Here is a 56,033-nt window from a genome sequence, read left to right as displayed (position 1 = left end):
TACAGGCACGTATCTCTCATTAGCAGTAATGATAGCCTTTCATTAATGGGAGGTCCACACCCTTTGACCAGAGGCAGAAGAGCGTACGGGACTGGGAACAGTCGAAGGTAAAGCGTTTGAGGGTTTGGATAATTTTTTTTTTTCTGATGATCTGAAATGTGTTTCTGACTCCTCCAGCGCATTGATGTTTCCCCGCGGTGCCGGGCTGGGGCGTTCCTGGCAGGATGGGCAGCTCTCCCAGCCCACGCTCGGGCAGAGTTACGCTCTTTTCCAGGGCCAGGAGGCTCATTTGCCTGCTTGGCTTGCGTTGCCTTCTTCTGGTAGCACCTGCCTTTGTTCCAACTTGCATTAACTTTTCAGGGCTGAGCTGGAAAGATCAGAAAGATATTTTCTTCCTGAGCAACAGCAGATGCCTCCTCTCTGGTGGTGTCAGGAGTTTGCTTTTGTAAAACGGTGAGCTAAAAATACGTATAAAGCAGGAATGCACCCAGACTCGGCCCTCCTTTTGAGACAGCTCCACTCTTGAATTTTTTTCTCTCGATCAGACTGTTCCCCAGCCCCCCCGGCGTGAGTGCGGAGGGCAGCCGGGATCGGTGCCTTGCTGTGCCCGCAGAGCTGCTCCCCGGCGAGGCTGCAGCTCCCAAAGAGCTCCTAGGCTGACACCTGGTGGAAAAGCCTTCCCGGCCCCGGCTGCAGCCGCCCTCCCACGGTCAAACCCCCAAATACCATCTCACTGCAGCTGTTCTCCCCCCGAGAAACTCCCAAATACCCCACGTCCTGGCTGCTCTTTCCGGGGGTTTTTACGCCCAGGCTCACAGGGTACCCAAGAGGTGCTGGTCCAAGTGATTTACGCCCCCATCGTGTGCGTGGCCTTTCTCTTCTGAAACGCGAACTGCTCCTCGGTCTGCAGGGAGTCGGCGAGGTGTAACTCGCTCATTTCTGCTGTCACACTCTGTACCCAAAGGCTGCGGAGAGCCCAGGCTGCTGCAGGTGGAACCCCTCGCCTTGTGAGAGCGGAAAAACTCTCCCTGTACGTCCCTTCCCTGCAGCGAGAGGGAGCCTGAGCAAAACCAAATCCCTTCTGCAGGGGTTTTACAGGGCAAAACAGGCAACAGCAGGTGGTGCCGTGAAGGTTTTGTAGGAATTAATTTGGAGTTATGGTACTAACCGTGGATATGAGTGGGGGGGTCACCCCGCAGCACGGCAAAAGGGCCTTTGTGCAGCTTCACCCCAGAAGGGGACAGGTCTGGGCCGTGTCACAGTTACTCTCGCTTCTATCAGTAAATCTTAAAGCTTTTCCTGTTCCTGCCTTCTGCACCCTTCTGCGTGTAATGCCAAGTTACTGTACTAACGTGTGCAGGCCTCTGATGTAAAATAAGGTGACATCCTGAAGGGTTTATTGTGACAAAATCGGGAGAGCATGTTAAAGGGAGAAGCAGGCAACTTCCCAGAGCCCTGGGCAGAAAGAAATCCCCAGACTGCAGGAGTTTGAAAAACAAAGCATCAGAAAACATCTTTAATAATAAACCAGGCTGTTTTTAAAAAGAAATAGGGACAGAAGGTCAAGCAGGTGCGTGTTGAAGTGTTCTGAAGCAGCAAAGGTTCTGCACGTCACAGTGCAAATCCCACCGAGCTCTGCTGCATCACTCCACTTCTACAAAGTTTGGTGATTTCAATGTGTTTTTGTCCCTATTGGGTACCAAAGGGCACGTGAGAAATGTTGACCAGATCTGCGTGTGGCTTCATTTCCCGCAGCAGGGTGCTGCTGGCTCTTCACTGCTCAGACAGACACTGTTCCAAAGCTGCCATCCCATAAAGGTTGGCCCACTCCCCACCGTGGTGTGACAGGATGATGTCCCTGCACGGCCGGCTGGCCCTGGCCAGCTCTACCAACACGCCTTGGAAAGCGGTGATGAGCTCAAAATCCACCGAGGCTGGAGAGACGTGGGTCAGGAGCTCCGAGAGGTTTTCCAGCCACCGGGCCTGGAGGATGGCCTGCGGTAGCCATGGAAAAAGCGGGATGGAGCCGGCCAGGGCCTGCATCCCCAGGAACCAGAGCTCGTGGATGTCGGCCCAGGCGCTCGCGTAGGCAGGAGACACGGCCACGGCCAAGCCCTCGCTGCCGGGGTCTGCCTGGGCGGTGTGGGCCTGGGAGAGGAAGCGAATGGCAGCTCCAAAGAAGTCCTTCGCAGACTGGGTGTCCCGAAGAACTGGAAGAAAAAGGAAATGGAAATGAGTGAGTTGATACAGAGTTTGTTCAGCAAAAGGAGGGACCCTTCGGGGGGTCTGTCTGCAGCAGGGGCTTTCAGGGAGAGCACGATACCACCCTCCTGCCCTAGAAATCTCTTAATCCCAGCCCATCGCCCTACTGAATTTTCTGCATATTCCTTGCTCCTCCAGGTTTTTGGTTTTGACACTTTTCCAATGACAGAAACTGGACCTTTTCCCCTTGTGTTCGCTTTCTCCAGCCCAACCACCCAGGCCTGGTCTCTGCCCACACACAGCGACGTGCAGCTTTGCCTGTGGGAACTCTTCTCACCTGCTGAACTCGCAAGGATCCTGGCCATCATCAGGCCCAGCGTGGCAATGTTGGCTGCTAGAACCAGGTGATCTTTCTGGGGCAGCAGAAGCGGAAGAGCCTTCAGCAACAGCTCCAACAAGGAGGAAAAGGTTTTGTCTCGCCTAGAGAGAAAGCAAACCCTGAGATGCATTTCCTGAGCAGAGCCAGAAGCACCTGAAAAGGTTAAATGCAGCACCAAAAAAATAACCTAATAGGTGTTGAAAAAGGGACATCCCTGTTTCAGCAGAGTGTCTTAAAAGATCCTGCAAGCTCGTTTCACAATGCACCCTCTTTCTTCCCACTGGCAGTCTTAAAGCAAGCTCCTGCAGCGCTGTTACCTGATGAGATCCGGTGCCGTCACAACCAGGTTAAGGAAAATCCCACACGCCGTCTGCAGGCTCATTTCAGTGCTCGTCAGTGGAGTCGGGGACCTGGGCTGCGAAGTCAGCACCTCCCACTGATGGAGGAAGTACTCACACAGCAGTGCTGGTGCCCCTTCCGAGATGAGGATGTCCCGGGGCCTGTCCTCTGCTGTTAAATGGCAAAAGCCAGGTAGCAGAAATCTGGAAGGGGAAAAAAATTGGGAACGTGAGATAGAACAGGTCTAAGCCCTGAACTTACAACCAACTTGGGAGAAAAAAAGAGCCATGGAACTGGCACTGCAGGGAGAACAGAAAATAGAAAAAGATTTGAGCAGGTTTGTGCTAAAATGCATCAACTCTGTGCTTAAAATACACACCTCAGAGCATCCCGGGGTAAGCCAGAGCCCTCGGTGCTGACCAGCTCTGGCTGGGGAAGACTCCCAGCTGGGCTGCCCTCTTTGAAAAGCTTCTTGGCGTAACCAACAAGGAAAGGCAAGAGCTCACAGATTTCCTGCTTGAGGGAGGACGTCTCTTCTGCCATCCAGGCTCCAAGGATTCGAACAGAAGCAAATATGAAAGGATCTTGTAGCTCCTCCTGTTCAACCTGAATGAAGAAGAAAGCAGACAGAAAATGGCACGTTAGGGCCGCTATCCTATCGAGCTGCTGTAGGTTTGAAAACCACAGTGGGCCAAGAAAAATGTTTTCCTCTACACAGCTATGGCCGTGAGCTGCTGAGCACCCATTAAGCATCCCAGTAAACACCCTATCGAAACCACCCAGAGAAACCCACAAAAACATGCTCTTTGCTTGAAAGCCCTGCATCACCTGTCTCAAGTAGAATATTACAGCTCCAAATGCCTCCTCCATGATCCTCATGAGCTGCATTTTCTGCACCTCTTCTAGTAGCGGCTTCTCTTCTCTCAGGCACTCCTGGATCCCCGTCTCAATGAGAACATAGCAGGCTGTTACCACTTCTTTCTTCCCCTCCACCTCCAAGGGATCTGGCTCCTCTAGGGTCAGGCGGACCTCCACACATGCCAAGTTCACCAGCAAGGCCAGGAACTTGCTTCCAGCACTCCCTGCTGGGATCCACTCTGACCCACAGGCCTGCACGAGGCAGGCAGCAAGCTTCAGAGCAGGGTCCCGCTGCGACTGGCTGAGTTTACTGCCTAAGATGTTTGCCAGCCCTTTGTAAAGTCTCTGGAGGCACTCGCAGCCCTGCGAGTCCTGCGTGAGGGGCGGTGACAGGGGGATGAAGTGCGGCAAAAGCTCACACAACTCAAATTTGGTCATGTCTTCAGCCTCGAGAAAATCATCAGAGAGCTTGCTCAGCACGGCCAGGAGGTGTGGAGCGTCTCTCTGCCAGCACCTTGCCTCTGCTACGGCCAACAGCCCCAAGAGCAGCGTCAAGGCACGGTCAGAGCCATAACTGCCATTCAGGTAGGCCTGGCAGAGAGCAGACACCGTCCCTTTGGTCACCAACTCTCTGGGGCCCCTGGTAGTGGCCATGACAGCGCTCAGGCACTGGTATACATCATCGATCATGGACGTGCTGTCCGGATTGCAGGGGGAAACCAGGATGTCATTGAAGGTTGGGATCTTGTTCAGGATCTGGGAGTGACCGGCTAACTCCGGATCGGTGCAGAAACATGCCAAGAGCGTGAGGCCCAGCGCCCGGAAGGTGTTCTCGGGGCAGCCGGCCGGGGGCTGCCGGGAGGTGAGCAGGCGGTTCGGAAATGTGAATCCAATTGCGTCAAAGATCTGGCGACGGGTCTTTGCATCCAATTCTCCGGCTTTAACCGCCTTGGTCACCTGCAAGGCAAACCAGGGGTGAGTGCACAGAGGCCGTGCTAAATTTACAGGATTGAACAGGGAAAATAAGAAGCCCAAACAACTTTCAGTAGTATGGAAAAGCGAACCCTAAACCACTGGGCTGGGCCCTTGGTCTAAGAGCTCATTCAGAGCTTTACCAGAGTGCTTCAAGAGCTGCAAACAGCAACGACTAACCCCAGAACACCCAAGCCAAGGCCGGGCTCCCCCCGTTTTGCTGTCGGGAGCACTGAAGCTCCTTGTCCCGGAGCCCCCATCACCCGCCAGCTCGGCCGCTCCCGCCTCCACAGGCGGGTTTTGCCTCCCCCTGCCCCTTCCTGAGGCGATGGCGAGTCCCTCACCAGGAGCAGGGCCGCGAACTGCTCGCTGTCGTTCTTCGCGTCTCTGAGCACGCCGAGGCACCTCTTCAGCGTCGAGTGTCCGCCTGCGCTGTCGGACGCCATGGCCCAGGCAGGTCTGTTGGCAGCCGGGGCCTCTCTCAGCCCCTTCCCTCACCGCTCTTCCTCTCACACCGCCTCTCAGCCAATCGGCGAGCCGCCGCCGCGCCGCCAGCCAATCGCCTGGCGCCTTGTTGGGCAGTGACGGAAGCCACCGCCTCCCCGCGGCCTGTGAGGGCATATCAGCTGTGGCTGCGCGGCCTCCTCACCCGCTGGCTGTGGGAGGGCGGCCCCGCCCCGCCCCGAGCTGAGTCCGCACAGCCGGCGCCGGAGCCCCGGCACCCACCGGAGGGTGCCCGCAGAGGCGGTCCCGATCCTGGTCCCGGTTCCGGGAGACGGCGGTTCAACTTCCGGGTGAAGGGTGAGCGGGCGCCCGCCGCCGCCGCCATGGCCGCGGGGCAGGAGGCCGCGGTGCCCCCCGGCCCGCCGCGCTGGAGGCCCGGCCCGGCCCCGCCGCCCGCCTGAGGCCGCCGAGAAGCCGCCGAGTTCGCCTCGCCATGCGCCCCTGGTACGTACCCGTCGGTGCACTCCCTCCTCCCGGCCCCGGGGGCACCGACAGGCTGCAGGCGGCTCGGGGCGAGGGGAGTCGGGCCGGGCGCCCTGTCAGCGGGGCGAGCCCGCCTGGTGGGCGCCGACGGGCCGGCCCCGGGTCCCCGTGGACGGTCCCCGCGGGAGCCAGGAGCCGGCGGAGCGGAGAGCCGGGGGGGCGGGAAGTTTCCTGAAGGACCTGTTGTTGGGTGAAGAGCCGCGGGTTCGCGTCTCCCCTCGTCGTTTCCTTCCCGGGGCCAGCCCTGGCAGCGGGGGACAGGGACAGCCTCCGGTGGCTCTTCCATGCCTGGCGGTTGGGGGAAATTCCCCGGAGATTTAACGCAGGATGAAAGGTTAAGCGATAGCCTGGCTGATGGGCTCATAGAACCATAGAGTCATCTGGGTTGGATCATTCTGTGCTTCTGTGATTATCAAGTCCAACCATCTCTAACAATATTCCCTTTTGATTCTTCATAAAAGGCAGGCTTAACTCTGCCCAACAGTGCTTTGTTACTCTATGAAAACAGATAATATTTATTATTTGTGAAATAATTAATGTTTTCGTATCACATAACCTAGAGCTAATTTAGATTTCAGCAGCATGAGGCTGTAAAAATGCCTATGGCATTGGAAAGGCTGATAAGGACCCGCAGTGCTTTTGTGGTCTGTGCCCTGTGGAGCAAAATATGAGGCAAACCAGGTCTTTATCTCCCTGTTTCTCAGCGTTGCTGGCTTCTTGTCACTCTTTGTTTCTGGCTGGTACCAGCCAGCACCAACGTGCGAGCAATGACATTGCCAGGCAGATGTGCTGGGTTTATCAGTGCCTGTCTTATTGATGCTCCTGGCGCTGGCTGGGTGTCCGCTGCCTGTGGCGTATTTGAAACTGAAATTTCCCACGTCTATCTTTGGAATCCACCAGACTGTGATATTAGGTATTTTGCCACTGAAAGTGGTGGAGGAGGAGGAAATTACAAGGGTAGTGGAAAAGGCCATTGTGGTGGCCCACTACTGTTCGGCACCGGAAACTTTGCTGCTGTGGATTTCACCTTAGTATTGTACCTCGATAGTTACTTAGCAGCTGCTGGACTAAGTCACAGCAGATAAGATAAGACATTCCTTTTGCTTTGCAAATGCCCCGTGTTCTTCATAATGTCAACTGATACTCCGCAAGAACATATCAATTGCCAGTGGATGTTTTGTGTTTCGTATCTTCTGTGTTTCCAGAACCCTGCTGCAGTCCACAAAGGCCATGGAGAAGAGGTTGGAAACCAAACTCAGCATTAGCGCCCAATTTCTGTCACGATACTGCCTGGGAAAACCTGCGAGGGAGCTGAGAAGTCTGTGGCTGTTCTACCTGTGCGCTTGCCTGTGTGCCTTGTGCTCCTCAGCAGGTGATTCTTCTGTTCTCTCTGGGACTGTGTCTATACCTTTTATGATATATATCCCTTTCACTTGTTTAAGATATCCTCAGGGGAAGGTGAAATTATTTGTTACTAGCCATTGTAGCTGGTTTAAAAAAAAAAAAAAAAAAAAAAAAACAACAGCCAAACAAAACCCAACCCTTAACAGTTACTTAGACATTTGTCATTTAGACAAAAATGAGCTGGGTAGGAGAAATGTGGAGCATGAGTGGGTCGCTTCTCATAACACCATATAGCTCTGACAACCAACTGCTGTTTTGAGTCGCCAAGTGGTCGGCAGCAGGGGGTCCGTCTGTCCCGCGGCTACTGTTGTGAGTCCTCCCACGCGCTGCTGGCTTTCAGGCACTTGCCTGTGTCTGCTAGAGAGCTTTCTCTGAGCTGAGAATCTTTTTTTCTGCAAAATGAACGAGTGATACTCTGGAAAATAATTTCAGCTAAGGAATGCTTGAGGCGAGTTGGGACGGCAAGAACATCTTTTTAGCCCTCAAATGTTTAACTCTTCCTCAGATGCAGTACGTCAATAGTCTGTATTTGCCTACAGGCAATTGTTATGTTTGGTTTTTTTATTTCCTGTTCAAACTTGAGTAACCAACCTCCCACTCAAGTAAATAACCAAGCTAGTGACTTGTATGGAAGTTTTCACGTAATGGATTGTGTGGGGATTTTTTTATTTAAAAAGTGCTGATTGTGACTTTTCAGAGAGATGTGTTAAGTTCCTGTGAGTGTTTTGAGGTCACGTTTTCACCAGGAGGTTGTATTTTTCCGATGTGTGTGTAGCATTCACCAGATCCTAGTTTAGAAAGTTTTTCCTGTGCCTTTTTTTCCCCTCTTGGTTCAAGTTTTAGTGAATTATAGGTTTGAAGCAGTGGTGACTTCAATATGTGTCAACCTGTGTGACAGCAGCCAGCTGCTTGCTTTCTGCTGGGAAGGTTTCCACGTCTTAATGGTAGCAAGATTTGAAAAGGGGGTTGTTTTGCTCTTTCTCAGTTTTGTGGACGTTCTCTAGGCTGCTGCAGCATCTCTGTTTCACCAGGCCTTCCTGTGTGTTTATGAGTGACAGATTTGATTAAACTAATGGGCTGTGTGACCTTAATCAGCCAATTTAGAAGCTGGAAAGATATATTTGTATTCCTGGCCTTAGCAAAGGGTTCTCAGCACTGCATGTTTGGATGGCGTGTCAGGTGGATCGCATGTTTCCTTGTAGGCTGGGCTTCCTGCGTGGCGTTTCCTGGCTTTAGTAATGACTTGGAAGTCCAAAGCTAGAGCTGTGGATCCTGTGTTGCTCTTAGGGAGTGCTCTGGACAGTGCCGCAGTGTTCGAGGGCTGATCTGCTTGGTAGAGTTAAAATCCTGAAGGCTGATGCTTGCGCAGAAATAAATATAATTATATGTGACGTAGTTGTCCTTACACGGACGCTTTTTCCACTGTGGAGTTTTTGGTCTTGTTTGTATCACTTAGGCTGCAGAGTTTGTTAAACTGAAGAGGAATTACGCCTGCCTAGAAATTAGTGTGGTTGTGCAGAGTTACGCAAGAGGAACTGTGTTGACATAATTGGTTACATGTGACAGATTAAAAAAGTCTATGGAGTCAAGTCTTTAATCATTAATCTGATATCAGGAGGGATTAACTGCCTGAGCAAGTCCGTGAACCTGAGCTTATTAATAGAAACTGTTCTTGTCGGTTCCATTCCCCTGCTGCTCAGCAAAGCTGTGAGCTGCATCGCCGGGACAAGAGCTCCTGAGTTCCTGGGAAGAGCAGCGGTTTTTGTACTGATACACTAGAGAAGAAAAAAGAGACAAAAACAATACTAAGAAGTGACTAAGCACACCCGCCGTGCTGGCGTCTTGTGATCTGTGTTGTGCTGGGCTGGGGAGGCTTAGGAGAGAATTTGTCCTCAGGGACGTTCCTGCTGATGGGTTTCTCACGCTTTTCTCTGAAGCTGCTGGCATTGATGGTGTCGGTGACGGGGTTTACTGCTGGTCTGACCCACCCCACGAGTCCCTGTATGTGTGTGTGCTGCCATGGGGCCAGCACAGGGACCTGGAAGGGACTGAACAGGCTGCTCTCGCAGTAAGCAGGAGTTGGTAACGCTGCTGGTACTCACAGCTGCCTTCTCCCATTTCATGCAGGTCCGTGTCCGCTCAGTGCAGGTGCTGCACCAGGTTCTGTGGAGGTTCCGCCTTTGCAAGGCTGCAAATGGCAGCATGTGGCTTCTTGTCACAACGATTTGTTTGGCCCATCATATGTTCCTGCAGAACTCTCAGGGAGGAAGTGTTCTGGGGGGCTGGATTTTCCTGGCACAAAAATCTTTCATCTTTCCAGAGGTGAACTGGAAGTGCAGACTAATATTGGCTAATTTCAAATGAACATGTCCTAGGTGGGCATTAGCAGAGTTCTGGAAATGAAATCTGGCCATGTATAATGCAAATCTCTGCATCTTGGTTTAGCAGGGGGTTAAAAGAGAAGCAGAATGCGCTCAGCATGGTAGTGGTGTGTCATCTGGGCTAAGTCCTGGCTCTGGCATACCTGGGAGGTGCTCACGGGGATTCAGGTTTTACAATTTAGATGAATAAATATAATAGTTGTGTATGTAGTGATTTTTCCCAAGGGATATCTTCCCTGCGCGATCTTTTCTTTTAAATATGCCCCATTCTTTTTGTGCTTAAAGCCTGTTACTAGAAAGCTGCCGCTGAATTTCCCTGTATCATTAATTTCCCTGGGTTCTGTATCAAGCCTTTGAGTGGTATGTGTGAGCCAGGGCTGACGCTCTGATGGATGAGCGCTGGTCGAGGGGGAGGAGAGATTTTAGGGATGTGGGAAGCAGCGCATTTCCCTTTTGCAAAAGGGAATCTATTGGGATCTATTAGGCACAGAGCTTCACCTTTAACAGAGTGATTTTTTTTTTTTTAAGGCTAAACAGAGTCTTAATGGTTAAGATCCTCTTTGAAATTCACAGCAATAGTGTTATTCTTCCATTGCTCTAAGTCTGGGGAGTGTGTGTGTGTGTACACATACGCACCTTTTGTGTGTAACACCCCCCCTCACCTTGTACTCTGTCCTGATTCCAGGCCCACGAGGTCAGTGCCAGGTGCTGTCCCTGCCTGTGTGCGGTGGTGTCAGGGTGACTGTCAGCCTGAGCACTTCAGGGTGTAAGGAGGTCGGTTGTTGCCCAGGGTAGACAGGCTGCCCGTCTGCTTGCTCTCCGAGGAAGGGCTGTGTGTTGATGAAATGTGACAAGGACGGGGCTGATTTTAAAGGTGCTGTTGGCAAATTCTTTCTCTGTTGAACACACGCAAAGATTCATCCACACGTTGCAGCTGGATATTGCTCACTTGAAGAACTTCCCCTCCTCTTGTGCAGTTGTGGGTTCAGACACCCGCAGGGAGCTCTGTTCCTCCATCACTCGGTCACAGATCTCGAGTGTGTTCTGTTGCAGCTGATGTTGGATTTCTGGAGCCTTGTCTTCAGCCTGCCTTTGCTGAGCTGGCTTCGCAGTAAGCTATAAATAACACTTTTGCTTCCTGCTTTCTGATGTCTCAGAAACAAACTTTTCACGATAGTGGTGCGAGTTCCCTTTTTGGGTTGAAATTCTCAGTGTAGCAGGAGATTCCATCTTCCCTGCTTGCTTTCTTTGGTCAAACAAGGTTATCCAGGTCATACAAGGTTATAAAGGTGCTATGACTTTCCCTTTCTCCTGCACATGGGGGTGGTATTAGCTGTGAGTCAGAGGGTCAGAGTTCCTTGCAATCTTGGTAGTGTGAGTAAGTGTCTTTGTGGCAGGGGTTTAAAGTCCTGAAGTCAAATGCTTCAAGAAGCCTCAAACACCTGCATCTGCCTGGTCTGTTCTGGCCTCACAGAGAGTTTTCCAGGATTGATGCTTGAGGAGGTTGAGGTTCTTGATCAGAAAAATACCTCCCCCTCATCACTTCCGTCTGTGTTGTGGTTGGCACTTGGAAAGCTCCTGCTGCCTGAGCCTTTCTTTAGTTCCCACTGTAGGGAATGTGGGTATAATGCAACGTGAAGTCTGTATTCATTCAGCGTTACTGGAGTAGTAATATGTTACTGAACTTCATGCGCTGTCAAGAAACAGGGATGAAGGTATTATAATTACAATTCAGACTTCTTTATTTTAATGAAGAAAAACATTTGTGTTGTGCTCAAGAACTCCATTCTTGACAGGCAGGGAGCCAGACCTGGAGCACAGTCTCCAGCTGCACCACTTAGAGTCCAGCGATGTAGTTTGTAAAGTAATCTTCCAGTGGCCTATTATCCCTTGGATGCTGAACACAGCACAGTGTAACAGTCCCATAGGTCATTAGTCTATTTTTAGGGAGTCCTTAATCTGCAGAGCTCTGAATTTTGGAAGCCTTTAATCCATTGATCCCTGCAAGCACTCCAGTTTTTCATGCTAAGAAAAAAAAGTCCATATGCAAAGCAGTCTGAAGTAACTTGACTCTTAAAAAAACATGTTTGACAGATAATTTCTGTTCTAGAAAGTACTACGGTGGAGCAGGTGGTGAGGACAGGCCTTGGAAAGATGTAAGGACTTCTCAAATGGAGCAGTTTCAGTCAAGTGACTTGACTTCAAACATCAGCGTGAAAGAGGAAAATGTGCCTTTATACTATGACCCAAGCCAGTGTCCCTGTTTCCAGAGTTCCCCTTCAAGGCAAACTGTGGGCAGAGAGGCGATGCCGTTTCCTGTTTACAATAAGAAACTGTACTCGGGATTCCCGGGTTCAATTTCTGCCTCTTAACTTGCTGCGTGACCTCAGCCTCGCTGTTCAGGCTGTGCCTTATGGTCCTCTCTGAAACAGGAATGTTTCTGATTTTGCTGCTGCTGTTGTGGATGGATTTTGCCTCACTGGTATCAAAAAGGGTGGTGTTCCCATTGTTTAGGAGATTATTGCTTAGAACCTTGTGCAAGTACTGGATACTGAGGGCAGTTATAGATGCCAAGGAGCCCCCATTTACTGTCCTGCACCCTCTCTCCCACATTACTCCTGTGCACTAAATTCATCATGACAATAACGATGAGGATCTATTGTCCACTGCTTTAAAGGATTGAGAATTGTCTTTATTTGTCTTCCCTCCCCTTTCCCAGATGCAAACTGGAACAGATCTGAGTGCGAGCCAGGGAAGATCCTGTTTGGTGGCCATTTGAGATCGTGGGAAGATCAGCATTTGCAGCTTCTGGAAGGATTTCACACTGTGCGCTCCTGTCAGAGCGCCTGCTGCCAGAGCCCCGTCTGTGATGCATTTTGGCTCTTGGAAAATATGTGCATCCAGGTGAAGTGCACTACGCCTGGCATGTGTCAGGCAAACAGGACTGGCTTTCCTGGCTCCGTTTTGGTGTTTTTAAAGAAATCACAAAGCACAGAGCACTTAAAGTTTCAAACGGAAGGTGATGTGAAGACCTGGTTTCGCAAGTGGTCGGACTGGGACATCCCTCTCCAGGGGAAAAAAAGACTGCGGAGGTCATTCCAGCAGTGGAGCTTGGCAGGTAACCCGGCAGAATTCCTCCAAAGGGAGATAGCAGCGAGCCCCAGCAGCGAGGCTGCAGCCGGAGCATTGGATAGAAAATCCAGAAGCAGCCGAAGTGAAGCAGAGCGCTTGAAGGATCGAGTGCTGAGGCGCTTGGTGGCTGACAGGCCAGTTCCTGAAGGCCACCCAAGTCCAAAGGAAGACTTGCTGACAAATGGACAGGATCCAAGAGAGCAGAAAACCAAAAGCCTGTTCCCTCCTAAAAGCAATAATGTGACTAGATGGAGTGATGCAGATGCTGTTGTCTCACCACAGGTGAGTGGGACTGATGGGGCGGGACTGGGCTTCCTGGACAGCCGTCATCCTCCTTGCTCGATCTCGTTTTTGACTTAAAACTGCTTCAGTGGTGGGCTACCTTCCTGGGTGCCTGTTCTCTGCCCTCTCTCAATAAGGCAAGGCCAAGGGTTGGGTATTTTATTTGTTTTTTGGGGGGGTAGGGTTTTTTTTCCCACCTCTTCCTCACTGGGGTAAACTGTCTTTGGGAAGGTGAGGGAGATGGAGGTTGTGATAATGCTTATCCTTTGTATAATCATACAACGTACTTGCCAGGGGAGGAGGAAAGGTGAGATGGGATGTCAGTGAAAAGTGCCTGGGAGTTGAAAACTGCTACCTGTAAAAGTTCCTTTTTAGATCCACAAAATAAAAGAAGCTGTTTTCCTTTGAGTGCTGAATTGAGGCAGTTAAATATGTTATTTTATAGACTCATGCATAGAGTTTCCAGTGTGCTTCCAGGTCAGCCTGCTTGCTTGAGCTGGCATCTTAATGCCAACTTTTTTGTTCTGTTTTTAAGACTGCTTCAGTTTGTCAAATCCACAAAAGCTTACATTGGCATTGGTTGAATGAAACCAGTTTAGTCTCTACTCCAAACATGTGCAATGTTAATCTAGTAAATCTAGATGTTAGTCTTAAAGAGAAACGGGCACATTTCAATTGTTAAATGATGTTTGTATTTTTAAATCTGCAAATAGTTTGGGTTTTTTTTGAGCCTTGTCATCCAAAAAAGCCCGTGCACTTGTGATGGTGAGATAGAAAGAATTCTGCTTTGTGAAACTGTTCTTTAAATACCTTTTGCCATATTTCTAGCATTTGGCACTGCTGAAGCCTGATGCCTTTCCCTGTAGTCACATTCTAGTTCTGGAAATTTGACTAAATTTGTTTCTCTCCCTTGTCTTCAAATCTTGGTTCCAGGTAGGGCTGTGACTGGTCCGAGCCACCACCCAGCAGAGCAGGATGTGGAGAGCAGCCAAGGGACACGGCTGAGAGCTCCAGGGCAGCCCTGCTGCCGTGTGAAATCATGCACTACAACTTTACAAATGTTTGATTTTCCAGAACCCCACAGCAGTTAGGGCTGACTCGAGGTCTCAGCTTTCTCTCTCCCCTGCAGTACTGCAGCATTTCCACCTGCCTCTTCTTTCCTCCTCCTAATAGCTGAGATGTATGCGGTGACCCCGTTCTCGCAGTTGTTATGCGTGCAGTGTCTGGGGAGATTTCTTCACAGCCAGTCTTAAATGTCTTCTGTTGTTCTTGGGTAATAGTTGTTCTGTCTCCCTCCATGTTCGGTTTGAAGTGTTGCGTTCTGAGTTGTATTATTACTCTTCAGTGCCTGTCCAGTAAACTGGTTGCAAATATTAAATTACATGGATTAATCAGCTTCTGAGTATTGCTGAATATCCAGGATTTCCCATCTTTAGGAAGCACTCTCCATTGCCATTAAGGTGCACTGTTGAATATATGCTGGGGAAAGGTTTTTATTCTCCTTACTGATTTTTCGCTAGTAAGAAAGTCCAGATCTCTTGACAAAATGCAGGTTCATCAAAACAAACACTTCTTACTGAAGTATATAGGCTGTGATGGAATTCCTGGCAGTCACATTTTTGAGGTTTAACATGGAGTTTTTGTGGAGGAGAAGGAATTAAGAAATCCACCTTAACAGGAGTATTGAGTGGAAGCTGGTTCTACACAGCCCCGGGCTAATTCCTTGATTATTGAACCATCCGACTTTCACTGGCAAAATCTAAGGTGAGCTCTGCAGCTGTCTTTGCGTTCCTGATCTGAGAGCAGTTTAATTTAGGCCAAGGATATAACATCCGAGGCTGTGTACTTGGGCCGTGGCCAGCCTTTGCAGGAGGGAGATGCTAAAGCAGGGAGTTTTCCAAGTTGCGTTGATTTGGGCCAGAATATGTAAAGTTACACATGTGATGAAATCAGTAGAATTTCACCTGGGCTAGATTTTGGGCCAGTACATGGAGCATGTGGCTTCAGCAGGTGAATGCTGAGCATTTTAGACTGCATTCTTAAAGGTTGGGAAGGTGGGGAAAATACTGGATCATCGCTGCATGCAAAGCAGTCCATACCTTGGAGCATCGAACATCTGAAGTGGGAAAGGACATCTGAGGTCAAAGGAGCTCTTGCCTCCTCTCTAAAAAGGCCAAAATAAATTAATATGCATATTCTCCCCTTTTGTCGATGAGCATTGCACGTGTGGCAAAGGCAGGTCTTCTCCTAGAGACTCAGGGAAAAGTCAAGTGACTGTTTTAGGAAAACATTCCCTCACTGAGTTCTAATTTTCCTCATGCAGTTCTCAGGGCTCCATGGCCATCTGCAGTGTCCTTTGCTGATGTGCAGCTAGCAGTAATTTGTGGTTTTACTGTATCCATGCTGTGGAACCGGAGATGGGTGAAGGAGAGGGTACCAGGATAAACTGCAGTGCACCCCGCTCATCAGCCCTTAGCTAAGGGAGAGAAATTCATGTTTTTCCATGAGTGAGTGACATTTTCCGGGCACCATTTTTTTTTTTTCTGCCTCACCGTAGAAGTACTTGTCAATTTTAAAATATAGCAATGCATTTAATAGCCAGTTAGGAGAAGTATTTAGGCGCAGTGCTGCTGAGGAGAAGGGCTGCTGCAGCACTGCAGCAGTTCTGCAGGGAGGCTGTGGAAAAAGCTGCAGCCTTTAAAGTGGAGTTGTTATAACAGAGCTCATTCCTGCACTCACAATTCTGGGTACTCCTGGCCCTTTCAAAAAGAAAAGAAAATTCCAGAAGACGGGTATTTTTCTTTCAAGTAACGTAGGTTTGGTGCAGATTCTGATGCACATAGCTGCTTGCTCCATCAAACAGACACGGGACTCTCAGACAGGGAGGCCAAGTCACTCGTCCCAGGCCAAAGGCAGTTAAGGGTTGGAATCCAAAGTGTCTGACGCTCCTGCGTTCACTCAGGTCAATGTGCCATTTCTCTCTATTTTTTAAGCTAATAGGATAGGGCAGCTGGCAAACTTCTAGTCTCCTCCTCATTTATCCTCAAGAATGAAATCTTCTGTTCTTTATTTAAAGAATTCAGGGTTACGGAGTAAAGATAAGAAGTGTCTCAGCTTGCAAGCATTAGAGGCATTTTTGACTGTTATGTTGCCCGAGGCAAAGCTTTATCTAACTCAAGCTCTCCACAGACATTTGGCTGTCAATTCATCCTGGAGACTTCTGGGAGGAAGAGATCTCTCTTAACTGTAAAGTTTGGGGTTTTTTAGGCATTAAAGAGTGAATCAAAGAAGCATGCAGCTCACTGGAAATATTACTGAGCAAAGTGGAGGCTCAGCCGTGGTGCCTGGTGGCAGATGCGGGTCTCCTGCATGCTGTGTGTGACAACTGGTCTTGTCACCCATCAGGGTTGATTCTTGCTCAGCAAAAAGTGCTTTTCCCCGTAGTAGTAGAAGTCATGGAGACCTTCTGCTCCTGTGTCTTTCCTAAAGAGCCTGTCTCAAGATGTTCTCAAAATAGAGTTAGTGCCACAAAATGTGCAACACACATGGACTTCATGGGGGAAGGTGAATCGTCAAGAGTATTGCCTGGCAGGCTAAGAACTGGAATGGGGCTGGGTACTGTAAGAGGAATTTTCTGATGAAAGAAAGGAAATTGTTACTGCCACGTTGCTTATTTTCAATAAAGTGGCTCATCCTGTGAGGATGTGAGCACAGGTTCTGCCTGCGAGCTGGGCTCCCTGCCCCAGCAGCGTCTCCTGTGGTGTGTGCGCGGGGAATGCTCTGTGTCGGGTCACCTTGCTTTGAAGAATGATTCTGAAGTAAATTTCCTCTTGCTGCAATGATTCGATTATTACATAAAAATGCCATTGCAATCCTCCTGCTTGGTGCTTGCCAACTGCACGGCTTTAGAAAAAGGAATACGTGGCCAAAACAAATGGCCCAAATGAACCCCAGTTCCTGGTCCCTGTTTTTCACTTCTGTTCTTTTCACTCTCTGTTCTTTCAGCTCCACTCGCTGCAATTTTGAACCTAGATCTTCTGTCAGGTTTGCCACATCAGCAGCTGTAATACTTAAGATGGTGTAGTTAAACCTAAGGTCCTAACCAGCATTCAGCTGAGCTAGAGATGGTGTATGTGCTGTGGAGGAAGAACAGGGAGAAACATTGTAAAGAGAGAAAGGGAAGCAGTAAAACATCCTACTTCTGGGAAAAACAAACCAGGGGCTTTTCAGCCTCCCTAACTGAAGGAGGTGAAGCGTGGCACAGTAAAACAAAACTGACTTTCAGAATTCAAGCTAAGACAACTTTTTTCTTCACAGATCCAGACAGGAACATCTGCACCCGCACCGTCAGTGTTGGCTACGTTCTCCAGCGCTTCAGCACAGGGCTTGACTGCCACGGGGAAGATGGAGAAGCCTGGGCAGACGGATGATGCTTCGCTCCATCCTCATTCCTCAGATGCGTTGCCCACAGTCAGCCCCATGCCAGGGAAAAGCACAACGAAGATGCCGGCAGCTACTTCTGTGCCAAGTGGAGTTCCCACAAATGGCAGTGTTTCTACAGTCCAGACCAACACTGCTGAGTCCCTAAGTACTACTGCCACCACACCAGGTGAGGACCAGCTGCTCCAGCAAGTGTCATCTGCTCAGGTTTTGTTGACAAGCCATTGCACCATTGACCATAGTTTTGTAGTTTTTAAGAACAAGCTACATGTTGATTTATTTGAAATAGAATGGCAAGAAAATGCTTAAGCAGGGATTGAAAAGAAAATATAAATAAAAGGAACAGGTTTGTATTTTGAGTTTCCATGCTCAGCGTGGTAGCTATGCAGTTTTTTTAAAAAAAAAAAATCTTAGTCCCCAAGCAGTTTTTCAAAAAAGAAATACCGTGGATTCTTCATATATTTGTGAAGACCTGAAATGGCAGTTTGGTGAGTAGCGGTGTTTGTCTTGCTATGCCATGAGGCTGCAGGTGAAGATTCCCCCATGCAGTGCCCGAGGGTCACATTTCGGCTCTTAGAAAAAAGGAGCAGGAGCTGCACAGTATCTGCAAAGAGAGAGAGATGACTGAGTAATTTTGGGCTTGTCTTAAAATTGTAAAACACCATTAGTGCTTTTGCATTAACAATGAGAAACCTGAAACGGCAGCTGTATTGAGTGACAGGGTGTTTACAAAATACAGCCATTTGTGGCTGGTTTCTATTCCACAGGCTCTGAAGTCAAGGCTGTTTTTATGTATGTATCTAATTTATTTTTTTTCCTCTTCCTCTTTCAATTCTGTGCTTCTCCCTCTCAGTTATGAAGGAGCTGGTGGTTTCCGCTGGAGACAGTGTCGAAGTGACCCTGCCAAAGAATGAAGTTCAGCTGAATGCGTTTGTGCTTCCTGAACCACCACCTCGTAAGGCTTCCCTGGGAATTCTGCTAAGGGCTTAGGGTGGTGAAATGGCAAATAGGCGATATATACAGCATTAAATAAGGACAGTCTTGACAATGTCTTTTGTCAGAGAACACTTTCCTGTAGAAATCTTTCATCCTGTGCTGCCTCTCACAGAAAATAGCAAGACACAAAAAACATTGGAAATGTTACAAAGTCATTAGATTTGGGTGATGGCGTACTCTAAGTGGTGTGTGAGGAAGCAGTGGAGCTTCAGCATCTATTCATGATACCTGCTGATAGGTGACAAGCTGTCTTAGCAAGTGGTCTCTCATTTGGTGGATTGCAATCTGATGGGGGGGTTGACATGCGGAGGAACACGTTTCTATACGCTCCTCATTTCATCGTGCAAATTGTTCACAAGTATTTGTAAAGTCCTTGTCTATGGCTCTGTCCACGATGGCGGCGGGAGAGCGCAGGGAGAGGCAAGCGTGTTGGGTGTTGTGCAGCAGCAGAGGTGGCTGAGATGCATTCCTCTTCAAAAACTGGCATTACGGTGTGTCTGCAGGATTTGAGGGCACCAATTTTTCTCTCTTATTATCCTGGAGCTGTGGTTGTTCCAAAGCTCTTTAATGCCTTAGAGGCTGAAAGATGGGTTTTGGCTCCAGAGTAAATGTGTTTAGAAGCACAGATTGTCTCTTTTCCTGGGAATATTCCCAAAAAGCTGCAGCCCAAATTCCAAGCTGTCTCATTTCTCCATAGTGCAGCAGAATGTGCCTTGTAAATGTTTAATACCTTTGCTTTTATTTAGCATGGCAGAAAGGCAGTCTTCTAAAAACTAACATCTGGACTTTGTTTTTTTCAGGAACCACTTACTCCTATGAGTGGGAATTGATTACTCATCCAAAAGACTACAGTGGAGAAATGGAAGGGAAGCACTCCCAGACCCTTAAGTTATCTAAGGTAAAGCTTTTGCTGCTTAGTATCCTGTTGTGTGAAATGCCAAGTGAAGAAGACGAGGACCCTGGCAGCCAGGAGAGACTCGTGTGTGATTTCGGGATGAATAGGAAATTGCGTGATGGGCAGGCAGCCAAAGTTTGACTGCAAGCCCTCTTCTAAGTCTCTTATAAAAAAGGAGATTGATCTGGCATGAGGGAAAGAAGAAATTGATTTCAGGATCTAAAAGCTGCCTACGAGCAGTGTGTCGAGCTGTACAAATGGCACAATTTAACATTAACAAAGGGTTGTGAATGTTTCTGCTACTGAAAGGTTCTGGTGGTCTGTTTAGGTGTGAAGCCTTGCACTTACCCACTGGAAAAGGGACTCGCTGATTCTGTTACTGAGAGCTATGGACTGCCTCCTAGCAGGTCCCTGGCTGCTGCTTTCAGACAAGTTCTAACAGTGAAAGAATTGCTGGTTTCTGCACTTGGGGATTCTTAACAAGGGAATAGCTTTAAATATTATGTGGATATACAGTTCTGTATTTGAGAGATTCCTTTGAGCATCTCGGATTGTGCTGCGCTTGGAAGAAATCTACAGGCTCTAGTGACAATGTCATGCAGAGAAAAGCCCTTTGAAAGGAGCGTGTCTGTCTCTCTCAGGGTTTCAGCCTTTTGGATACCATGATTGTTGTCCAGCACCTAGTCCTTCGCTCTCTCTTCTTGGTTCAGCAGTGGATGATGAAGGGGTGACTGCCTGAGTCATGTCACCTAGAAGGAAGAGAAGAAATTCTTTCCTTTGTCAAAACACACAAGAAGAGATTTTCTTCTCTTACATACAGCCTTTCTCATCTCAAAAGCAATCTGCTCGTACAGATTCCTCTGGCCAGACAACCTGAACTAATCTCTCTTATCTCTCTTCTGTTTGCCTATTGTTGCTTGAAAATAAAGCTTGACTGACAATCCTGTGGCAGAAAGAAATATTGGTCTTTGGTTTCTGCACAGCCATTGTAAACTAAAAGATACGTAATACCATTTTGGCATGGAAACCATCCCTCGCTGTGTGTGCAGAGGTTGAGGCATAATTGCCTGTTTTATGCTGCTAATGTATTTCTGTGCCAACGCATTGTAACTTGACCTTCTAATAGCTCCTGAACAAGGTGCTGCCATCCTGAAGGTAAATAATCTTTTGTGTTTCCTTCCAGCTTACCGTTGGTCTGTATGAATTCAAAGTCGTCGTTGATGGGGAAAACGCACGTGGAGAGGGTTACGTGAATGTTACTGTGAATCCAAGTGAGTGGGTGGAATTGTGTCTTTCCTTAACTTCATCTCTCTCTGATACCTGTATCATGGTGTATTTTGCTTATTTGACTGGACCCTGGTTTAACGTAGTGAAAACTCGTTGTGCTGTGAACTCCAGATATATGTATGTGTATTAGGTCATTTCCTGAGATCTGAAACTACTGCTAATACACGTAGCTGTTTCTGCTGTCCTGCATACAGGCCAACCGCTCAATAGAAGAGCTGGATACTGATACAAAAGTGCTTAGCAAATGCCTCACCCTGGAAAGCCACTGCTTCAATAAAAACTAGCTGTAACCGGGTAAAAAGCTTAGAGCGGCAGGAGCAAAAAATGAAGGGAAGCCAGAGCTTTGAAGCTCCTTTGGAGGTTCTTTTCTTCCCTGTCCAGTAAAGAATATCGCTCCCAACCACAGGCAGGTTAAGTCAAATCTCATTCCTTGCTGTAAGACATGGTTTGCAGATGAGCTGGTGTAGATACAGCAGCTTGTGCTGACTGTCCCACCAGCTCTCACTCTTAGATGGCCTGTGTAAAGAGGGAACCACAGGTTCTGCATCTCCTTTTATGCAAAAAAGACTATTTTGCACACTGCAGCAAGACTTTTTCTACAACCTTTGTGGGCAAAAAAAGTGGTTTTGCTCTCCCTAAATTAGCAAGAGAGTGTGGCTGGCCTTTTGGATGCCCTTACTGATCATTTCCTTATAAGCAGTGAATCTGCAGCTGGCAGCGTGCAGCAAAATCATTCATTTTTCAGAGCTGCAGCCAAACTTTGGCAAGAAGCTGTAGGTGCTGCTCTGTTAGAATGGTCTGTGCTTGAATGCTTGCCCCAGTATGGGAGAACTGATGCAGTGCAGCGTTTCCAGAGCCACTGGTGTGGCACTTCACCTCCTTGCTCTTTTAAATCCCTTTCCTTGGCACTGTTTCCCCGCTTTGGTGTATAACTTCCTGAAAGCAGGAATCACTGCCGTTGATTGTGCAGTTCTCTGCAGTCAGTCTGCTTGGTGGCTGTCCTGGAGCTGTGTGGCACAGCAGTTCCACGCTTGGGGTTCCTCTCTGGATTCACTGACTGCGGGACTGAGGGGTTAGACAGGGCTGGGGAGAGAGAAGGGGATGTGCAATACATATTCTGCCTGCTGCTCCCAGTGCAGAGTTTTTGCGGAGTTGCTTGGCCAGGGCTTTGTATCGTGGTCTGCCTGTAGATGTCATTGTAAGAGCTTGGTTGTTGTTGCAGAGCCTCGGGTGAATCAGCCCCCTGTTGCCATCGTGTCCCCACAGTTCCAGGAGATTTCACTGCCAACCATTTCAACGGTTATCGATGGCAGCCGTGAGTACCCGCTGTGTTAAATGCAGTAGTCTGGCAAGCCTGGTTTCTGTGCGTTTGCTCCTGGGCTCGCACTTTGGGTTAAATTTAAGAGGAACTGGCTGTGACACTATCAAACACGCTTTAGTGAAAAGAATCAGTTTTTCTTGCCAGGAGAGGGGAATGCATGCACGACAGCACCTCCGTGTTTCCTTTTGAAGGGCACTGGCCTGAGTCAATCTCCTAAAAAAAGGAAAAGCTTTAGAGGTTGCTGCTTAGAATAAAAAAAAATTACTAGCAGTCAAAATTACTGGCCTCTTGAGTTGAGCTTCAAACGTATTAGTGAGCTGACACAGCACCTCTGCTCGTCCTGGACCGCACTAGGGCTTTTCAGGAATTTCTTGAAATATATTCAAGTTGTCTTACCCCCCACTAATATTATTTTTTTAATGTTTTGTTTTGTTTGGGGGGGGGAGGTGTTGTCTTCCCCAAGCACACATGCAAACCTGGGACTGAGGGGGTTGGAGTAGGGGACTAAACATCCCGCTTTTGTGAAGCATCGTTTTCCAATTCCTTGTTACGTGTATTTTCTTCCCTAATTGGAACAGAAAGCACTGATGATGATAAAATTGTCAGCTATCACTGGGAAGAGCTGAAGGGCCCTTTGCGGGAGGAAAAGGTTTCTAGTGATACTGCCATATTGACGCTGACCAATCTGGTACCCGGGAATTACACGTTCAGGTAGGTTGTACCTGGAAGAGTTGATCAGTTCTCGTCCTTTATGAGTAAAGTTTACAAGATTTCTGAAGTGTTAGTGTGGTTTCAAAAAACCCCAAGCAAACAAAACCAAGCCAAAAAAAAGACCAAACCCTCAAAACCAAACAAAAAAGATGGAGAGAACTCTTATTTTGTGATGTTCTCTCTCCACTTTCAGGTGGTTTCAGAGCTTTTCACTTCAGAAGAGATAAGCTACCCAGCTACTTCTTATTCCTGAGTTGTAGCACTGCTTTAAGGTGATGGCAGAAGGGAATGTGTGCTCTACCAGAGCTACAAAATGTCTCTTGAAATGTCAAATCTAAATTGTTTGGGTAAAGGCTTAGGAAGAAATGCAGTCTTACATCCAGTTTTTAAATGCAGTGTGTTTGTCCCAGATAAGTGCATGAGGCCTAATTTTTTTCTGCATGTACCTGAGTAATAGATAGTAGCTGGTTTTACTTTAATATTTGTTCTGTGGTTTTCCTTTGCTCTGCATTTTGGTGTGATGTCCATGCACTGCATCAGCAGATCTATTTAAAATAAAATAAACCCGAGTACCTATACCTGAACACTGTTTTCTTCTGAAGCAGTTGGTATATGATCGGATCAGATCGATGTTCAGATCTAGATTTAGAAAAAGCAGTTCTGTTTTGTGGTATGAGCCTACCCGAGGAACCCTGTGTTCAGGCCACGTGTGGGTTAATAATGAACTTCTGTGTCTGCGTTAACGAGAGTCTGCTATTGGGAGGCAGGGTCAGACCCAGGGAGGTCTTTTCCTTCACAGCTGAGTATGCGAGAGCGGATGATCTTTCACTAGCACGGTTTTATCTTGGCAATCGGTAGATTTCAAGTGAGATGAATGTGGCTGTTGAATTTCTTGCATCGCTTTGAGGCTGATAATTGGGCATTCGGCAGAAGTTTCTATTCAGAAAAAAGCACAGTTGCCTCAAACCTTTTTTCACTCCTGAAAAAAAAAAATTGCTATCCTGTCCTTAAGTGTCTTAAGTTTCTAACTTTTCTTTTGCATTTCAGTTAACTCCAGCCAGTGTTTTGTAGTCAGTTCTGATAATCGTGACTATTCACTGCTTTCACTCTGTTTTTTTAACTCCTCTCTCCAGTCTAACAGTAGTGGACTCAGATGGTGCCAGCAACTCCACCACTGCAAACCTGACTGTGAACAAAGCGGTGGATTATCCTCCAGTGGCAAACGCTGGCCCGAACCAAGTGATCACCCTGCCTCAGAACTCCATCACCCTCTACGGCAACCAGAGCACCGACGATCACAGCATCGTCAGCTACGAGTGGCTCCTCAGCCCCAACAGCAAAGGGAAGGTGATGGAGATGCAGGTCAGTGCAGGCCTCCCGTGCTCATCCTGGGTTACTCACTAGCTGACTTTTTTTTTTTTCTCTAATAAAACCATTTTTAACTGTTAGCAAATGTTTCTTATAATCCTACAGAATAAGCATGTGATGCTTAAATATATACTTAAAACGAAACCCACGTGAAGCTGGTATTGGTGTAGTGGCTGAGCTGGTGCACCAGTCTAGCCAGAGGTTTTCACTGGCATCCTGTTTCCTTTCTCGAGCAATGCAGTTTTAAATAGTGCTGGAGAATGGGGGATTGAGAGGGATGGGAACCTGATGTCTCTGGATTCTGATGTCCCATACAGCAGGTCTCAGCTCAACTTGATCACCCCCATGTATCTCACTTTTCCATGTCATCATTTTTCATTTAAAGATTATTACTACTGCCAAGGTTATGGAATAAGTCCATGAATCTGGTTCTCAATGGGTATGATTTGTACAGGGCTCCCCAGAGGTTTTGCTCGAGATGCTGTCTATTGAATCTCAAAAGTCCTGAACACCTGTATGGCATTAGCCTTGTTCTGTCATCATCTGTGTAAGGATTCTTCTTAATACATGAATATGTTTTCTCAAAGGGGGTGAGGACACCAGTCTTGCAGCTCTCTGCCATGCAAGAAGGTGATTACACGTACCAGCTGATAGTGACAGACTCTGCTGGGCACCAGTCCACCGCAGAGGTCACTGTGATAGTCCAGCCGGGTAAGCTGCCTTTACCTGCTTTTGCCACTTCAATTCCGGGGGTTGGAGGTGAGCATCAATCTGCCAGCGGACTCTAGATCTTACAGTAGTTTTGTGCTACTTTCAGAAAAGCTGCTCTAATTTCAGCCTGTTCTGGGCTGATAAACCAACAAAAGAAAGTTTCTAGAAATGCTGCCTTTCTAGGCTGTTCTCTCCTTTTACACAATGGGTCTAATTGATGTTATCCCACTGTAACAGCAGGGTTGTGTTTCCGAGCAGCTGCCTCTGCCTGCAGTGTTTGGTCCTGGGACAGGAGCAGGAAAAGTGGCGTAATTCTTAAAGAACGAGAGCAAAAATCACAACTCCTAGATTTTGTTCTCATTTTATTGCAGATGTGTGAATGAAGCACTGAGCTGAACTCTTAATTGCTTTTAACCTCACTTTCTCTGAGCACAAGGTTGAGATAATGGGCAAGAATATCCTAGGGATCATGGAGAAACTTCTTAATGCTGGGGTTTTAATCTCCGCCTTTTATGGCATGTGTATGAAAAATACTGCAATCCTTTTTCAGAGAACAATAAGCCCCCAAAGGCAGATGCTGGTCCAGATAAAGAATTAACTCTTCCTGTGGACAGCACCACTCTAGATGGCAGCAAGAGCTCAGATGACCAGAAGATAGTCTCCTTCCTCTGGGAAAAAACACGGTGCGTATCGTCTTCCAGACTGTTCTTAAGCAAGTATCTCAGTCTTTCATTGAAAACAAGACACATGGCTACATAATTCCTGTGTGTTAAATCCTGCTCGCATCGGGCCTGATAAGCTTTACCAGTGATTCAAATGAGACAAGGATTTATGTTTCATTGGGAAGAGGTGGAGTTTTAAGCATTAGAAATACCTTTGCCTTCATCTCGGGGCCTGATTCCTGTTCTCAGCGTGGCCGTGGCATGCGAGGGAGACAGGCCACGTTCAAATCACAGCAGTGTAGTGTGGTCTTGGCTGAGTGAAGAGACTGACTCTTGTAATCAAATAACAGCAAGACCTTCTAACTTGGTCCTTTTGCAGCATGTTGGAATGAGGCAGAGCCCTGCTCTTCTCGTTGTCGTGCTTCCCTTCAGACTATGATTCCCTGAAGTGCTTTAGGGAATTCAGGGGAAAAAGCCTTGAACGACTTGCAGTAGTTTTTTCTTTTTGCTAATGCAAAGTCTCTGCAAAGCTCTTTTAAATGAAGGAACTACTTTTGCTCTCTACCTTTTCTTTAAAAAATTGCCTTATTGTGCAGTTCACAAACCAATTTTGCTGAAAGTACCACTTTTTGTACACACTACTTAAATGCTGGTATCATTGCTCCCCTGGTTTAAAAATAACCAAACCACTAAACCCCCAGAAATTATGCTTTTTGTTCTGAGTGCTGCACTTACTCTTTTGATTATCTTACTGTAACAGGAGAAAATAATTTTGCTTTTTGTAGTGGGCTCAGTATTTGCAGACAACTGTCTGTTTGCATCCCCATAAGCTCTGCTTGAGCCTCCTGTTTGGTGTGAGGCTTGTTCCCACAGTCTGCGGAAAACTTAAACTCTTCCTCTTGTGCTTTGGTTAGGGGCCCAGATGGTGTCAAGCTGGAGAACGCCAACAGCAGCATTGCCACTGTAACAGGCCTTCAAGTTGGGACTTATGAGTTTACTCTGACGGTTAAAGACGAGAGGAACTTGCAGAGCCAGAGCTCGGTCAACGTCATTGTCAAAGAAGGTACGTCCGGCTGTGACAGAGCTGCTGGAGACACAGGTTATTTCTGAGACTTCAGCAAATCCTGTGCTCAGAGGCACAAATAGAATAAGGAATGGGTGAAAAATAATGTGGAGAGCTCTAAAATGGCCTTATTTGAATCAGGGGTTTACCCCTTTCTGGAGGAACAGTATCTTCAGCTGAATACCACAGTGTGTTATTTCCCTTCTCTTCCCCCAGAGTCAGATGGGGATTTCTGGGTTACAGTGGAAATATAATGCTGTAGGTTTTGATTGGGCTTTACCAGATTTTTCTCCAGCTGCTTTCTTTCTGTTTGCTTAGAGATAAACAAGCCGCCAGTTGCGAAGATTGCTGGTAACGTTGTCATCACCCTCCCCACAAATACAGCCGAGCTGGATGGATCCAAGTCCTCTGATGATAAGGGAATTGTCAGCTACTTGTGGACCCGGGACGAGGGGAGCCCTGCAGCTGGGGTGAGGGTTCTTTTTTAAATGGCAAGCCTGCAGCATCACAAAAGTCAGTGAGAGGTAGCATTGATGGCTCCTGAGGAAATGTAAAGCTGATCGATGCACCTTTTACCTTTTAGTGATCCTTAAGTATGATGATATATCATGCTGGTTTGATCCTTTGTTTCCTGATACTTATTTTGCTCTGCCATCCAGGAAGTCTTAAATAATTCAGACCATCATCCTGTCCTTCTCCTGTCCAATCTGGTAGAAGGGACCTACACATTCCACCTCAGAGTAACAGATGCCAAAGGAGAGAGTGATGTGGAAAGGAGCACGGTGGAAGTCAAGCCTGGTGAGCCTGGTGTTTGTGCTGCACCACGTTTCCCTGGAGTGCCCTAGCAAGCCCTCTGTCTGGCTACAGTGTACTGAGATTAAAATGTGTAGTCTAGTCCAGCTCAGAACTGTAAAAGGTCAGAAGTTTTGGGGGATGTGATTGTATTTTCATGTGGTTCTCTGGGGCTCACTCTTACTGTTGCCATTACCTGTGAAAAGTCATAGACTTGTATCCCTTCCTACACTGAGATTCTGTAATTTTGTGTTCAAAGATCCTGGAAAGATAATAGAAACCTGACTTGCACCTAGATTATTAAACAGAAGTTCTAAGATCTGTATTATCTACCTTCTCACTAGATCCTAGGAAAAATAACCTTGTGGAGATGATTCTGGATGTTAACGTCAGCCAGCTGACTGAGAGGCAGAAGGGGATGTTCATCCGACAAATAGGTGTCCTGCTGGGGGTCCTTGACTCAGACATCACCGTGCAGAAGATCCAGCCCTACACTGAACAAAGGTAGGGTTTTCTGTGAGAGCACCTGGAGGGGGATTGCTGGAAGGTTTAGTAAACCAAGAGGTATTTACTCTTGGGAAGCAGATCGGGCATGTGGAGATGTTGCGTAAAATAGCTATTCCTGGTTGCTCAGGTCAGAGAAGGTGTGTTGCCAAGCAGGTCCTGGGTGTCTTTCCCCTCTGGAGACAGTGCATTGCCTTCAAACGCTGTTTGCTGCTGCTAATGTCTTTGCTCTCAAATCTGTAAATAAGAACTAATCTAATTTGGTTTTGAAAATTGTGAGGATTATCTGAAGGGTGTTCTACAGCTGTGACTTGCAACAGGACAGATAACGGGGCTTGGTACACGAGTGGTTTGGTGAAACAGGCCACCCCAGAGGAGGTGGTGCAGCAGCCTCCTTGGCAGCAGCCAGCTTTTGTAGTGTGACATTAGCTTTACCTAAAATGAAATGTTGAAAACAAATGTAATTTTTGTTGGAAGAGATAAGGAAAACTTGGGTTTGATTGCTATTCAGCTTATGATAAACTACAGCTGGCCTCTTCTAAACAAGAGGAGGTTTGCTTATAGCCACGGCTGAGGGCCAGGGTGGCGTTGGCTGCCTGGTCAGTGTTGCTCAGCCCCGAGCCCAGCAGCCACAAAGTCATACAAGGGATGGTTTAGCCCGGCTGGATCCTGACCGTCCTGCTTTGGCATGAAAGTACCCAACAGAGTTTACCTTTTCACCTTGGTACAAATGGCTGGGCTGGGAAATTCACTGTTCTGCAGAAAACTTCAGCAACTGGCACTGTGGCATTGTCACACATGTCCCTGTACTAACAGCAGCCCCTCACTACTGCAGGGGTGTTTGAGGATGCCTGAACATGCCTGTGAGGGGCATGGCAACAAGCTCATCAAGGGCAGAGTGGTAGTCTGCTAAAATAAGTGTGATATTGCACTTAATTTTTGCTAAAAACGGAGTAGCTTTAAGATAGATAAAGCACTGAAAAAGATTTAAGGGACACGCTTAAAGTCACGCAGCAAGTCAGCAATAAATCTGCAGTTATCCTTTAGGCTTTCCTGAGTTCAGTAATGTATCGATTCCTTCGTGTCCACGTTGCCTGCTGTAGCAGTAAAATGAGAATTCATCGTCCGTGCAAAGCTAAAGAGCTCAGCCAGCACTTTGCTGTAATCCTACCTTTCTGTCTCTGCTGTGACCAGCCCAGTTGCTATTGTTCTTCACTGAGTAAGGCAGGGAAGGGATTCTTGTAATTAGTGCTTCATCTGTTTATATGTGTATTAAGAAGACAGAAGAGCAGGAAGTGAGCAGAGATTATTTTCCTGACAGATGGCTTTAAGATCCCATTTTTGCCTCAACTATCAAAGTAACTTGTACTGTTTAAAAATGATCTTTTTCCCCCGGCTGCTGTTTTTTTTCACATACTCTGAGGGCTTCACTAATATCCTTTTGACTCATGGGCTCACTGGTAATAATAAATCTGAAACATCCATGCATCCTTCTGTGAATCTGAAGGATACACGGGGCTCTGCAGGGGTAGCAAGCCTAGGGGAGCAAGTTCTTCTGTCATAAAGCTAATGCAATAAAAGATGCAGAATCCTCTACACCTGTGCTTTTTTCTGGCTATAACACCTTGTGCATTCAAACTAACTTTTGCAAAAGGCTGTAACCCTTCACTGTCTTCTCTGATGCTGGAGCTCTGTTAAGTGAGCCCCCAAGTTCCTTGTGTAGTAAGGTCTAAGGATCCCACAGTGAGGGAGGGAGGAGATTATGAAAATGGCAGGATGTTAAAGTTTTGGGGAATTTCATACTAAGCATGAACATGCGAAAATGTACTTGATGGTGTTTGTAACTAGCCTTGACAAAACCATTAGCAAACTCAAGGAGAGTCCAGCCCTAGCTTTGAAAATATGTCAGATCAGATGTCCCAAAGGGTTTTCTGCTGTGTGACCGGGTCTAACGTTACTGCGTCCAAGATGGAGACAGAAGTCTGGTCTTCACATAAATCTGGGATTCCGAATAAGTCCGTCTAATGACAGAGTGGGGAGAATGGCTCTCTGCCCGATGTTTGGAGAAGCAGCAGATAATCGTTTTTGTCTGACTTCCAGCACGAAGATGGTGTTTTTTGTACAGAACCAGCCTCCCCATCAGATATTCAAAGGACGAGAGGTAGCCTGGACGCTAAAAAACGAGCTACGGAAACAACAGTCAGACTTCCTCATCTTCCGGGCCCTAGAAATCAACACAGTCAGTAAGTAAGAGTCACTGGGGTACAAGGTAACATCTTTTCCCTTCTTCTCAGGTGCCTGCAAGAATAATGACCTTTGTGTGTGCTGCAAACACCTGCATGGGCACAGACATACACTCACTCCAGTAGCTTTCATGTGTTAGGAAATGGGAAACAGAAAAATAAGTCTGTTGGCCTATATGATAATCAGTTATTTCCCAACTGATTCTGTCTGTTCACTATTCAATTTCATATAAATAAGTGGTTCCTTGTAATGTTGCTGGGAAGATAAGAATTCACAAAATCAAAAGCAGGTTGATACTTGTGAAACTAAAATACAGTGTTAATGGAAGACAGCCAATGAAATGAGCGTCAGAATGAAAACACTAAAACCACAGATCTTGTAGCTGTGAACGTACTGATTTCCTCTCCAGCACGTACATCACTCTGAAGGAAATGCTTCCCTTCGGTTTTTTACAAGTTTACATTAGCGCTGATTTTTTTTGTTTGAGCTCCATCCTATGAGGATCATGTGCTGATCAGTTAGATATTTTAAATTAGAGTTATGTAAAGTAATTATTTTCATGACTTCCTGATCTTATGATTTTGTGGCCTTCAAAAGCCACTCTTCGGTTCTGTTTGGTCCCTGTAAAGGATCTATTTGTCTCTTGTCTGTCTCATGGGCTGGGTTTGAATTTGAAAATCAAACTCTTATGTAAAAACATTTACTGAACAAATATACAAGTTCCATAACTTGATTTGTTAGGCAAAATTTTCTCAGCATGTTATTGTGTGTTCAGTTGTTAGTGAAGCAGGACGTTTTGCTTTGGCATGAGACCTGGGTGCTTATGTTTGCACTTCCTATGGCTAAGCCAAGAGGATGAGCTCCAGAGTGACGAGACTCAAGTCAGAGCCTGGGAGGGTTGGTGGCATTGATCTGTACTGTCCCATTTTTGCCTCGCGTGCAAGTCGCTTAGTTCACCTTGTTGGTTTTGGTCCCTAGCATGTCAGCTGAACTGCTCCGAGCACGGGCGCTGTGACTCTTTCACCAAGCGGTGCATCTGTGACCCCTTCTGGATGGAGAACTTCATCAGGGTGCAGATGGGGGACGGCGAAAGCAACTGTGGTACGTACGGCCCCCTTGGGATTGTTCACCTTGGGAATGTAAACAGTGTTTGAAACCCAGGGCAGTAACACTTTCCCCCAGTGTCTCTGACGTGGTGCTCACACAAGGAGACAGTCCCTGCCCTGGTCTCACCACACATTCCTTCTAGGCAGGAGGTGCTTGGTGGGGAAGTGACTCCTCTTCAGACACTCTCGGTGAACACTCACTAAGAGTCGAGTCCATTCTTAGTGTATAAATCACAGCTCTTCTGTCGTGCCCCTGCAGAGACTTTCCTGCCATGGTAAAGCAAATTTTATAAATCAACACACATTGAAAAATGCCCTTGTGAGCGAGTCCGCACACTGGATCTCAAGCCTCTGACTTCTGTAGGTGTTAGTGGTGCTGTCAGAATTAGCCTCTCATTCTGCAAAGGGTCAGGCCTTCCTTTTCCTTGCCCAAGAACAGTCATGTAAAGCGCACGCTGTCAACTGTATGAGCTGCCAAAACGTCTTTCTCTCTGGGGTGTTTTGCTTTCAGAGTGGAGTGTGCTGTATGTGATCATTGCATCTTTCGTCATTGTGGTTGCCTTTGGAATCTTATCCTGGATGGTGATCTGCTGTTGCAAGAGGTGGGACTGAGGCCATAACCCCCACTGTATCGGTGCTTCAGAGCCGAGTAGCTGCATTAGGAGGTGAAAGATTCAAAGCCATCGTCCCAGCAGGTCTCAGTAGCCCTGGGATGCTAGGTTTTGTCACTCAGTGTTTCATGTGGAACGTTGAAGTCCAAGAACTCTGGGTTCAGTTAAGAAGCAAGACTTGGATTAGCCTGTAAATGTGCAACTAAAGCAACGTTTTTAACGTTTTGCTTTGTGATATGAGCATAATCTGAAATAAGCAAGTACTCTGGCTTTGAAGATCAGAGTTGTTTTTTAGTTCCAGCTTTTTTAGAAGTGGCCTGCCTCTTAATTCCCTTTCTTCCCCTTTAGACGAAAAGGAAAATCCAAAAGAAAAAGCAAATACAAGATTTTGGATGCAACGGATCAAGAAAGCCTGGAGTTGAAACCAAATCCCAAAGCAGGTAAGACATGAGAGGGAAGAGCTCAGCGTTTGCAGAATGCTGACTAAGAACACTCTTCCTCAGTAGACTTAAAATCACAGAGTGAAACAAACGTGATGTTAGGCACTGACAGGCGAGTCTCAGAAGATCCAAGAGCTTGTTTCAGCTCTGTAGGCAGGGTATTTAGTCAAGTTATCTAACCCTTTGGTTTAGAAATTGGGGATGAGACTGGCCTGGTTCTGATGTCTCCACTTCCTATCACAGGAGTAGAAGTGGACGCGTTTAAGTTGTGCAGACACCAGCCTGATCCAGGAAGCTCAAAACTGGCTCTTGACTATAACTTCTTTTGCTTGAAAGTTTTCCGCTCTGTTCAGGTAGTTTCCTTCTTGCCAATACGCAATTCCTTGGCCTTGCTCTACAGCAGAGCGTGCATTCAGCGTCACAAAGCTGTTCACTAAACTGGGTGACTTTGGCTTGTAAGCAAAGGGGCACCGAGCACCCTGAAGATACTCATGGCCCAGGGAGAGCGATGCTTATCTCTGCTCTCATATTCTCCCACCCCAAATGACTTGTTCATAAATTTATTCATTCTCGTCTTTGTGAGCATCAATCAGGCTCTGAAAGTTTCACATTTTAGCTCATCCTCTGATTTTTTCCGGGAAGCAGATGCTTATCTTAGGGGGGAGACCCATGAAGTCCTCAGTGGGCCATGTAGCCATTGGCCCATTCCAGAGAGGCACTCGTTTGTCTCCAATGTTCTTAGCCAGCATTTTCCTCTCCGCACGGCTGTCCTCGAGAGTGCTTGTCAGGTGCTTTGCAAAGATCATTGAGTTATTTCAGGCTGGAGCGTTTTTGCTGCGATCGTATCTGATACCTGAACCGAGCCCTGGTCACCTGCCGAGTGACCGGGAAGGGATGTGCACACACAGCCCCCCCCAAATGTGGGGGAGCACTTCAGCTGCGGAAATACACGTTTCAAATAAGAGTGTGTGTCCTGGTTTTGTTCAGAGGAGGGGTTATTTTAACTGTATGTGGAAAATAGTCCCTCATCCTTGTTTGCTGGTGGAAAAATAACTGTTCACCCCAGTGTTATCCCATTTAACACTGTTCCAGCAACGTGAGCAGTGCCTGCCGCCAGCGTCGGAGGGCATTGCAGCCACAGAGCTGATCAGACAATTCTTATGAGAGCCCGGCCATCCCAACTGCACAAATATACATACCCTTGAAGAAAACCTGGGTGTTTTTTCCTCCCTCAGCACCCAACTCGGCTTTAATCTGACCATCTGTCACCGCACGCAGAAGAGCCCTGCTGTTAAATAAAGGGCTCGTTGTTCTGCAGTCTGTAGCAAATGTGCCTCAACCGTTTGCTCTCTGGTAACTAAACTCATCTTGCCTCTTCTGAGGCTGGCTGCTGACTAAAGTCTTTTTCCCTGTTAGATATGTCCAGGGAGCATTCTGCTAACAGAGAAAATGTTGCATTTCTCCATTAAGGAAAAGCTAAATTTAAATATTTCCTCTGCTGACAATATCAGTAAACGTCTCTCTTCTGTCCTTGTGCATTAATCTAAATTCAGCCTGCTAATTTATCTCTCTTCCCTTGCAGGCAAGAGAAGCAGAGATGAGAGTAGGGAGGGTAGTAAGAAGGCAGTGATTTTCCCTCTCACACCTGCATATTCTCTTTACTGTGGCCATTAGGCCTCAGAGCTTTCTAGGCAATGCCCCGAGCAAGGTCGGGGAGACAAAGCTGCCCTGTGTGCTCACTGCCCCTTCTGGTAATGTAATTTGCTTTCTTATCTGTTTGTTGTGCTTTGCACTATCTCAGAGTGTCTGTGTGACCTCTGTCATGCCAAAGTGTCTGAAACAGGATCGCTTTGGCTTCTGCATTTGAGGAAATGAGTGACAGACAAAGGAAAGTCTGATTAGGCCGCCCCTTTGATGTGATAGAAAAAGGAGACTTAAAAGGGGGATGGAATAAGGTGAAGTTGTTGCCTAATATTAAAAGTATTTTTAACCTGGGAATCTCTCTCCTTCCAAGGCGGTAGACAGAAAGCCCAGGTCCTCAACACCAGCCTGATGCACTCTGAGTCTGAACTGGACAGCGATGAAGCCATCTTCACCTGGCCTGACCGTGAGAAAGGGAAGCTGCTCCGTAGCCAGAACGGCTCCTTGCGCAACGGACAAGTGATGCTCAAAGCCAAGAACCAGAGGGAGGAAATCCTATAGCTCCCCTCAGGTGGCCTTTTGCTGGAGCTCAGTGGGAAAGGCCATTCCCGTCCCTATCCTACAAGGGCCTTCGGAGGCCAGTTTGATTAGGAACAACGCTGCTAACTCGTTTCACAGAAAATAACTTTGTTGGGTTTCTTTTCATTCAGTTAAAACTGGTTGTACTTGAATTTGAACTTGAAGGGAAATCAAAGGGAGGAGGAGGCAACTGTGAACCCCAGGCGGAGCATCAGGAAAGGGCAGAGCTGGCATCTGGAGAGCGGCAGGACAGGACAGAACCACTCGGAGCAACTGTGAACACGCAGGACCCTCCTCGCACACCTCAGACTGCAGAGGGAATCGCTCACGGACTCCCAGCTCACTGGCCTTGGGAGCTCCTTGGAGGAGGAAGGTCAAGGCCGTGCTTTGAGCTATGCTCTGAGCTCCCTTCAGGCTCCAGTAGCCACCACGGGCTACTTGTGCTGTCAGATGGCTTTCTTCTCTTTTCCTCCCATCTTCCCTAATGGTTTAAGCACTATTTTAATTTAGACTTGTCCTTTCACATACACTGGGAGTGTAGAGGAGGGGGAATCTAAACACTGTGGTCACCCTCTGTCAGCTTGCAGGTAGGAGAGGGGTTTGTAGCTGTTCTAAATTACTGTCAGGCTTTTCTGGCTGGGAGTGTTGGTGACACGGTGCCTGTTTGGACGTGGAAAGCTGCCCTGTCTGTGGTGATGGGCAGCCCCTCTCCCGCTGGGTACCAGAGCCAGGAGGGGACTCCCACCTTTGCTCCCTGATGGCTGGCTTAATTCCAAAGCTGTGAGATGTTCAGTGGCCCCAGCACCTTCTGTTGGTCGCCAAGCCGTCCATGAGCCTGGACATTAACCATATCTCAGTTATGAAACACCATATACTATGGGGTTTGGGTTTGGTTTGTTTTTTTTTTTTTTTTTCCTTAAAATTTGCACAAGCCCGACAAAGAGGGGTTGACATCTCCGGTTCCCAGCAGCAGGCTGCTCCCTCTGGCTGGCAGCTTGGTGTCCTTCACTCTGTGGAAAAGGGATCTCTGGGGGCCGAGGGCATCGCGTGGTGAGTGCCAGCAGCCAGTGGCCACGTGGCTCTGGGAGACAGGTGTGTAGTGGCCCTTTATACCCGCTCCTTTATCTCACCGTGCTGCTTTCATGAGTTGCACCCCTGTCCTCGGGCAGAAATCGGCCTCTTGCTGGCATGAAGGATGCTGCTGCTGCTCTGTGGATGGGTGGGCAGTTTATTGCCTTTGTGTTTAACTTAAAAACTGGAAACTTGTTTCATTGGCTCTTTTTTTTTTTTTTTTTTTTGAGCTATGAAAGCCAAAAGGCTTTAACTTCCTCGGTTGTATTTATATTGCTGCACTACTGATTTGTGTTGAGCTCGATGAAGATTAAACACTATTGAATGCGAGGGAACGTTCCCTCACTGAATGTAGTCATGGCTGCTGCTACGTTTGTTTTTCTGGGCGCTCGGCTCTCTTCCCCGAGCACCAGCAGTGGGGCCTGCTGCTCTCCTGAGCACCGAGCCATTAGCCTCCTGGCCATGGGACTTGCCTCTCGCTTGCCTGCGTCACAGCCTGGGCCACCCTTCGGCTCGTGTCTGGCGTGGAGCTGGTGCTCCGAGCCAGGCTTCCCCTTCCCGGGCTGCTCCAGCTCTCCCCATGGCTCTGTCCGCCCCGGGACCACACACAGAGATGGCGGACACGGGGACGCTCCCCATGGAGTGCTCAGTGCCGGCTGCAGTGTGGTGGCCAGATGTTTAACTCTTGGTGATGCTTCCCTCTGGTGCATGTCCCCTTGTTGGGATGTAGGATGGACAAACTGGGAGAAAATGAGGTTTTGAGGCTGCAGGGGTGGATCCAGTGCGCTCCTGGGACAGTGCCTGGGAGAGAGTTGTGCTGTTCGAGGGGAGCTGTGGGACTCGTGATGGTTCTCATCCTTGGGGGCATGTGCCCTCTGAGCCTCTCGCTCCCCCCGGCCCGGGGATGTCCCCCCTGCAGTAGATCAGGGCTGGGGGCGGTGGTTCAGCTGCAGAGACCAGTACCCTCCCAGGAGATGCAGAGTGTGCTTCCAAGGGAGCCTGGCTTCTTGTTAGGGAAGAATGATAATCTGTATCGGCAACACCTTTGCTTGGCCGAGGCTGTTCTCATTGTCCTCGCCTCTCACTGTGGGGTACCTGGCGCAGGCTCGGGGTGCTTTAGGCAGCAGGGCCTGCCACGGCTGGGTTTTGGGGTGGGCTTTGGTGTTCTTCCCCAAGCGGTTGGGTTAGAGACCGTGTCCTTGCTCCTCAGCTGTTTGTCATCGGCAAGCGCAGGTTTGTGACAGAGCACAGAGCAGGCTCCCCTCAGGCTTCTGGCTCCCATGAGTATTCCCAGGATAGTGAGTGTTCCTGGCTGCAAAGCCCTTTTCCTCGCTCCAGGAGGAGCGTTAACCCTCGGTGCCGCTGAGCCCTCCCAGGGCTCCAAGAAACAGGGACACGCAGCAGCCAGCCTCGTGGGAGCACGAGGGCCCGTGAGGGTGATGGGGGCGAGGAGACCCCCCTGGGCTGAAGGCTGTAGATTTTGGCCCAGTGTAGGACCCTCCTGCCCCGGCGGCCGGGGTTGGCTGTTGGCTTTAGTGCCCCGTTAATGCCGAGCTCTCCGAGGTGTGTGCGCAGCCAACATGTGGGGTCTGAAACCCCCTGCCGCTCCTGCCCCATGGCATCACTGGCGTCGCTGCTGGGTTGTCACCCCACGAGCTGCCCTTGCTGGGGAAGGGTCCTGCATCCTCGTGCGTTAACGATTTCCCAATTAGAGACACCGGCTACCAGTCACCCATGTGTGGGAGTTAAAAGCTGAGACCTCTGTTAGATGAACCGTCAGCTTCACTTGATTTTGTTTTCCTCTTCAACATGTTCAAGCCCTGGTTGAGATGTTTCACGCAAACGTTGCATTCTAGTTTTAAAAGAGTTTGCTCTTAAATCTTTCCTCCCTTCTCCTGTGTAGGGGGGGCTGCCCAACCTGTCTGAACTTTGGTTTAACAATGTTTGCTGATTGCAGTGTTACTTGGATCAAGACTAAAAAGTAATTTTTTTAAACAAAATGTTTCTTGCAAATAAACAGGGAAGATGTTTTGCTGCTGCTCAGCTTGCTTCTTTCTCCAGTTTCAGCTGTGGGATGGTTCCCGGTGACCCCACTGTGCTCCTTGTGCAGGAATTGGAAGTCCCCCCTGGTTCCTCGTGCCCAGCAGAGGGTCTGGGCCGGCGCTGCTGGACGAGGGGCTGCCTTTGCTCCAGCCCCTGTGGCTCGTGGTGGGGCTCCAGGGCCAGTTTGGCTGCGGGGGCTGCCAGGAGCCTGCTTGACAGACGGCCAAGTTCCCTCCTTGCCCGGCGACCGGTGCAGGAGCCTCGACGCGTTGATCGCGTGGGGAGCGGGAGATGCCAAGCCTCGTGCTACGGGCCCTGGGCTTGTGTTTTGACCCCCCGGGTTGTTTATGTGCCCCTGCTTTCGCACAACTATAATTACTTTCTGCTACTTGAAGTCAAGTTTCAGCCTAAGCCCCCAAAGGCCCTTGTCCCTGGTCTCCTGCTGACCAGGTCCCGAGTCCCCCGTCCTGCCCGGGGCTGTTCCCCCACAGCCGAGCCAGGGGCCGACCGTTAATTTTCCCTGGAAAGCGAAAGAGCAGCAGCGTCGGGGCTCGAGCTGCCCCCACACCGGGGGTAACTGTTCCTCCTGCTGGAGCAGAGGAAGGTTTATTAATTAGCAGAGTCCTCGAGGCACATTAAGGCTGCCCAGCTGTCCCTGGGGCTGGCTGGTGGAGGGAATGTCCTTTAGCACCCAGAAGGGACCCAATGGTATCGGGGGACATGGATTTTTCAGAGAGGGGAGGAGACTCCCCCTCGGAGTTCTTCTGTCCCTGCGCATCTCACGTGGTGCAGGGATCGGGCTGGAGCCCTCGGAGTTCACGTGGCTCAATGTCACCTAAGGACATGAGAAGCCAAATCTGCTGGGCTCCCCAGCCCTCTGCCTTCAAAATAGAGCCCCCCCCCAACCCCTCCTGGGCATCAGCCAGCTCCCGATGCCGCAGCTCGCCTCTGCCTGGCCCCAGGGCAGGAACCTGCCTGGGAGCAGCCCTGTCTCTGGAACTCCGAGGCAGCAGAAGGCTCCTGCCTGTCGCCCCTCTGCCATCGGTGCTCAGCTGGGTCCCTTCATGTTCTCTGCTTGCTGTCCCCCAGCTCTGTTGGTTATTTCCCTCCCTGTCCCCGCGGGAAGCTCTCCCAAGGGCTGCCATGTCCCCATCAGCTCCCTTTGCTGTCTGCTCAGTGTCACTCGGTGTTTGCCAGCTCCTGGCAGAGATGCAGGAGGAAACCCAGTAAGTGCTCGCTCGTGGCGAGGGACAGGGCTTGGTGGCCATGGGTGAGGGAGCCCCGTGTCCCCCAGCTGCGGGGGCTCAGGGCTCAGCTTCTGGTGGGGAAAGCTTGTACCAGCCCCAGGGCAAGGTGGGGAGAGCCTGGATTTCTCACTGCCCTGAGGGCAAAGAGCTGCTCCTGCTGCAGCTGTGTCCCCTCCCCAGGGGACCCGGGTCATGTCTGGAGCCTCCCAGCAGCCCCAGGCTCCTTATTTGAGAGAAATCTCAGAAATAAGTTTTGTTGCAGGAGTTTCACAGCTCAAGAAACTGAGGCAGCTCAAGGACTCTGCCCACCCCTGGGGTGGTTGGCCTGGCTTTTCGGTGGCAGAGCAACCCAGGGAAGCCTCAGGGTCCCTCGGGAAGGGGTTGCAAGGATGCAGCTGCTGGCACTGCAATGCTGCAGGCGCCCGAGACCAGCATCCCTGTCAGACGGAGCCGGGGAGCTCTGGGGAGCTGCAAATACAACCCCGGCTCCGCTTGTCCCTCCCTAAGTAGTGCCCAGGGTAAGGAGGAGTTCAAAAAGGAAAAAAAAACTCTTGCTGGAACCTGGGGGGAGAGCACGGTTTTGGCTTTTCTCTCTCCACACACGTCCTCGCCCCTCGGCTTGCGCTGTCCTTGCTCCCACCCTGTGGATTTGGCACTGCTCCCCAGCGCCTTCCTGTCACTAGGATTCCCTGAATCGCTCCTGCTTTCCCTCCCGCAGCCGGGCTCTCCCCAGCCTTGGTGGCCGCTGGCAGGAGCTCCTGCACCTCGCCCGAGGCCCCCCCGCAGCCCCGGGGGGGACACGGTTATGGTCCCGGTAACGATAACGACCTCCTCATTAAGCTCTGAGACGGCATCGCTGTGATGATGGGCACGGGCAGCCCCTGCCAGCAAAGGGCACTGCAGGGATGCTGGTGGCTCCTGGGGACTTGGGGACACCGTGGCACCACTGGCACCCCCCGACCACGGGAGCTGCCCCCGGGGCCGTGTCAGGGGGGCAGAGTGGGGACGTTTGGTCGCTGCCCCGGGAGAGGCCAGGATTTGCAGGGGGCTCGGCTGGAGGAGCCACCCTATGCTGGCTGTGTCCCTGTGGGAAGGGGTCACCCCGCCACAGCCCTCCCTGCACCTCCCTCCTGGCCAGGCATGGACGCCGCGTTCATCCCTGGGTCGCTGCTGGCCCAGTGGGCAAGTTACAAGCGTTTTGGGGAGAGCATGGCTGGCTCGGGACAGGGACATCCCTCCTGCAGCCGCCTCCTCCCCTCTCCCGCTCCTCGTCCTGCTGAAGCGGGGCCCCGGGGGGTGTCGGGGTGCCATGTGGGTGCTGCTGTGCAGGCCCACGGGTGCCATCACCCTCCATCCGTCCCTCCATCCGTCTGTCCGTCCGTGCGGGGCCCCGTGGGCCGAGTGAGTCCCTCTTTCCATTGTTCAAACAATCTCTTTTCCACACGCGGTGCCAAAGCCTCCCCGCTTGCTCCCGCACGCGCCAGTATATTTAGCTGCCTCAAAGCCTCTACCTTTCCTTATATAGGAGAGGCCAAACGAATTTCGCACTCTCATTATTAATAGCCCGAGAGGAGCTCTTCGGAGGCTGCCAAAAATAGCAGGCAAACAGAGCGCACCCGGGGTGGGGAGGGCGTCGTGGCAGGCGGGGAGCCGCCGGGGCCCCCGCGGGAGGGACGCCACTGCTTTTTCTGGCTTTTCCCTTTGGGAACCACAATAAGGTCTCTCCCAGCCTCCTGCCCCCGCCGCAGCCCCGAGCTGGGGGTCCCCCTCACCCCTTCGCAGGCAGAGGTAGGACTGGCCGGAGCCTGGGGGCGGCGGGGTCCCGGGGTGGGCAGAGGAACCCTGTACCCCCTGGCTGTGCCGCTCCGGGTGCTGGAACAGCCACCTTGAGGGTGTTGCGGACACCCAGAGCTGGTGACCCAGGGATCCCCATCCCTGTGGGGTACCCCTAGCCCAAGGAAGCCACCGTGGCTACAGTGGTGACAAGTTTTGCCCTCCCGAGTGCCCCACGGGCTCCTCTTCGCTGCCCCCAGCTGCTGCTGGGCCCAGCAATGCACGGCGTTGCTCTGGGACCCCCACCCGGGGGACACAGGGCAGGTGGCGGGGGGGCAGAGGTGCCTGGCTCTGTGCCGCTGGCAGCCCTGGCTGCCTCGTCGCGGGGGGAGAGGGTTTCTCGGCAGAGATCGCCCTCGCAGCGTCCCCCGAGCCTGGGCGCACCACGAGCCGAGTGCCGGGGACACCGAGCCGGGGCCGGGGTGCGCAAGGAGGGGGCTGCGGGGCACCCAGCGAGCGGAGGGTCCTCACCTGCACCCGGAGGCGTCCGCATCCCAGGCAGGGTCTGCCTTAAATCCCTCCCTCCCTCCCTCCCTGGCGAGGAACTTCTCCCGCTGAACTGGAGGATGCTGCAAGCTCCTGCGGACGAGCCGGAGGAGTCCTGTGGCAAAGTCAAGGCGAGCGGGGAAGCGGCGTGCTCGTCCCGGGTGTCACCGCCGCCACCGGCCGAGCCCGCAGCCGGCCGGTGTCACCTCCAGGACCGTGAGTGGGCCGTGCGGGGGTTGCGGGAGGTGCGGGGTTTGCGGGAGGCAGCGGGGCTTTCCCCGCCGCCGGCGTTTAACCTTCAGCGAGCCCGGCCGGTGCCGAGCCCCGCCGGGGCTGGGGATGCTGCTGCCGCTCGCAGCCCCGCGCTCGGCTCCTGGCGCGGCCAGGGAGGGGGCGACCCCGGGGCTGGGGGTCACGGTGGCCCCCCCGCCGCTCGGGCTAGCCCGGGTGGAGGAGCAGGGGCAGGAGCAAACTCTCTGTGGGGCTGAGGGGGGCGACGGGGCACCCCCGGCAGGTGCCGGCTGCGGGGGATTGGGGGGTGCTGGGGTCGGCAGGCAGCGCGATGGGCCTGTGGGTGCCCCCCTGCAGTGGGGCTGGTTGTCCCCTCCCCCGGGGGATGGGGTACCCTCGGCCACGCAAAGCGGGGACCCCCCTCGCCGGTGGGACGGGGCGGGAAAGGAAGCCCAACTCCCGGGCACCTCGGCATCGTATTTTTGGACTCGCACGGGGGGGAAGTGCTGGCCACCACGGCCGGGTGCACCAGGGCTCCACGGGCCACACACCCACAGCCCCGAAACGGGCAATGCCTGCGGGTGAAGGGGGCCGGGGTGCTCCCCCGGGCACCCCCCACCAGCCAGCGCCCCCCACTCACCCACCTCCCTCCTCATTCCTGAGCCTTTTGGTATTTTTTTAAGGCGCTCAGCGGCTGGAGTGGCTGCTGCAGTGGTTTTGCCGGGGATGGATGAGCCGGGGGGAGATGTTGGGGGGGGAGGGAAGAGCTGAATAGTAAAACTTGGAAAGGCCCCTGAGAGGCAGCGACTGCAGAGCACGGCCGGGCATGCGGCGCCGGGGGGAGCGGGGAAAAAAGATGCTTCCTTTTATAGACAGGCTGGGTCTGTTGGGTGCTGTGTAAGCGTGTGGGTGCCACCACGGCCGACCCGGCAGCCCCCCCAGCTCCTCTGCCTCCCCCCTGCGAGGCTGTTTTCCCCCGGTGCCCACAAACCACCCTGCCCAGGGCAGGGAGCTGCTCTCGGGGTAGGCAGGGGGCTTGGGGGCTGCCCAGGTTGGGGGCTCCCAGCCGGTGTGGGGGCACAGAGGAGCAGTGGGAGAGGGGCTGCCCCAGGGAAGAGCTCCCCGGAGGGCTTCAGCTTTGGGGACACATCTGCAGCCGTCAAGGGCAGCGCTGGGGCTGGGGAGGGCTCAGGGCTGCCTGCAGCAGTGGGGGCACCTCCAGGGCTGCGGAGGGGCTTGCAGTGATGACGGGGAATGTTTGGGCACAGGGAGGGCGGTGGGGCAGAGGTGGGCTGTGGGGCAAGGAAGGGTGTTGGGAACGTGCAGGGGTGGCCTGGGCTGGGATCAGGTGAGACGAGGTGGCCCGGATGCGGTGAGCGTCCCGCAGGGCTGGGTGCAGCCCCCCAAGGTCACAGGGAGAGCCTGGCCGAGGGCTGCGGGGACCGTGCCGTAGGATGGGGCTGTGTGGGCCCCCCCGGGCGGGGGTACCTCTAGCACCGCAGTCCTGGGAGGCTGCCCAAGGTCAGCCGAGGTGGCTGGAGGGGGGATGCGAGAGCCCTCACCCTGTTCTCTGGCTCCGAGGGTTTGGGGTGGGTGCAGCCACTGGCTTTTGGCTCCCGCCTTGCCCCAACAGCCCCGCTGGCCCCGGGGATCCCCTGCACCCCTACAGCAAAGCCGTGCGGCAGCATCCCGCTGTGCCGCAGGGCCGGAGGAGCCCAAAGGGTTAAGAAGGAGCATCTCTGCAGCCTCTGTCCTCAGGACACCAACTCAGTCTGCTTTTTTGGGGGGGACAAAGGTGCTTGTCGGGCCAGACATTCTCTGCCCCACCACTGCTGCTGGGACGGGGACTTGCGTCCTGGGAGCCACCTCTCTCTGGGGTCCCAGTGCAGGGGACTGGCCATGGCAGAGGCTCCAGGGTGCTGGTGGATCATCCCGCGGGGACTGTGGCCATACTGGCAGCAGCCCTGAGCCCTGCAGTGGTGGCTGGTGGCTCTGGGGGCCACTGAGCAGCATCTCGGCTGCCGGTGGATGCCACGAGTGGGGCGAGCGCAGTGAGTGTGTACTTGGCACCCACCGGCTCCTTGCAGAGAGCCGCAGCACGTGTGGCCACGGCTCCCGGCGCTGAGTCACGGCCATGCCAAACCTGGCCAGCCCCGTGTCTCTTCTGCCCACGTCTGGGCCCCCCACACACCCCCCCGCTCCCTTGTCCTGGGAGAGGGCAGGGCTGGGACCACCAGGACGGCTCCCTGCACCCACTGTCGCACCGCTCCACCTGCGAATTTAGGGTTAGGAAGAGGTCAAGGGGGGCTGGGCTGTGGTGACACTCACCCCTCCATCACCCTGCCCTGGCCACGCTGTGCTGGGGCTGGGGAGTCACCCCATTGCATCCCCCTCACGGTCTCCAGCCCCCGAGGTCTCAGCTGAACCCCCCTTTTGCAGGCAAAGGCATCTCCAGCCTCCCCTGCCCACAGCTGGGGTGTGGGGAGGGCCTGGACCCCCCCCAGGTCCTTCTCCTGGCCTTGCAAATGAGCCGGGCAGGGTGGGTGGGGGTGCGGGAAGTGTGTCCCCCCCAGTGCTGGCCCTGGCTGCACCGAGCTGCGACTGCTGCTCTGGCACACGGGCTGTAGCGGGGACCGGGACGGGGCAGTGTGGGGTGCAGGGTGCTGATGCTGGGGGGCTGCAGGGTGCTGGGGCAGTGCAGGGTGCCGGGAGGGTGCAGCTGGTGCATCCCAGGTCGATGGGGGACCCTCCTGCAGAAGCGGCCCCAAAAGCAGGCACGCACCTCCACCATCCATGCTGGCCAGTGCGGGCTCATGGGACACAGCACTTGGCCATGGCCCCGTCTCCTGGGAGCTGCAGCCCCCCACGCTGCCCCATGGCCCAAAGTGCTGAGCCTCACCGTGCCCTGGGGCGTCCCGCTGCCCGCAAAGGGCACCCAAGGGCCAAAATACGGGGTGGTGGGTGCGTCGCCAGCCTGAGCACCCTGTGGTCGGTGCGGAGGCTCCGTGTCCCAGGCACACACGTTGGCCACGGCACCATCTCGCTCTCCGAACACACGGGTCCCCTTGCTCTGGCACGGTCACGGGCACTGTGGGACTGTACGGGCAGCCCCACAGCCGGGGATGCACCTGGGGCCGGGCACAGGCAGAGGCTGGATCTGGGGGTGGGCGAGAGATGCTCCCCACAGCCCCTGCCCAGCCTCAGGCTTCACCGCGGCCACCGGCTCCTTCCAGGGTCTCACCAGCCAGAGCCGGTGGCCGCTGCCAGGAGCGGTGGGTGGCCCCGTGCCCAGCCCCACGCCGCCCACCTCTCCCTCCCAACCCTACATACTTCTTCATATGCCCATATGGAGTCGGCCGGCGTTATGGAATGTTAAGAAGTATGTATTTTTGGGCTGGGACCCCCGCGCCGGGACCCTCCTCGACCAGCACCGGCCCAGGCAGCGCCTCGGGAGAGACGGTGCGTCCCTGGGGCTGGTAAAAAGGAACCAGATCAACTTGCAACTGGATTTGGTCCCCTTCAACCAGCTGCAGCGGCGCATTCACTACAGCACCCGCTGCGCAGAACGGGGCTTGGGCCGCTTTTTGAGGGGGCGCAGCCGGAGGCCGGGGGACATCCCCGCGCTGCCCAGACCCCCCCCGCGCTGCCCGTCGGCCTCCTCATAAACGGCGGGGGTTCAGCGGTCCCGACCGGCCGGGAAATGCCCCGCGAAGCTCCAGAGACCACGGCGCAGGAGCCTCCCGGAGCGCCGTCCCCAGCGAGCCCCGGGGGAGGCGCCGGCGGAGGAGGAGGAGGAGGCAGAGGAGGAGGAGGAGGAGGAGGAGGAGGAGGAGGAGGGTGATCCCCGTCGGGAACCGGGAAAACGAAACTGCGCAGAGCCCTTTCTGGGAAATTCGCTGTCGTGACGTCACCCGAGGGCCCTGCCATCAGCAGCGGGCGCTGGCGGCGCAGCGACATCTCCGTGGGAAGCGAAGCGAGAGGTTGGTGGCACAAGGTGATGGGGCCCCACGATGGGTGCTTGGGGACAGCCCCCCTTTTCTGAGGGGGGGGGGATACAAAGGCGGGGGGGCTGCTCACCCCGCAGCGCTGGCGGAGCCGCCGGGAAGCCCCGGGCTGGGAAGAAAAGCGGGGTCTCGGGAGGGTGTCTGCTTTTGTGGGGTGGCCGGGGGCCCCTGGGGGGCAGGATGGGTGGGAGGGGGGTGGCTGTGGGAGCTGTGGCCGGCCCCGCTCACCGCCCCCACCACCCTGGGAAGAAACTCTTGCTCCCCAAAGGACCAGGCTCGGACCGGACCCCGCACACCTCCCGCTCCAGCGCTGCCCCCCAGGCCAGCCCACCATGGGTAAGTGTCGCGGGGACACGGGGCACGCAGTAAACGTCCCTCTGCTTTTGAGCGGGGTCTCGGGGGGGCTGAGGGGCTCGGGGGTCTCCGTGCCGGCCGCGGGCAGTGGGGCTGTGCCGGTCAGGGCTGTCCCGGTGGGGTGATGCACCGGGATGCTCCTGGGAAGGGGCAGACGCTGCCCCAGCGGGCAGGGGGGGACCCGGGGGTGTGGGCAGGGGATGGAGGAGCCCCTCGCAATGCTGCCCAGAGCGGGGGGGCAGCAGCTCGCCCCCCCCTGACCGCCCGCCCTCTCTCCTTTGTTACAGACTTTCTCGGCACTGCCATCGGGGCGGTCGCAGGGATCGGTAAGGCGCTGGTGGGCGCGGGGATGGCTGATGCCATGCGGGAATAAAGCGCTTATTTTGCGGGGCGTCGCGCTGCTGCTCTGCACACCCAGAGCCCTCTCGGGGGGTGCCGCCCCCTCCCCAAGCCCTGCCCCCAGGGTGCAGGACCCCCTGATCCCCCCTCTAGGGAGGTTTGGCCCCGGGACCTGCACCACCCTGGCTGTCCCGGGCGGGCTGCAGCTCTGCCTTCACGCCACTTCCCCCCCCCTCCCGATTTCGGGGTGGGGGATGCATGTGGCTGAGGAGCGACGCGGGTTTTGCAGCCTGGGGACACGCGTGTGCCAGCCGGAGCGACCCCCCCCGGACCCCTTGCATCTCTCCCGTGCCTCCCAGCTGTATCTGACCCCCAAATAAAGACACACACCCCCCCACGCACGCAGTTTCAGCCTCCTCCTCCCGTCGTGATGCGCGGAGAGGGGCCGGCCCCGGGGCGAAACGGGGGGATGGTCCAGTTTCTGGATGGTCTGGTGGGAGGTGTCCCTGCCCAGGGCAGGGGGGGTTGGAACTCGATGATCTTTAAGGTCCCTTCCAACCCAAACCATTCTGTGATTCTACGATCAGCAGCGCTCGGGTGCCCAGTCCCATCCCCGGGCTGGCAGAGGGGACTCGGCCGGGCTGGGGTCTGCGAGTGCCGGGGAGACTTTGGGTGCTGCTGCGAGGGAGGGGGCAGCGCTGGCCTGAGCCTGGAGATGTGTCTGCAGCCGCTGCTGCAGCCCCGCACGCCTCTCCTCTCCTCCCTTCCTGAGGATGGGTTGTCCCTGTCCCTGCACCCCACAGCCCTCGCTCCCCGCTCTGACACCTCTGTCCTTCCTGGTCGCACTGGTGGCAGGGGAGATGCAGGTCACAGAGACCCCCCCCTCACGCTGTGCTGTCCTGCCTGCAGGAGTGGCAGTCGTTGGAATCCCTGTGGCCATCGGTGCCCTGGGCTTTACAGCGACCGGCATCGCCGCTGGGTCGGTGGCTGCCAAGATGATGTCGGCCGCTGCCATAGCCAACGGCGGAGGAGTGGCTGCGGGCAGCGCCGTGGCCGTGCTGCAGTCGATCGGTGAGTGGGGAGTTTAAGGAGTTCACACAACGTCTAACAATTCTGCTGTCAGCCAGTCGAGCTTAAAGCCATTTCACTTGGGGGAGCTCCCCCAGGCAATGGGGCGCAGTGGAGACCCCTTGCCGGGGCTGGGGGGCTTGGGCTGATTCCTCCTCCTCTTCCTCAGGGGCAGCGGGAGTCCCCACAGCTGTGCAGGCTGCCCTGACAGCCGTCGGGGCTGCCACTGGGGCTGCCATGAGTTCTGGTGAACAGTGACACCGCCCCCGGACACCCACCGGGATACTCACTGATGTCTGCTGTGATCCCACAACACCGCACCCCCGCTGCGAAGCCCCCTCGATCCCCGCTGGGACCCCCTGCATCTCTCCCGTGTGATAAACTCAAACTTTATTCTAAGCAAACAACTTGATGCTAACCAAAACTGTTTAAGGCCCCAACAAAATTAATAAACCACAGGTCTGAGATGTAAAACGGAACCAACTGTACACAACGGGCTTAAGAATTCTTAACGAGGATCCAAAATGTGCAATTGCTCACTGAATAAGGCGAGGGCTCTCACCTTGCCCAGAGTTACTGTGGGGGGTGTCCCGACCCATGGGGAGAGTCCCAAAGCTGCATCCCGGCTGCTCTGAGGGGACCGACTCGATTTGCCCTCTGCGGGGCTTCATTTACACCCGAATCGAACCTGGTCTCTGGTCAGATTTGGTCGTGTTGGTCCTCGTCGTCGGAAAGACGTTTCTTCCTTGTGTGTTGCCCGAAGCGTGCCGGGGATGGCAGCCACCACGCGGCTTCCAGAAGCTTCGTCCTTGAGGGGGGTGAGGGAGGGGTGGACCTGCCGCACGTCCCCTGCTGCTGTATCTGACCCCCAAATAAAGACCTCCCCAAGGCAGCCTCCTGATGTGCCGAGCGGGGCCGGCCCCGGGGCGGGACGGGTGGGACAGGGTCACCCCAGTGGGCACTATGGGACTGTACGGGCAGTGCCACAGCCAGGGATGCAGCTGGATTCGGTCCCCTTCAACCAGCTGCAGCGGCACATTCCCTACGGCGCCCGCTGCGCCCTCACCCCCCCTGGCGCAGAGGGGCTGCCGCCAGGGGGGCTGGCTGCGCCCTCGGGGTGAGGGGTGGGCGCAGGGAGCGGGGAAAGGGGGTTTGCAAAATGGGCCTTTGGTTGTTTTTTGAGGCTGCCCGCTGGAGGGGAGGCAGCCGGGGGGGCTGCACCTCCGCCGCCAGCCGGGGGACATCTCTGCGCTGCCCGTCGGTGCCGTCATAAACCGTGGGGTCTCAGCGGTCCCAACCGGTCGGGAAATGCCCCACAAAGCCCCAAAGACCACGGCCCAGGCGTGAGGAGCCTCCTGCAGCCCTGGGGCTTGACACCCGGGGACGGGCAATTAAGTGCCCCACTGCTTGGCCACCGTCTGAACTGGCAGAGCCAGGCACACCAGAGGTCAACTACACGATGGATGAAGATATGGGAAACGAAACTGGAAGCCATTTCTTGGAAATTCGCTGTCATGACGTCACCCGAGGATCCTGATATCAGCAGCGGGTGCTCCCGGCACACCAACATCTCCGTGGGAGGCGAAGGGAGAGGTTGGTGGCACAGGGTGCCGAGGCCCCACGATGGGTGTTTGGGGACAGCCCCCCTTTTCCCAGCTCTGGGCTGGGAAGAAATGTGGAACTGGGGGGGTGTCTGCTTTTGTGGGGTGGCCGGGGGCCCCTGGGGGGCAGGATGGGTGGGAGGGGGGTGGCTGTGGGAGCTGTGGCCGGCCCCGCTCACCGCCCCCACCACCCTGGGAAGAAACTCTTGCTCCCCAAAGGACCAGGCTCGGACCGGACCCCGCACACCTCCCGCTCCAGCGCTGCCCCCCAGGCCAGCCCACCATGGCTAAGTGTCATGGGGACATGGGGCACGCCGTAAACGTCCCTCTGCTTTTGAGCGGGGTCAGGGGGGCTGAGGGGCTCGGGGGTCTCCGTGCCGGCCGCGGGCAGCGAAGCTGTGCCGGTCAGGGCTGTCCCAGTGGGGTGATGCACCGGGATGCTCCTGGGAAGGGGCCGACGCTGCCCCAGCAGGCAGGGGGGGACCCGGGGGTGTGGGCAAAGGGTGGAGGAGCCAGCTGAAGTGCTCTGCCTCCACAACCCAGTTTCGGTGCTGGGGGATTCGTGTGGCTAAGCGTTTGGCAGCCTGGGGACATGGATGTGACTTCGGCAATGACCAGCCCAGCCCCCTCCGGGATCTCCTGCATCTCTCCCGTGTCCCCACCACTCCCCATTGTATCTGACCCCCAGAGAAAGACCCCCCCCAAGGCAGCCTCCACCTCGCCCCCTGCTCCTGCTGAGTGGGGCCGGGACAGGCGGGACGGGGTGGCCCCAGCTCCGGCACTGATCCGGGGCGCAGCGGACACTGCCCTGCCGGCACCGGGGGAAGCGGACCTGCCTGCGCCCTGCCTGCACTCCTGCCTGCCTTTTTCCTTTGTAGCCATGAAAAAAGTAGTGATAGGAGCAGCGATTGGAGCCGCTGTGGGAGCAGGTGAGGGTCTGGCGTTGGGTCGGGTGGCCCAGAGAAGCTGTGGCTGCCCCATCCCTGGAGGGGTTCAAGGCCAGGTTGGAGGGGGCATTGGGCAACCTGGTCTGGTGGGAGGTGTCCCTGCCCAGGGCAGGGGGGGTTGGAACTCGATGATTTTTAAGGTCCTTTCTAACCCAAACCGTTCTGTGATTCTACGATCAGCAGCGCTCGGGTGCCCAGTGCTATCCCCGGGCTGGCAGAGGGGACTCAGCCGGGCTGGGGTCTGCGAGTGCCGGGGAGACTTTGGGTGCTGCTGCGAGGGAGGGGGCAGCGCTGGCCTGAGCCTGGAGATGTGTCTGCAGCCGCTGCTGCAGCCCCGCACGCCTCTCCTCTCCTCCCTTCCCGAGGATGGGGTGTCCCTGTCCCTGCACCCCACAGCCCTCGCTCCCCGCTGTGACACCTCTGTCCTTCCTGGTCGCGCTGGTGGCAGGGGAGATGCAGGTCACAGAGACCCCCCCTCACGCTGCGGTGTCCCACCTGCAGGAGTGGCAGTCGTTGGAATCCCTGTGGCCATCGGTGTGATGGGGATATCGGCATCCAGCATCACCACCGCGTCAGTGGCTGCCACAGCTAAACATATAGGAACGGCTGTCAGTAGTGTTCTGGCTGTGGTGCAGTTGATTGGTGAGTGGGGAGGGCAGGGGAGCTGAGCTGAGCTGGGGTCATCCCGGGGGGCTGCAGGGGGTTACACACTCACCTTGCAGTAGAGCCCAACCAGCCCTTTAACCCACCGTCGGTCTGAACCCCCCAAAACTCCGGGGAAGGGATCAATCCACAATGCGGGGGCAGCTGGAAGGGGCTGGCTGTGCTCAGGGAGCAGCCCCTACTCCCAGGCCGGCTCCTCGGCACAGTCCGGAGAGGTCCTTGGCTGCTTCTGCCCGGTGCTCGGTCCCTCAGCCGGCAGCAGCGATGCTCCCGGGGCATCGCGCCTCTTTCTGTCTTTGCAGGAGCTGCAGGTTAACTCAAAGCAATTAATTTTGTTTAAAAACTGAACCACTAATATTCTATGTGCCTTTAGATTATAAAGATTATGTGCCTTTAAATTTTATACGCAGACATCGGTAAGAAACTGGTCATGAGAACCGACAGAAAAGGGTAGCAGCCTGTGCCAACCTGTCCAAGAAGGAGGCAACTCCAGGTGATGAACCAGAGAGTAGCCAAGCAGACGCCTGAGCCCCAGGTTTGTGCCTGGCAGCGCCCGAAGACCCCGCAGACCCCCCCAGCGACTTTCCTCCCTCCTATGAGCTGCAGATCCGCTTGAGCAATGGGCGCACTGAACCCAATAAAGGTGCTTTGCAGGAGGGGTGTCGTGGTGGTTGGTGTGTGGTCGGGGCCCTGGTACCCGAAAGCGCCTCGGGATGTGCGGTGCTCCAGGAACAGTCCCAGTCTGGCCGGTGTTCACTCCTGCACTCCGTCTGCCCCTAAAGCCGAGGCGCGGGCCAGGCTGTAGGTAGGGTTGTTATAAACGGGGTTTAATTCACGTGGTGCCAGATGGCAGGCTGGGCTGACGCGTGGCTTGTGCCCCGCACTGTGTCCAAGCCCGGGCAAACAGGGCTCTCCCTGGCCATCGGCCGGGTTTCAGTCACTGTACTCTCTGCACTCAATTACCTAAAATAAACGCACGCAGCGACAGCGTAAGTCGAGAAGCAGACACAGTGTTTCCCCACCGCTTCTGCAGTTCACACGCCATCGTCCTTAATCCGGTTTCCCGTTTTCCCTGTCTCCTGCGGTGACCCCCAGCCCCCCCTGTGCAGACCCAGCTCCCCTCAAACGGCGGTACCAAAGTGTCAGCTGCCCAATAGTAATAGCCACAATGATATATTAAGCCCCCGTTAAAACAAATACCCTCCCTTGCACCCCCAGACGCTCCTGTGATGCCTGTCCATGCTCGTGGCTGCACATAATTTCAGATGTTCTGCCGTGTTCACCCCGAGCGACTTTGCCTGCCTGCGCAGAACTGCGATCCTGTGCGTATAATCTATACGTATATTTTAATCTTCCAGGTCATGCACCTTGTAAATCAGTGTGAACTCTAACCGGGCTGACTAGAAATTGCTCGAGAGGCAAAGATCGCCCAGGTTCCTGGAAAACAGGCAGGCGGTTGCCCAAGGGCCTCCAAGCAGAAGGTGTGTGACCCCAGGACCTGAAACCGAAACTGCTTGTTCTGTTCCTTCTGTCCTGGAGCCGCACCGAACCCTTCCTCACCTCAGACCCCCCCAAGTAAAAGAATTAGCACAATGCTTAATAACTTTGCTGTCAGCCAGTCGAGCTTAAAGCCATTTCACCCGGGGGAGCTCCCCCAGGCAACGGGGCGCAGTGGAGACCCCTTGCCGGGGCTGGGGCCGGGCTGGGGGGCTCGGGCTGATTCCTCCTCCTCTTCCTCAGGGGCAGCGGGAGTCCCCGCGACTGTGCAGGTTGCCCTGACGGCCATCGGGGCTGTCACCGGGGTTGCCATCGCTCCTGAAGAGCCGTGATCCCCCCGCATCCCCACCGGGTCCCTCACTGATGTCTGATGCCATCCCCCAACAGCGGACCCCCGCTGCGTGCGACCCCCCCCCCCCCCCGCGTCTCTCTCCTGCGCCCCTCGCTGTACCTGACCCCCAAAGAAAGACCCCCCCAAGGCAGCCTCCTCCCCCGCTCCCGAAGCGCCGAGCGGGGCCGGCCCCGGGGCGGGAGGGGCGGGACGGGGCGGCCCCGGCTCCGGCTCCGGCACCGATCCGGGGCGCGGCGGACACTGCCCTGCCGGCACCGGGGGAAGCGGACCTGCCTGCGCCCTGCCTGCACTCCTGCCTGCCTTTTTCCTTCGGCGTCATGAAAAAAAAAATCAAAGGAGCAGCGATTGGAGCCGCTGTGGGAGCAGGTGAGGGTCTGGCGTTGGGTCGGGTGGCCCAGAGAAGCTGTGGCTGCCCCATCCCTGGAGGGGTTCAAGGCCAGGTTGGAGGGGGCATTGGGCAACCTGGTCTGGTGGGAGGTGTCCCTGCCCAGGGCAGGGGGGGTTGGAACTCGATGATTTTTAAGGTCCCTTCCAACCCAAACCGTTCTGCGATTCTACGATCAGCAGCGCTCGGGTGCCCAGTCCCATCCCCGGGCTGGCAGAGGGGACTCGGCCGGGCTGGGGTCTGCGAGTGCCGGGGAGACTTTGGGTGCTGCTGCGAGGGAGGGGGCAGCGCTGGCCTGAGCCTGGAGATGTGTCTGCAGCCGCTGCTGCAGCCCCGCACGCCTCTCCTCTCCTCCCTTCCTGAGGATGGGGTGTCCCTGTCCCTGCACCCCACAGCCCTCGCTCCCCGCTCTGACACCTCTGTCCTTCCTGGTCATGCTGGTGGTGGGGGAGATGCAGGTCACAGAGACCCCCCCCTCACGCTGTGGTGTCCTGCCTGCAGGAGTGGCAGTCGTTGGAATCCCTGTGGCCATCGGTGCCCTGGGCTTTACAGCGACTGGCATCGCCGCTGGGTCGGTGGCTGCCAAGATGATGTCGGTCGCTGCCATAGCCAACGGCGGAGGAGTGGCTGCGGGCAGCGCCGTGGCCGTGCTGCAGTCAATTGGTGAGTGGGGAGGGCAGGGGAGCTGAGCTGGGCTGGGGTCATCCCGGGGGGCTGCAGGGGGTTACACACTCACCTTGCAGTAGAGCCCAACCAGCCCTTTAACCCACCGTTGGTCTGAACCCCCCAAAACTCCAGGGAAGGGATCAATCCACAATGCGGGGGCAGCTGAAAGGGGCTGGCTGTGCTCAGGGAGCAGCCCCTACTCCCAGGCCGGCTCCTCGGCACAGTCCGGAGAGGTCCTTGGCTGCTTCTGCCCGGTGCTCAGTCCCTCAGCCGGCAGCAGCGATGCTCCCGGGGCATTGCGCCTCTTTCTGTCTTTGCAGGAGCTGCAGGTTTATCTCTTGCTGCCAAACTTGGGCTGACGTCTGTGCTGGGGTCAATTGGTGCAGCAGCCGGTGCCACGCTGTCCAAGGAGGAGGCAAAGTCAGAAGACGAATCTGACAGTAGCGACGATGATGAGCCTAAGGGAGATGGAAGCTCAGGCCATCCCTGGGACCGGCCAGACGGGACGGGGCAGCCCTACTCCAGGGAGCAGTGGCCGGCTGGGCAGGTGGGCAGGAACAGCAGGAGGGCAGGGAGCATCTTCTCCTGGCCTGGCCAACGGGACCGCTCCCCTCACTTGCCGCATCCCAGGGGGGCTGGGGCGATCTGTTTGGCTGCAAGCGGGGAGATCTACTACCCTGCCGAGCACCGGGAAAGCCTCTCCTGCCTGTGCCCTGCCTGCACTCCTTCCCGCATTTTTTATTCAAAGCAATGAAAAATAAAGCCAAAGGAGCAGTGATTAGAGTCGCTGTTGGAGTAGGTGATGGTCTGGCATTGGGTCAGCGGCGCTCGGGTCAGCTGCTGGAGATGTGTCTGCTCGGGTCAGAGCCTGGAGCCATATCTGCAGCCGCTGCTGCAGCCCTGCACTCCTCTCCTTCCCTCCCCGAGGACGGGGTGTCCCCGTCCTTGCACCCCACAGCCCTCCCTCCCCGCTCTGACTCCAAATACTTCCTGGTCACGCTGGTGGTGGGGGAGATGCAGGTCACAGAGACCACCCTAACCCTGCGGTGTCCCGCCTGCAGGAGTGGCACTCACTGTCCCAGTGGCCATCGGCGCGCTGGGGACATCAGCATCCAGCATCACCACCATGCCAGTTGTTGCCACAGCTGGAACTGTAGGAATGGTTGCCGGCAGCACCATAACCGTGGTGTGGTTGACCGGAGAGTGGGGAGGGCAGGGGAGCTGAGCTGGGCTGGGGTCATTCCGGGGGGCTGCAGGGGGTTACACACTCACCTTGCAGTAGAGCCCAACCAGCCCTTTAACCCACCGTCGGTCTGAACCCCCCAAAACTCTGGGGAAGGGATCAATCCGTGATGGGGTAGGAAGTGTCAGACCTTGCTGGGGGAGGGCACCAAGGCTGAGGACACTGGGGGCCGTGCAGGCAGGTGTCTGCTCTTCTACTGAGAGCAACACGCCTGCACTGGTCAGCAGCGCTGGCTGAGCCAGAAAGGGGCAGCAGGAAGGGGATGTCCGTGCTCAGGGAGCAGTGCCCGCTCCCAGGCCAGCTCCTCGGCACAGTGCGGGGCTGCATTCCATTTGGGGAAGGTGTGTCACAAACCCAAACAAGGTGGTGATGGATGTAATTGCTTCTGCTCCCAGAGGCTTTCAAAGAGGAGTAAAACTCAGCGTGAGCTGCTCTACAGCCACCTGGGGAAGATACCAAGCTGCTATTTAAATGCTGGCTTAGAAACAATCAGCACCCCCCTGCCCCCCCCCAGCCCTTAAAATCTGTGAGATTCTGCTTTTAAACTTAGATTCCAACATTATACAGGAAATGAGGATGTACTCTTTTATTAAGGTTAAAGTTTTTTAATCACTTTTCCAGAATACAGATACGATTCAAACAAAAACTATTTTTGGGGTCTCAGTAATTCACTTATTAATACCATACATTGAACTCTATAAATTCTCATATAAGAAAAAGTCTTTTTAATATAGGTTATGATGCACTGGTGACCTATTTAAATCTTTTGAAGTAACACTTTGCAGTTATATAGCACCTTTCATCACGGGGCTGCAAAGCATCCTACAGAATTTAGCCTGATAATGCCCAAACGAGGTAGGAAAGTCTGGCCAATTTACAGATGGGTACAACCGAGGTACAGATCGGCAAGGGACGGAACAGGAAGCTTCATCTCTACGACAGCAGTGACGTGGTGCATACACTGGATCCTGGGCTGTGGCACCAGCCAGTGGCTTAACTGGGGAGAGAGTCTAGAGTTGCAGCCCCCACCCCGCTCTTAAAGCAAGAAGCCTGGCTCCCAGCAGGTCGGAAAGACCCTTCCAAATCGTTCTGGCTTTTTGTGGTATAAATAGGTTCAAAAGTCCAGGATTTGTCAGCCTAAGACCCTAGGGATGCCCTTTGTTGGGGTGTCTAATAGTCAGCTGCGAACCCCTGAATTCAGCGAACGGCAGCTCATGTGGTGCTGCAGCTGCATCCAAAAGTCCAAACTCCGGGAAGCTGGACCAGATTTGCATTAAATTTGTGCCCTTTGGCCACATTTTCAGCTTTGGAGTTTGATGCTTTGTTTATCTTGACTGTTTAATTCCCTCTGCAGTCAACCTCCAAAGCAGGTGACAATCTAAGATAGCTCAGGTTTCGTTTCTTTAATAAAAACCGTATCTCTGGTGAAAAACCATCGGCTCAGTGAGCGTTAAGTCCAACGGAAATTTAAGTAGTGTGGCCAGAAGAATCCAAGACGCCTGAGTTCCTTCAAGCCTTTACGACTCCTAAAACCATTCCACAGCCTTGCACCCCCCCCCGGACCAGAGCTGGCACTGGTGCCATGGCACGAGCGCTAACGACCTCCATGGCAGCAGCATCTAGTGAGGACAATTGAAGAATAAAAAAAAAAAAGCTGTTGCAGGTTTTGCCATTTGCCACGGAACAGCAGAAGAGC

General features: G+C 53.3%; 3 protein-coding genes across 5 annotated transcripts; 2 read left to right on the top strand and 1 right to left on the bottom strand.

The window, feature by feature from the left end:
- Positions 1-1,490: 1,490 nt before the first annotated feature.
- Positions 1,491-5,261, bottom strand: NCDN (neurochondrin). The gene is made up of 6 exons (XM_074162095.1): positions 5,095-5,261; positions 3,749-4,735; positions 3,300-3,526; positions 2,899-3,123; positions 2,540-2,682; positions 1,491-2,210 (listed from the first exon to the last, which is right to left on the bottom strand). The coding sequence occupies exons 1-6, from the start codon at positions 5,194-5,196 to the stop codon at positions 1,774-1,776; spliced, it is 2,121 nt and encodes a 706-aa protein (XP_074018196.1). The 5' UTR covers positions 5,197-5,261; the 3' UTR covers positions 1,491-1,773.
- Positions 5,262-6,967: 1,706 nt separating this feature from the next.
- Positions 6,968-37,412, top strand: KIAA0319L (KIAA0319 like). Its single transcript, XM_074161862.1, has 20 exons — positions 6,968-7,109; positions 12,242-12,936; positions 17,254-17,545; positions 18,230-18,331; positions 19,173-19,270; positions 20,451-20,538; positions 21,777-21,869; positions 22,454-22,586; positions 23,720-23,948; positions 24,542-24,665; positions 25,216-25,348; positions 26,242-26,390; positions 26,709-26,860; positions 27,050-27,188; positions 27,527-27,686; positions 29,787-29,929; positions 30,909-31,031; positions 31,548-31,638; positions 31,996-32,087; positions 34,102-37,412. The coding sequence occupies exons 1-20, from the start codon at positions 6,968-6,970 to the stop codon at positions 34,287-34,289; spliced, it is 3,366 nt and encodes a 1,121-aa protein (XP_074017963.1). The 3' UTR covers positions 34,290-37,412.
- A 6,946-nt stretch (positions 37,413-44,358) lies between these two features.
- LOC141474202 (interferon alpha-inducible protein 27-like protein 2B) lies at positions 44,359-47,874 on the top strand. 3 transcript variants are annotated; one of them, XM_074161993.1, is made up of 5 exons: positions 44,359-45,198; positions 45,491-45,558; positions 45,864-45,902; positions 46,825-46,986; positions 47,153-47,874. In XM_074161993.1, the coding sequence occupies exons 2-5, from the start codon at positions 45,555-45,557 to the stop codon at positions 47,239-47,241; spliced, it is 294 nt and encodes a 97-aa protein (XP_074018094.1). In that variant the 5' UTR covers positions 44,359-45,198; positions 45,491-45,554; the 3' UTR covers positions 47,242-47,874. The 3 variants fall into 3 exon arrangements, with proteins under 3 accessions (XP_074018094.1, XP_074018095.1, XP_074018096.1); XM_074161994.1 differs by having other exon boundaries at positions 44,749-45,198; positions 45,472-45,558; XM_074161995.1 differs by having other exon boundaries at positions 45,159-45,212.
- Positions 47,875-56,033: the final 8,159 nt, after the last annotated feature.

Source organism: Numenius arquata, chromosome 21, assembly GCF_964106895.1.
Source record: "Numenius arquata chromosome 21, bNumArq3.hap1.1, whole genome shotgun sequence".
Lineage (NCBI taxonomy): Eukaryota > Metazoa > Chordata > Aves > Charadriiformes > Scolopacidae > Numenius > Numenius arquata.
This window is presented reverse-complemented; position numbering and strand designations above follow the sequence as displayed.

What these genes read in the sequence shown, in the direction of transcription:
- KIAA0319L (XM_074161862.1), top strand. Translation starts at nt 6,968, where the DNA reads ATGGAGAAGAGGTTGGAAACCAAACTCAGCATTAGCGCCCAATTTCTG. An exon ending in CCCGGGAATTACACGTTCAG is followed by an intron (nt 22,587 to 23,719) that starts GTAGGTTGTACC and finishes TCCTCTCTCCAG; the next exon opens with TCTAACAGTAGTGGACTCAG. An exon ending in AGGGGAGCCCTGCAGCTGGG is followed by an intron (nt 26,861 to 27,049) that starts GTGAGGGTTCTT and finishes TCTGCCATCCAG; the next exon opens with GAAGTCTTAAATAATTCAGA.
- LOC141474202 (XM_074161993.1), top strand. An exon ending in CGGGGCGGTCGCAGGGATCG is followed by an intron (nt 45,903 to 46,824) that starts GTAAGGCGCTGG and finishes TCCTGCCTGCAG; the next exon opens with GAGTGGCAGTCGTTGGAATC. An exon ending in GGCCGTGCTGCAGTCGATCG is followed by an intron (nt 46,987 to 47,152) that starts GTGAGTGGGGAG and finishes CCTCTTCCTCAG; the next exon opens with GGGCAGCGGGAGTCCCCACA.
- NCDN (XM_074162095.1), bottom strand. Translation starts at nt 5,196, where the DNA reads ATGGCGTCCGACAGCGCAGGCGGACACTCGACGCTGAAGAGGTGCCTC. An exon ending in TAATATTCTACTTGAGACAG is followed by an intron (nt 3,527 to 3,748) that starts GTGATGCAGGGC and finishes TTCTTCATTCAG; the next exon opens with GTTGAACAGGAGGAGCTACA. An exon ending in TTACCCCGGGATGCTCTGAG is followed by an intron (nt 3,124 to 3,299) that starts GTGTGTATTTTA and finishes TTCCCCTTCCAG; the next exon opens with ATTTCTGCTACCTGGCTTTT.